The following is a 72,089-nucleotide window of genomic DNA, read 5'->3' as shown; positions in this document are numbered from 1 at the left end:
GTAACACAACACAAGCTCAGTGCACGTAAACCACTTTCAAAATGGCCAAAATCAATTTAAGATAAACTTGGATGAATATAGTATCAAACTTAATTGACTGAAGTTAAATTGGTTTGTTGAACTTCTGTCCCAGATCCCCTCCAGTTTCAAGTTAACTCACAGTCCACCAGCATCCCAGGATGTTTTGCACCTCCTCTGCAAAGCCCCCCTTTCAGAGTGGGTGGGCTAGCCTTGGCCCCAGCTGTCTGCTCCAGCCAAGCAGGGCAGCGTGCTTTAGCACCCCCTGGCTTCTGGCTTGAGTCACTGCAGGCATGTGGCTGTATCTCAGAATCAAAGTGAATGTCTGTTCACTTGCTTATCAGTTCAATCTATGCATTTTAGACTAATCTCTGAAGACTGAATCAATTCAGCCTCAGATTTTTTAACCATCTGTACTTATTCAAAGGGTAAGGGCCCATGACTTGTGTGTGTTCCTCTGAGCTCTTTCACTGTTTTGAGTATTTCACAATGGTAATGAGGAAAGTTATTATAAAACTTCTCATGTGACCCGCTCACTATAAATAATAACAATGTATTTCAAACTAATTTTTACACTACATTTTTAATACAACATTTGTCCTCCAAAATCACAGTCTTGCCTGTATTCTGCAAATGTAATATTACTCCAAAGTTTTATGCTTGTATAACATAAGTAGTTGGTCTTTGAATTGTCTATAAACAAACTTTTCTTTCAAGGAAGAGTTAGGTGTAGGATCTGTGATTTAAGAACTGAAAAAGTTACAGTTGAACTTCAGCTTATAGGCACCACCATATCTTGGGGGAGACAATGCCATGAGATTTCAAGCAGACACAGTTACTGTGCCACCTCTAATAGTATGCTGCACAAACTCTCCTCTTGTAAAAAAATAGCAGAGCTGGAAATACAATTTGCTGTTCTTGTTATGATACATCATTTGTTTCCTACTCAACTTCTGATGGTATGATCTTTTTACTCCTATATTCAACCTAATATTCAGAATCAAACCTACAGTGAAAACCATACATATGTATATTGGACTTGTGTGGCGGAGCACAGGGTGCTCCTGCCACTTTAAGGGCCTGGAGCTGGCAGCCTCCAGGTGCCCGATTAGGGCAGCCATTTTGGGGCCTATATAAACCAGGCAGTTTGTCTGCAGGAGGTCAGGCAGCAACATTGCCTGGCCTTGGGGCTGTTGCGTATGGCCTGGAGGTAAGGGGGAGCTGCAAGGGGTTGGCAGGAGGCTCCTGGTCCTGGTCCTGGTCCTGGTCCTGGTCCTGGTCCTGGTCCTGGTCCTGGTCCTGGTCCTGGTCCTGGTCCTGGTCCTGGTCCTGGTCCTGACCTAAAACTGCACCCTGCCGGGAGTGGGTGGTCTGGTGGGGCTCTCAGTGGCGCAGGAGCCCCCAGGAAATGCCAGGCCAGTGATCACCCCGGTGAAAGGCGGGTCGGGGCGCCTTAACCCCTAGCTCCCACCACCACCGGGTGGGTGACCCCTGAGTTGGGTGAGTGCTGAGAGGGCCAGTGTGTGTGAGGGGCCCAGAGAGGGCGGACCCTGAGAGTGGGAGTAAGGTGGGTGAGGTGCTGCGGTTGCTCCTAGGAGGAAGGGAGTAGTAGCACGGTGAGGCCCGAGGAGTAGAGTGGCTAGAGAGACCCAGCCCGAAGGGGAGAGTCCCCTCGACTGGCCCATGCTGGGGCCAGGACCAGTGAGGGTCAAAAGGGCCAGGGGCCCACCGCGAGGGACGCCCAAGAGCCGGGGGGCCTGGGGTCCCGACTGGCCTTGAGGTGGGCCAGGGCTAGGTAGCCGAAGGTTCCGGGGGAACCACACCCGAGAGGGGAACAAGGCTTCGGGTGGGTGAGGTAGCCCAGATGACGATGGAGTGGCCGCCTGTGTAGCGAAGATCATAGTGGGGTCTTGCATGGAGGATTCTGGGGCCCAGTGCAGGGGCCGGTGAGGAAGAACACCATGATGCCATCTGCGAGGCTTGGGCTGCGGTATTAGGGGAGGTCAGAGCCGCAGAGCGCCCCTGGGCATCGGGGCAGTCGAAGGGCAGCCTCCCGCTCAATTATCATCATAATTGCACTCATTATCATCAAAGGCGTGGCGGGCGAGATGAGCGGGCGGTTGCCCAGAGACAGGTGGGCGGGCCATGAAGAGCTCGGCCCTGAGTAGGCCTGCTGTCACGGTGACAGGCGGGCGGGCCACAGAGCTCGGCCCCGGGAGGCCCCCTGTCACAACTTGCTATCCTGTATGTTTTAGAAATAATTTAGTTTACTTCCACATTGAGAAAAAAATATATCTGCCACATGGTAATTCACCATTCCACTCCTAGCTAATAACTTACATAGAACCAGATGCGCTAATGTGTTTCATGGAACTGGGATGAACTAGAAAGGAAGTTGAAGGAGCTCCACAAAAAGGGGGAGATGCGTACTCCCTGCACTGAGTGCATATGGTGCAAATCTTCAGAGGCTTGGGAGGAAATACAAGGATGGGCAAAAACACATGCACAGAGGCAGTTGTCCAAAAATCACTTTTATTAGCTTGTTTGTTGGTTCCAGTGGGAACCAACATGAGACGCTAACTGTGCAGTAGCCTAATAACACTACACAGTAGTGTGCCAGGAAAAAAAAACATACTAATACGCTACTGCACAGTAGTATTAGGCTCATAGGCAGAGGGCGAAAAAATATTTTAGGGAGCTAAGACAATGCACGCATGCATGCGTGTGCCCCCCACCCCGAGCAGGTAAGTCTGTGGGGGAAGGGGTGTGGGGAGAGGGACAGGCTGTGGGGTGGGGGGTGCATATTGATGCCCCAGCAGTGAGGGAGGGAGCAGGGCACAGGCAAGACCCACTATGGTGCATGGGTGACTGATACCCCCCCAGTGACCAGTCAGTGATTGGTGGGTGGGGAGGTCCCCCATGGCTGATCACGCTGACTGGGAAGTGGCCGCACCATTCCCGGAAGTGGCCACGGCACTCCTACTCCCCAGCTGGCATTTGCTGGGGGGGGCACCAGTGCTCCCGCCTGTCCCCACTGCCCATCACCTGAGCGATGCACGTGCACCCCTGTGAGCCCCCTACATGTCACCACTGCTACGGTGCATTAATGAATGTGTAGATACACCCTGTTAGAAAGTTTGATTGAAAAGTTATCTTTCCACGATTTAGCAAAAACTGCCCCAAGTACTGGAAGATAAACCTCCCAAGCTAAAAATACAAATTTAAAGGCAAATTATTTTGGCACGGACAAGTACGCACTCTAGCAAACTGAGACAAACTATCAAGACTAGCTCAAGTTAGACAGACCGAGGAATAAGAGGTTTAAACCCTGACAATCAGTCAGTAAAAATACCAAAGGCCTCCAGAAATTTTACCCCTCTTTCTGAGGTTTTAACTTTAGGGATCCCTTACTTTTCAAACATTTGCTCTACTATTTCCCTTTCAGTCCAGGGTTCTCCTTATCTACAAAATTGGCAGCCTGTCTTCTAGAGGGTTTAAAGGGCTGTGGGAGATCTTCAACAGAAATAAATGGAATAAGTATGGGAGTGAGAAGGTGTGGCCACACCCTCTTTCGGCAGTATAGAACATACAGGGTTTGCTGTATATAGGAATAAATGTTGTTACCACATACACCCCAACATCTTACCTGCCACCAAAATTGGGAATTTCATTCACTATTGGCATCCAACATTGGCAGCTAGGGGAAAGGAGGAATGAGCGGCAGCAGCACTGTTCATAACCAGGGTTCTGTAACACTGCCAACATAGCTTCTTGGCGGAGCTGTTGAAATCCCTATCCCACTATCAGAAGTAGGCTGTCCAGCCTGTGAGAAGCCCCACAGGGGCAGGACCAAAAGAGCTGGACACCACTGATGATGTATCCCACCACCTACACCTTCAAAATCCTAGATCTGCTCCTGGGTATAAATATCATTATTTCCTGGTTTGGAAATGAAGTACATTTTTATGCATGAAATGGAAGCCTAAAAATTAAGTTTGGAGAACAGCATGAAGACTCTCTCTTTGACATCCCCAGCTCCCATAAGCCACTTCACTGAAATACTGGCTATAGCGGTAAACAAAGGTAAGCAAGCCCTGTGCTTCTTATTTTAGCATATAGGATAGCCACTGCTCCAATGGCTTGTTAAAATATGACTGTTGATCTGGCTGTTTCTATGGCTGTGTACCAGGTAATCTTTGATATTTCAACACAGGATTAATCCTACAGGGAATATTCCTCTCCTAGCAAATCAAAGAAATATGAACCCCTCTCTAGCTATCTGTCAGCCACTGTGAAACTTGGAAACTTTTCACTGGCTCTCAAACTTCTATGGTTGAATAGAAGAGCTGAAATGAGTCATCTCCTCTCCAGCAAGTCTGACAAAATTCAGTTTCTCATTTACCTTAAAATTTATAGCAGGATAATAACATAAAAGGAGAATTTAACTTCCTTCAATTAAAGGATTATATGCTATTTGCAATACTCTATGATATTTCACTCATCTGAGGTGAAATCCTGATTCCATGAAGCCAATGAGAATTTTTTCACTGACATTGAAAGAGCAAGAATTTTACCTTTTAAAGTTTCAGACTTTTGCTCAGAAAAGAATGCTGTTAAAACGAAATAGTTGCCTCATTCCCAAATGCACTAAGTTGGAAGCGTACCAATTACTTTCTAATAAGTGGTGAATAAAACCCTTTGCAATGTGAATCAGAAGAGATAATATTGATACTAATAAAACATTATTAAACATTATTATATAACAGTATTATTATTACTATTAACATTATTAATGATATTATTAAATATTATTATATTATAATATTATTATTATTAAAGAGCATTGTTTGGCATCATACCATCCACATGCACTTTATTTTAAGTTTTTCCAGCTACATTTTCTATTAAAAAAATTTAAAAAACCCAGTTTACACACTGCAATCTGGAGCAGAAAAGGTATCATCACAGAACTGAGTTACATTTAGAAAACATTTGATGTTCTCTATAATTTAAATATTGGAAATCATATCCTACAGTTCTTTACTCAATGCAAAAATATAACCAATTTCAAAGGTAGATTTATCTAAGTAAAACCTTCCTAAATGGACCTTGTTCATCTAACCAAGACCGTTTTTTGCTTCTAGAATATGTATTCTACAAGTCACTGTGCACGTCTACACATGCAATCAATGCAGCTGAATTTTCTGTGTGGAAAATTCAGGCTCATTAAAGAGCTCCCCAGCACACGTCTACGTATGTGCCCTCATTGGAAACAAATTGAACCCCATAGGAGTGAACCAGTACAGAGCTGCTCTTGCTCTGCTCTGCCACCCCTGTACCAGCCAGCCTCCTCTGGATACTAGCCCTGGGCTGGAAAGGGGCATAGGCTTAACTCTGGGCTGTACTAGCTACCTTGTGGTAGGGCAACTTCAATCTGCTCCATAGAAATAAAATGAGCAATTTGCAGTCCTCCAGCATCCTAATATGCACCACTCCTAGACCTCCTTTCCTCCCCCTGCAGAGCAGGTATACAGTCCAGGTGTCCTGGCTCCTAGCTGTGCCCCTGCTCACCAGTTCCTTAGTTGCAAATCAGAGCTGTGCAGACAAGAAATGGTATTAATCCTTGACATGCGACTGCTCACAGCATGTTCTAACTTTAACACCATTTAACATTCCACAGATTTAGTATGGTCTAAGTGTAACGCGTAACTTCACACTACTCTACTCTCCACCACTACGCTCTGTCAGGACCCTTTATTAACTGTCCGAGCCTCTGTGTAATGGTGAAGGTTAGAATGCATGATTATAGAACAACCTTAAACAGGAAAACAAGCTAAGCTTGAACTTCATTGCCTGCAGAGTAAGCTGCCAAAACTATCTGTTCAAACTAGCATTTCCTCAAAATACCATGTCATATCTACCCTAGGGCAGGAAGTATTAAACTATCAGTTCCTATTCACTAGGTTAAAAAAAAAAAAAAGTATCTGTTTCATTCTGAGACATAGTGTTAGGGACAGGTAATTAAATCTGCAGACAATATTAAAAAAACACCAGTCCTTCATTAAAAATAATAATAAATGTGAATATTTGTACCCATTAGAAAACTGCTGAGACTAAGCATGTGACTTTTTTGGAGGCAATAATTTTTGCCAGTATCTCTAGAGAGTACTTGGCCCAGACATGTTCATTAATACCAGACGTACTAGATCTTGACAACCTATAGGATATCTGTTTCAGTAGTTTCCTTTTAGTCTAGCCAAATGTTAGCAGCTAAAATCTTATTGATTTTTCTCCTATTTCTATGTAATTTGAGAGGGGTTATTTTAATACATAAATAGAATAATAGGTAAAATCTTCCGATAATCTAGAATTTAACATGCATGTCTAAAGAAATGTGAGTTTAAATCCATTTTTCTGAGAAGCAGTAAATTCATCCAATACCAGGAAATAAGATGCTGAAGGCACAGTAGACTAATTCTGCTGCACATTAGCACATCACAGCAAAAGCTATGCTAATTCATTAATGCTCAGTAGAATGAGTCTACTGCACATTAGCATCACTAAAAAGATGTGCACTGGTACTACTGCACAGTAGTTCCAGTTACTGAGTATTGAGTTAATACCTGTTAATACAGACCATTTGTACATGACACGGGGGTTTACTTCGGTTTAATTCTCCCTAAATTGAAGCAGTGGGTTTTTAAAAACACAACTTCAAGTTAGGGCAAAGTAAACCCCTGTGGCATGTATACGAATGTCAGGCACGATCCTTACCTGCCTCTCCGGCAGCAGGGAGTGGAGGACGAGCTGCCAGCAAGCCAAGCAGCCCCTAAACTGCTGGGGATAGGCTGATGCTTCCCTCCATGGCAGCAGTGATGCCCCCCTGAGGTGGCACCTGCTTGTAGGCACCCAGGCTGGGTGGTCCCAGGTGGCTTTGCATCTGCGGAGGAAAGCACCAGGCCCCCATGCAGCTCAGACAGCCAGGCAGGCTCCAGGGAGGAGAAAAAAATAAAGATCAGGCTCTCCAGGTTTATTTTCCTTCAATGGAGCCTGCGTGCACAGCCTCCGAGCTGCACAGGGCCCAGTGTTTCCCCCCATGGCTGTAAGATAGCAAACTAAAACACCTCAGACATGTTTTATTTTGCTGAGTCCCAAAGTCATTTAACACGCATTATGCCACCGACATGTATAAACCACCGCACCATTAAAGTGCATTACGCTGCTGACATGTAAACAGCTGCACCATTAAAGCAGTGCAAAAGGGCATCAAGCTACTTTAAAGGCCAATTTTGTGGTGTGCACAAATGGCCGTCGGTACTCAACTTAAAGTGCCGTAACAATGGAGCATTAATGCATGTGTAGATGTGCCCACTTCTTAGTAGAATCGGTAGAAGTTTTTCAGACCTAGAGCTCTTGATTATATTTTTTGTTAAAAATTGAGTTTCTAATTAAAACCAAGAGATATGCTAAAGAAAACTGATTAACATTTGGTCAGACAACTCAAAATGCTTAAAAAATGTCTTGACAAGCAAGAAAACTATGCATTCTAGCAGTTTTAAAATTTAAGTGCAGTAAAAGTACAGAATTACAAAAAAGAAAAAGGCTGCATAAGATTTTTGCTACTGCTTTGTTTTCAACTAGTTCTATATATACTCCAGTTTGCAGTGTGCAAACTGGGTTTTAAATAGATGGAATTAGCATGCAAATCCAAGTAAAGCCAGAGGTCCAGATCCTAGGTGATACAGAATTAGCATTCTAGTCCGGAGTAAGATTTGCCAAATATTTGCAATATTTTCCTAATCTCAGTCCAAAAGGCATAGTTTCTTTTAAAATTTGGGATTCTTAAAAGATTTCCCCTGTTACTGGCCATATCCTCATAAGAAAATGATTTGCATGAGATTTCAGCCCCTACAACCTATAAAACAGAAACTTGCTTCTTTGCTCTAACCAACAGTAGATGCAGCTTTAGATGTAGACAGTTAAATCTAAATCTGGCAACTAAACTGATTCCAATTCAATGACCTAATGTTGGCCACTCAAATACTTATCATAAGGCTGTATAAATAATTAGCTTAAATACATGAAATAAGGAATTTCATTGCTTAGTTTGTAAATTGTCTAGGAAGAGATCATCACCTTTTCATAGATGTATTCATTATTGAGCAAGAAAATAAAAACCCTGAATGTTGATTGAAGCTCATTCACAGGCAGGTCAATTTACATGTTTGTTATTTGGAATTCAGGCTGAGTTGATTAGACAGATCACTTGATAAGTTTGTTTCCTAGAACTAAGTTTCTCATGAGAATACTAAATGTTGGCCGATAAACATTTGAATTCCACCAGTTTCCCATTAGTTACTGAAAATCTGTTGATTGAGAGGAGCGTATTCACCTATGAACTCACTGAATAGAATAGTCATGAAATGCAATCAAAGAAGGGATGTGCACAGGGTTGAAGCAAGCCTGTTACAAGCTGACAGAACTTTTTTTTGCAGAGAATTTCAGTATTTTCTCAGATTCAAATACATTTACATAGATGTATGCACACATGATAGTTTAGTTCTTTATAATGCCTTAATTGCATGTGGTCAAAAAAACATCTAATAGTTGATGCTTTATATGCTGTTTTAGAGAAAAGCTATTTTAACTCTCTTTTAGAAAATGCTTAAAATAAGTGCAACTATTTTTTGTAAATTTCTAAGAAAAAAATTACCCAGAAATTGCTTTTCAGTTTATAAAGGAATAGATCTTCAGTTGGTATGAATCAACATATCTTCATTTATTTCAATAGATTTGTGTCATTACACCAGCTGAAAACCTGACTCATTCATATTACAAATAATAAAGTTTCACAGCCTGCCCTAAGATTTCAGTGGGTTTTGAGTGAGTAACACTTTTAGATAGGAATACTATACGTCTGGGTTTTCCCAGACATATCCTCTTTTTAGGTCCTCTGATCTCCATCCAGGCGGGGTTTTTTAAATCTGAACAAAGGTCTGGGATTTTGCTCTACTCTGCTGGTGGGAGTAGAGGGAGGGTGATTAGAGGCAGGGGGCACCATGTGCGTGTGTGCATGCATACCCACATGGCCAGCATGCAGGCAGGCAGGGTGGTGGAAGCAGCCTTAGCAACTGGATGTGAGTCTATGGGGAGCAGTGGTTGGAGGGCCAAGGTTTGGGAACTCTCAGTGTGCATGTGTGTGTGTATGTGTGGCAGGGATGGGTGTGTGGGCGGTGGGTGCCTGCCACTGCTGAGGATGCTGGGGCTGTGGCAGGGCAGTGGGGAGGCACTTGCCCCTCCAGTGGGAGAAGGGTTTGGGGGTACCCCTTAAGGGTAGCAGGAAGCTCTGTGGCTGGGCCAGCAGCACCGGGACCAATGCCTGTGCTCACAAGGGTGGGGTGGCCAGGAAACACTGCCCAGGAGGGGGTGGCCAGGTCACCTGGCACAGCACTAGAGCCTTAGCCCCCAGTTGGGGGTGCCACAGGCATTTCCTAGTCTTCCCTCCAACCTGGGCTGGAGTGAAGGGCACCAGCAGGACCAGGGGTCTGTGGGTCAGGAGTGGTGGGCAGCAGCAGGGATGGAGGGCTGCAGGTTGGGACTGAGAGACACCAGCATAGCCAGGGGAGCAAGGGACAGTGGGTCAGGAATAAAGGGCAGTGGCAGGGCCAGGGGGCTGCGGACTGGAAGTGAGGTCTTCCCCCAACAGGTGTTCTCTTTTTTAGAACTGGAAGTATGGTAACCCTACTTTTAGAAACATATCAGAAAGCTTAGATATTATCATCCTAATACAGAAATGGGAATGTGTATATTCTTCAGTATGTTCATAATTTCCTATAGTAAATGGACCTGGAAGCCTACAAAAGAAAACATGAAATTCCCCACTGTCTTAAATGTGACTGACTTAAGCTTTAGTGCATTATAATTTACTTACGGACTAAGAAAGACGAGTTTTATGGTTCTGAGGCACTTGAAAAGTATTTTTCCAGATGTTCTTCTTAGGAAAGTATGATGCAAATTATAAACACAGTAGTTCAAAGAATATATATGCTTACTAATTTAATGCATTTCTTCATTAGTTACATTTTTAAAGAATTCTAATTCATGAGTTAGATGGGAAACACACTACTGCAATTAGAGTTAATAAAAGCCAAGTTGGGAAATAGGATTAGTATAAATAAAAGTTAATTTTAAAACACATGTTATCCTAGCTGTAGTCACATCAAGCATACATTTTTCTTTAATTAATAAGCAGTAAAAGGTGTGGAATACTTTTGGCTATATTCAAAAGAACACAGAGCAAATGCTAAAACATTTTATTTGTTATCCTATTGGGTCCAGGTATAGGATAGGTTCCAAGAATGCTTGATTTTGTTTTTAAATACAGTAAATCAAAGCAGTCTCTGTTTCACCCTAAAAGAAAATGTTGGCCTTTGTGCTGCATGTGTTTCTTCCATTTGTGACATAAGAGTTTGCCTCCCTGGAAACTGATGTGTTAAAATTCACGATGACCAGCCTCGCTTTTGGAAGGGCTGAGATACAACAATTCCCATGGACTTTGGCTGGAGCCATGGTTGCTCAGTATTTCTCAAGAAAGAATGAAGAAAAAAAAAAAAGAAAACCCAACCCATATATTAGTGCAAGATCAGAAAGAAAGAAAAAAAAAAAGAGACAGAGAAGGAGCAGATGTCTTGTCCTATAAAGACCTTCTTTAAAACTTAGCAGTTGTGAAGGGAAATAATGAAAATTAAGTAGAAAGTAAATACCTATAATGAGGCTAGTATATTTTGCAGTTTCTCTAGTCTGAATTTCTTTCACAATTTCCTTTTAAATTCTTAGTTCTTTTAATACCCCCTTTAAAAAGGCACTGTTCAGACCTCCCACTAGTGGGTTGGCAAGTACGTGGCTAGGGGCTGCCAAATCTACTGCATGCCTGCTTCACACACCGGCTGTCTAGCTGCCATATAGGCCAACAGGGAGGGGGAAAGCTCCCCTTTCCATGTTTCTTGGATTGCCTCTTCACCCCCTATGCCCTTAAATTGCACACCCAATTGCACCCCTTCCTTCTCAGTTGCACCCACCATCCCCCATTGGCCCTGGATTGCCCGGCCCATCAGCCTCTAAACCGTTGGAGGCCCCTCCTACTAACCCAATCCCCTCCCTGATGCCCAGATCACTGCTCTGGCACCCCAACCCCATCCCCCACAATCACCTCCCCAGTCCCTTAATTGCCAAAGTTAATTTAATTTGAGCTGGGTGGTTGTAACAAGGGGGGCTTCTTGGGGCTGATCTCCCCATGGCCCACCCACCTGTTTCTGGGCTAACCATCCTCCTTCTCTCCTGCCACGCCATGATGTTAATTGATTAATAGATGTCAATTAAGCAGGAGGCTGCCCATTTCCTACCCCGATGCCATGGGGCACTATCTGCGGCTCCATTCCTCCCCTACACCGCAGCCCAAGCCTTGCAGATGGCATCTATTTTTTCATAATCACCAGCCCCTCACTCTGGGCCCCAGAATCCTACTATTGAACCTTACCTGGATTCCTCCCTTCAGGCAAACTCTTCCGGCATCATACCAGGCAACACAGCTCCCTGAACTGATCCCCCTTCAGGTATGATCCCCCACACCAGGACCTTCAACTCTCTAGCCCTGGCCCACCTCCAGGTCAGTTGGAACCCCAGGCCCTCAGCTCTTGGGCGTTCCTCATGGCGGGCCCCCAGCCCTTCCAGTCCTGGCCCCAGCATGGGCCAGTCAGGAAATTCAGACAGGCCTGAGTCTACAGCCCTTTTCTCACTCTCCAAGGGTCCACCCTCAGGGCCCTCCAAACAAAGGGGTAACCCACCCGGTCATGGGCGCTAGGGGTTTAGGCACCCTGACCCGCCTTTCACCGGGGTGGTAACTGGCCAGGCATTTTCTGGAGGCTCCCACACCACTGGGAGCCCCACCAGGCCACCCACTCCCAGCAGGGTGCAGTTTGAGGTCATACCCAGGACCAGGAGCCTCCTTACCATCCCCTACAGCTCCTTCCTTACCTCCAAATAATATTAGCAACCCTCCAACCAATCAGTGTTGTTGCCTGGCCTCCAGCAGCAGAACTGCCCTGTTTATATGGGCAGCCACAGATCCAAAATGGCTGCCCTCATCAGGCACCTGCAGTCTGCTGCCTTCTGGCCGTTAAAGTGGCAGGCACAAACAGTGCCCTGCCACAGTGGCACAGCTCAAAGATAATCCTCACCTGAAGTGGTGTAACTTTAAGACTCTTCGGCCACCGATCTATATGCATAACAGAACAGAAGTTCAGCACACATAGACTGATTTAAAAATGATGGAACCCAGTCTAAGAGTTGCCCCCCTCCTCCCCCAACAGCCAATCTAAAAAAAACCTTTTACAGAAAACTGTGTAACTTGGATTCATTCTGCCTTGGGCTTTTTGAATGTCTGTACCTAGCCCTAGATGGCACTTAGTGCTTGTTAATGAGCCTTAACATGCAATCGTTTAAGTTTTAAGTACTCTTAACAGGTTCTAATTGTAACATATAACCTCACCCAAACACTCCATTTTTCTCCTTTTGATAAATCCTACTGTTCTTTTACTGGGAATCAAATTTCTTCCCCAGTCTGTGCTCCTGACATACTTACTGGTCACACCAAACCATTGGGAACTAGTAGGGATGTGATGTAAAATGCAAGTTCTGAGGGTTAGAGACTCAGACAGGCAAGGCCAATGTGTCACATCAGCTGGGCAAATGGGAGCTGAGAGCGTGACGATGTGCAGTTTTGGCATCTTTTGATGCCACAAGGAGCAAGGAAAAATATGAAAGGTTCTCAGCAGAAAGGAAGGAGCAAAAGGAGAGAGAAGGTTCCTGATGGGTTGGAATTGAAGGGAAAAACGGAGCAATATAAAAGCCAAGTCTACTTGGCTCCCATCCCTCTGAACCCTCAAGATAAGTACAATTGTCCTGACAGTTCCAAGAGTTAACATAATTCTGTTATGTTAACATAGCCAAGTACCAACGAGTGCATTAGTTGCATGTAGCGCCTGATTTTCAAAACTACGAAGCAGCTTCCAGCAGAAAAATAAAGCCACTTCTGCTGTAGTAGAAGTTTTTGTTATTTGGGATTTTATTAAATCAATCAAACCACAATATTTTTAACCAAGTATAAATCTGAATGATGCTCCTGACCAGTGGGTTGGATTCAGAATAGTTCCTTTGTCCCTGTGTTGTATAAGTTTTTGTATATGTGTGTTTGCAGGTGTCTAAAAGAAAGGACAGTTTAATTTCAAATATCCAGGAAATGTCTGACTTGATCCAGTGGAATAAATGAATAAAGCAGTAAATTAAAATGGAAGCACAGTTACTAGATCAATATAAATTAAATTTGGAAAGCCAGGCTAAGAAAAAGTAAGGAAGCCAACAAAAACAATCTGAGGTCTCAATAAATCCACTAAGAGACTAAAGTAAAGAAAATCTGCATTATTTCACACTATATTGCAAACAATGGTTACATTCAACCCTGCAAAGCCATACTTCTGTTTTTTATCCTACTATTCCAGACAAAAGATGGTGTTCAATACAGATATAAAAAGTAATAAAAAGTAAAAAATACAATATTTAAAATGTCATTCAGATTTCTCTTTCCATAGCACTAGCATATACTTAGTCAACACACAGTGCTCTGTGTGACAAGAAACATTTAACAGGTAGAGTGAGAGACTTTCTAACATAAGACCTTTGTCCACTGGGAAATATTCCACATCTTTTATTATTTCCTTCCTGAATTAGGTGGTCTGTCCATCTCTCAACTAAACCAACAGAAGAGAACATTTTCTTTAAAAAAGAAACCCTTACATTTTTCGGTTCTGAACTTCCACATTACACAGAGGTCTGGAATGTGATCTTATGTTAGAAGGAATCAATTCAGCTCCCATTGAAATCAATGGAAAAATCTCTCCCAGCGGCTCTAACTCAGGAAAGGACATTTTAAGTACACACTAAACTCTATCCCATATCAGCAAAGCACTGAAATTCATGGAAGTTAACTGGACTGTAGAAAAGCACCTGCTTAACTAGTGGTTGATGGGATCTCTGAATCTGGCCTAACCATACCTGTTTTGATCCCAGCAAATTCTCAGAATAAGAGAAAATTTAAGAGATGTTGAAAAGGATCCCCCTCTCATTCCTGCAAGGTAATGGCATCCAGCTTCAACCCCCTTCCCTCCAGTTAAAAATACTCTATAGAGGGTGAGAAGATGAGTTGTCAGGAGCCTATCCTGACATATCAGCCAGCAGTGCTTATCTGCCACCAGAGAATGGAGTTTGCAGTCCCCCTAAAGTCTGAGCAGGAAGGAAACTACTCCTGGCACTGTACAGTTTCAACACATTAAATCACACCTTAAAGGTACAGTTGAACCTAAGATCTTCCTTCCATAGCCCACTAAACCTGCAGCATTAAAACTGGCTATTACTCAATTGCATGCTTACGGATTAGGATTTCTCTTTGAACAGTTATTCCAATTATAAAAGACATTTGGGTCTTTGTGGCCTAATAATAGGGATTTTCCTTCTCCTTTTTCTGGGCTTCTTGTTATGGGGGATTTGCCATCATTCAACAATGTTTTTGACTCTCAGTCCTTCCAATCTGAGCATTCCCTTCTTTAAACAAATCACATCATTGGAGCAACTAGCTTTGTTGAGGAAGTCAGCCACACACAGGCCACACATAGGCCTGTGGCCCTGCCATGGTGGCCCATTGCCCACACGCAAGCATGGAGACCTGTGACAGAGCACCAACGGGGTGCTCACCACTTAGTGAGCTGCTGCAGGCTATGGAGGAGCCAGCATGGTGAGCAGCAGGGAGACACCCCCCCTCTCCCTCCGCCGGTAGCCATTTTAAGGGGGAAGGTGTGTGGCAGAGCACACTCCCATAGGACCCTCACTACTGTTGACCCTGGGAAGAGTCACTGGAGCAGGGCATGGCATGCTTGGGGAGCTGGGCAGCATCTTCTCCTGCCACTCCCAGCCAGGAGGGCTACAGGCTCTCTGCAGGAGGCAGTGATGGTGCCAGTCAGGGGTGTCATAGGTACACACAAAGTGGTCCAGGGCCCTGTCCATAAATTCCCTCTCCTGGCACTGTGATTCCAACAGGTCTACAGAGGCATGGGTTGCCTCCTCAAAACAGTTTGGTCATCTCAAGAACCTATTCCTGTGCCTTGGCAGCCCAGGTGTAGGTATCCCCCAGCCTAAGCATGTTCCCCCTCCACATCTCAAGTCTCTCCTCATGCTGGTCCCACAGCTCCTGGAGCCAGGAGCAAGCTGTGTGCACCCAAAGCTCAGAGGTAGAAAATAAGGCCTGCAGCATCACCTCCTTTCTTCTTCAATGCCTTCATGCTCTGTACAGCTGTACCCCTGGCCTTGGGCCAGCATCACATCCTGCACGTACTATCCTCCAGGTGGTGTCTCTGCGGTTAACAGAGCCTTTGTGTGAAGTTGCAACTGTTGCTGATAAAATGAAGTATAAGAGCAGGCATTTGGGACCCTCCCAGCAGTCGCCTGGGCACTCACACAGAGACAGCAAGGTAGCTATGGTAAGTCCCCTGTCTGGACCATTCCCCAGCCCAGGGCCAGGAGCTGTGTCACAGCTCTACACCCAGCACAGCAGAGACTGGGGTCCTGGCTGTGCTGCAGGTAGGAAGCAGGCCCTGCAGCAGTGCTGGGAGGGGTTGCCTAGGAGGGAGGGTCTGTATTCCTCTCCAGGCACTACAGTGGTCATCTTCTACACTCCCTCAGAAGGTTCAGGGACCCAGGATCCCACAGGGACTCAAATCATCCCTAGAGTGAGCAGAGACTGACCACTCTGAGATATGCCAGCAGAGTTCTTATGCCACCCCCTCCCTCTGTCCTTCTCTTACAGGACAAGCATTTCAGCGCTGTGTCTATGCAGGAGTGGTGCTTCACCCTCAACTTTTCCCTGGTAAAAGTTGGCCAAGCCTGGAGGGATGTGCTTTATTACTACTCCCAGGAGAACACCAGGCAACACACCCTACTCCTTCTGCAAGACATGGTCTCCCAGGAGATGCTTGACAGCTGGAGAGGGGCCATCTGCTTTGACAGTGCACCAGGGACCCTGGGTTGCCATTCAACATGAGGATCCACTTCACATGTTACCTGTGGCTCTACTATGATGATCTGACACTCACAGGGAAGTTCATGATCACCACCACTATTGATGTGAAGCTGAACCCATGATTTGACCCAGATCCTGGCTGCCTAAGAAGAGTCCTGCTATGTGCTGCCCTTGGCTTTCCAGCACCGTTCTTCTACTTTGAATATACCAGGAGAGGGTGGGAGTGGGGATTACTTTGTTTTCAGGGTTTGGAGTAGGGGTGGTAGTCCAGATGGGGCTGCAATTGCAGCAGTGGAGGTGAAGATTGCCTTGAGGACTTGGTACAGTGACTGCCTGCATTGTGAAACTCAGAGTCCCCATGTACCTACTCTGCTTCTCTGCTTCTCCCAGGAGCTCAGCATGGCCCTGAGAGATAGGACAGGGTGGTTTGAATGAATCAGATTTATGTTCCCATAGAATGAGAGATGAGCTGCTAATCAGCCAAGGCTGGGGGCAGGAGGCCTGGTGCCTCAGCTGAGGTTTAGGATGGGAGGGAGCAGGGTGGCGAGGGGAAGGGATGACTGGTCTGCCCAGTGCTAAAACAGAAACCCCTTGAGCATTAAACAGCCTAGGGCCCTGTGCTTTGACTGTTCAGGGTACAGTTGTTCCAGCATCCCAGGGTCTCCCTAAACCTCCTCCTCTGGTAAGGTCCCTGCTGACACCTTCCCCCACCCCTCAGTGGTGCTGTAGGGACATGGAGTCTCAACAGCACTGTCCAGAGTGAAGAAGCAGGGCAGCTCTTCATAGAAAGGTGTGATATGCCTCCTGGCCACAGACTTCTTGTTGGTATCATGCACACACCTATACTGGGCCTTCATCCATTTAGTCTTGGCACAGCACTACATCCAGTCCCTGTTGTAGTCCTGCACTACATCTCCTGGGCAATGCACTTGAAGACATCCCTGTTCTAGTGCCCTTTGTAGAGCTGGTGCTGGGTTTCTGCCTCACCCCAAAAATCAACAAGATCCCTCAGTTCCCCATAGTCCCAATTGTGTGACTGGAGTTGGATAATGGAGGAGGATGGGATGAGTTCATCCATGATCCCTGGTGGTGTTCATGGGGTCTCAGCATCCATGGGTGGGTGAGGGTATGGTTGCAAAGGGATGGATGGAAGGATGGATGCAAAAAGGGAAGGGTGGATGGAAGGAGCGATGGATGCATGTTTGTGTAGGTCTCACTGCAGCTGGGGTGTGGCCCCTGCTCCAGAGAGACCAGGACTCCACTGCTCAGGCCACCCCCACAATCTTGAACTTTCCAGGGGCTTCCAGCAGACACCCCATGATTTTGATAATGCCCTACACCCCGCCCTGGAAATTTTCAGTGTCTTCTACCTGCAGCATGGAGACATCGCACCTGCTCCTGAAGTTTCCAGGGGCATCTGCCTGCTTTCCCCAGCTTGGGTGCTCAGTGCCACCCTCCCCCCACCCAGCCAGTACTCTGGGAACCTGTAGCTGTGGGCCAAAAATGCCTTGCAACACCTCAGCTGCACATGGTGTCTGGGTACCTGCCAACAATGGCCAAACTGTGACGGTCACAGGGTTGCCTCCATGCAGGCCCAATCCTGATGTTCTGCTCTCTACTACCCTGACCCACCAGAGACAAACCACCCACTCCCAATTCTGCTCGAAGGGGGGGTCCATCCTGGGCTCTGGGTGACAGGGTGTCTGGCTCCAGCCTCTGAGATGTGGTGTGCAGGAGCCAGAGTCAGGGTCCATGGGGCTGTGCCTGAGCATGGGGGTTCTCCTGGGATCAGTGTCAGGTGTGTGTGTACCCCGTGCTTCATAATGGGGTGCAGGGACATGGCCCGAGGACTCGGGTGCCCAGGTTTTGGGGCTCATGCGGGGAACATAGACACTTCCCTTCCCCCCACTACCTATCTGTAGCTGACAGATGGCTAGAGGTGGGAAACAGGGCTGGAGAGAGGAACTGTGCTGCTTAGCTCTCAGAGAGCTCAGGGATGAAGCCTGATGCATGGGCTGCAGCAGCCAAGCATGGGCTGAGTGCTAGCATGCCTCCCTGGAAGGGTGGGATAGTAGAGGCTGCAAAGGAGGCTGGGATGGCAAAGAACAGCGATCTAACTTAAGTGGGCCATAGTATCTTTAAATACCTGGTACAGACTAGTTTTCTAGTCTAGTCTACATGTATTTGGAATTACAGTCAGTCAGCTTATTCATTTGCAAAAAAATATGTTTGGCACATTTAGATTTTTTATTTCCCAATAGCGCCTGAAAAATTGTAGATAAAACAAACATAGATTACTGGCTGTAAATGACCAAAGAACAGTTAAAGGAATGACACTGAGCAGGATCCAGGGGCAGTTTGGAGGGGGGGGGGGGGGGGGCGGTGCAATGGTGCAGTTGCACCCCACACCCACTTTGATTTCTGCTCCATTCACATTTTAAAACCAACTGCCTAGGAAGGGCAATAGCATTTCTATTCAGGCAGTGTTGGGAGAATCAATTGCTTTCATGGCTCATTGTCATCACCTTAATTCCTGATCATTTCTCTCCACTACATAGGTGTTAATGACCCTCTCTCCTTTTCAAATGGCCTCAATGTTCCACTATTCAAATTATTCTTTCTTCTGCAGTTTTGCAGTCTGTTAGCCATTCCTGGTAATGTCTCCCTTCTATTCCAAAGCCCTACTGACTGTTTTTAGCTCTAATTAAACCTTTGAGTGTGTTAATATTAACTCTGGTGTAGAAATGACTGACAGTGAAGTATTGGAGGCACTCTCAAGAAGGCACTCTCAAGAAGGCTATTTTTTGCTTTATGAATCTGGATAAGAGATCTACACTTAACTATAAAGGCTACAGAATGAATGAGACAACATTTTTTGATTATTTTGCCAATTTTTGCATAGTGTTTTTTGTAATTTTAAATCTAACAAATTTGTGCACATTCCAATTGTTATACTTGTTTTTGTTTTCATCTTAAATTGAATAATATAGTGCCAGCCCCCAGTACATTAGTAAAGCATCTAGTTTCTCTTTAACTAGAGAAAAATATGCATTATATTATATTTAATGGATGATGTGCAACACCATCAGCTCCCTTCCCCCTGCCACCTCTTCAAAATCCTAGATCTGTCTATGGCAGCATCTAAGGGTCTTGATGTGAATCATCAGCAATGGAAAAAACTAACAGAGGAGAGCAGAACATTGTGAAAGTAGCTCAGGACATCTTGGATCTAAGGAATCAGGTACCAGAGTATCAGCTGATGCTTCTTTCTCCAGGGAGAGAGAGGGATGGGGTTCCTGTCCTAGCCAGAAAAGTGTATGGAGAAAAAATGTTACTTGTTCTTAGTCCTAATGTAACAAGGTGCATGGGTCAGCGGCTGGAGCCCAGCTGCAGGGTGTTAGAGGGCAATCACCTGCCTGCCAAGGAGCACTGAGCTAGCTGATGGGGAGGGTTGGCTGGCCCTAGAGGAAGGGAAAAGCTCCCAGAAAGATGATACTGGGGAGGAGGGAAGCTAAGAAGAAAGGCAACATGGAAGTGCAGCAGTGAAGTCCTTACCCTGGATTGGAGAAGCAGGGGGGGATTTGTTGACATTTTGTTATTCTGTTAAGGAGTAACAACCTGCTACACCAAGGTTAAAATATATTTAATAATCCAATATACACCAAACATTATTTGCTTAGGCAGTGTCCATTCTGTCACAACAATCTTAAATGTTGATGGTTCTTGCTTCCTGAAGTACTCTCAGGTAGTACAATCTACAAAATACTCCACAGCATACAATCTACAAGTGCACACAGTTTTAATTCATGGCATTCTGTTCTATTCTATGCTAGAAATCTTCCTCTTGTAAAACTATTGTTGACTTAAATGGAACTTTGATCTGAATAAGAATTTAAGGATTTGGCTGTCAATGTGAAACAGCAGACATCACTGAGCAGTCACATAAAATGCATACTTGAGGGCACTTTCCTCGAATCCCTGCCTCTCATTGCCAGCTGCAGGCCTTGCAAGTGTGATAAGATTTTTGCCACTATTTATTCTTTCTGATTTTGAGATTGCTGTGTTTATGGTAGGTTTTATCTTATAAGTGTAAAACCGCAATGACAAAAAAATATGGTAAAGAGAAAAGGAAATGCAGTAGAAGCATGGCACATTTTATTTTTTTATCCTCAGTGTTCCAGCCCTGATGCTGGTGAAGTACAATGAAAAGAAAAAGTTGTACCTTTCCCAGTCAGTCTTTCCTGGGTTTATTCTTAGACTGTATCATTAACAATTATGAAAAAATGCTCCAGAAGGAAGCAAAAGGGCCAGCATTAAAGATAGCAAATTATTCAGTTTAGCAATTCTCCATGCTATGAGAGGGCCAGTGATGTCAATTCGTACTATAGCTTTTCTATCATTCTCCAGTAAAATTCACAGTTTAACTAGCATGGAAGACAATGCATTGTATGGATAACCTGTCTTTGCACAGTCACAATAATAATGATAGCAGCTAGTTTTTAAACAGGGTTTTTATTAGTCTGGAAAAACTTTACTTCTAAAAAGTAGAGAATGAAATCAGCCCTACCAAGATAGAACCCAAGTATTCAATTTGGGAGGTAAAAATCACCCATTTTCAGAAGAAGACCAGTGGGTAGAACTGCTAGGCAAATCTTGGACTAATATTCCCATCTGTGCAGTGGATTAGTAGCTACAGCATACAGCACGACCTGTATGATAAGATGGGTCCACTTTGTCACATCCATGTGCTTCAGTCCAACTGCATCACTCTATGGAGACCTTTTCTATAGCCATATTCTGTATACCTACCAGAAGATTAACTAAAAAGGGTGCTCTTTGCAAACTTAACTTTGAATTTAAATCCGTGTTCTTAGTGGCTAAAGTTTTCTGGGAATGTGATGAAAGAAAGAAGGAATAATCTACACTTGGCACAGGAAAAGAGGGTTACTTATGCATATCACGTAGGTGGAGTAGGATTTGTTGATGTGTCATTACAGGAAATGTACTGTAAATAAAGCAAGTATGGATGGGAAAGAGCAGAAAGAGCAACTCTGTATATTACAGACAAAATAATCAGGTTTTTACAGATCTTCAGTGAATGTGATTTTGGGTCAATTAAATATATATTTACAGCTCTACAAGCATGCACACTGCTAGTCCAGGGCAGGAAGTGGTTTCCACATCCTGCAAAAAAACCGCACAAGATTTCTAAACTTTTGTCATTTCATGCCAAATCAAGACAAAGATACTTCAAAATAAGAAAAAGATAGAAGCCACGTCTATCCAACAGACTTACTGTGCCAGGCAATATTTGCCCTCTAACCTACTGCCTTACCCTGTATAGGTCGCACTCCTGAACTGGAAACAATGGAGCTTCATTCACACCACACCACACTACAGGTAGGCTGTTTTTGCATGCTAGTGAATGGTATACTCTCCTAGGACATGCTAGACTAAATCTACTATTCTAATGAACACCCGAACTATAATGTGTCAAATTTGATGTGTCAAACTCGAGTTTTCACAGAAATTCTACTTGAGGAAATTTTCCTCAACAATTTTCCATGAAGAATTTTGGTTCCGATGAATCACTGTTTTCCAACATAAAGTGTTTCGTACAAAAAAAGCCAACCAGCTCTTACACACACAATGCATAAACTACCAGTCTTATTTAGTTAATTCCCAGAATGTGTAATAAAAATTGTGTAACTCTAAGTCATCAGGGAAATCTCTCCAGTGGCTGAGAGTGCTTTAACAACTCATCTTCTAAAGTTAGTGTCATTCTGTCCTGGGAAAAGAAACCCTGGGAGCTCAAATATCTGGGAAGCCATTGAAAAAGTTGGCATTGTCCCAAGGAACTCAGCTCCTTTTTCCATACTGCCAGAATGGTCCTTAGGATAGGATTTTGTCTTCTCTGTGAAGGAAATGCAATCTCTGTCATAAATCAAGCTGGAAAGACTAAATAAGCTAATTAGCAGTTTCCATGCTATACCATCAGAGCTGTTTGTGAAGGGGCTTAATCTCTTTTTGGTTTCTTTATTGAACCTCAGCAAAGGGATTTTAGATCTCTTCTCCAACCAGAAAATCTCCAGCATACATTATTTGTATTCTTCAAAGAATAAGTAGAGACATTTGGAGCATTTAAAGGTTGCCACAGCTCATGAGGGTAGCTTTTCCTGGTGGCTAGAGCAGTGATTCTCAACCATGTTGCTATAGCACCCTGGGAAAATGTGATATCCTTTTAAGTGTCCTGTGGAGTGCTAGGCAAACTTAGCACTGTTAGGTGTGCAAGTGCCTACACATGATTCACAAGATAATCTGAGAAATTTCAAATTGGAATCCATAGTGTCAAAAACATTCTGAATTATTGTGGACTTTTTAAGTTCTTTACAGCAGATGAATTGCTCTAATATTTTTCCAGTCAAACAAATGTGAATTCATAGATTCATAGAATGCAGGCTGGAAGGGACCTCAGACAATCATCGGGTCCAGCCCCCTGTACCAAGCAGGAAAGACAATTGGGGTCAAGTCACCCCAGCAAGGTGAAAGTGCAGTCTTCTCTTGAAGATTTCCAGGGTAGGTGATTGTACCACTTCTTGAGGGAGCTTAATCCACAGTCTGGACACCCTGGCTGTGAAGAAATTTTTCCTAATGTTGAGCCTGAAACAGTCTTCCAGGAGTTTGTCGCCATTGCTCCTGGTTTTCCCCAAGGGTGCCCTGGTGAACCAGAGACTGGAAACCAGGAGGCAAGCCAAGGTCAGAAATGGGAGTTAAGAAGCTGGGAAACAAGCCAAGGTTAGGATCCAGAGTCAGGAAGTCGGGAGACACGACAGGGTCAAGAGTCAAGGACCGGGAACAAGAATAGGGAGCAGGAGAAAAGGCAAAGAGATACAGAACAAGCCTGGAGCTGTTTACACACTAGAAGTTCAGTACACTGGGCAGAGGTCAGCTGCTAGAGTGGTTCCCTCAATTCAGCACCGGGGCCAGTCAGGCCACAGGACTGGTCAGCAGATGTCAGCTAGAACTCAGCTAAGCCTGTTAGGTCCTTAAGTGTGGAATGGGGATTGTACCTTACATGGATAATTCATCACCTGGGTAACATTCATTTAAGTCCGGGTGACTCATCCAAATACAGAACATGCTAAGTTATGCCATCCTTGAAAGTCTTGATGTCAGCTTTCTATAAAGGGCTTCAGGTGTATCTTTCTTAGCTTAGTCCAATTGAATGATTTTTTTTCCACTCATATCTGAAATCCTCAGGGGGTGGGGAGGTGATCAGCATTAAAAAATTATAGCATTGTTGAAGTTTGCCGATGACTCTGAAAATCTTATATACTTTTACCTCTTAAAGAATTATTTGAAGTACAGAATGGAAGCTTGTCTTTCACTGAAATATAATAGGATGTCATTTGCACAGAGAATAATTACATATTATTGTGAGTTATGATGTTCTGAATCACTGAAGAAGCCCTGTAAACTAATGCAGTTCATTCTGTGGAGAGACCAAAGAGGTAAAAGGACAGTTTTGCATGGCGCACATATTTAAGGAGAACATGCCTCATCAGGAAATGTTCAAACAAAAGAATATGCACGGTGAGCAGCAATTATAAAATGATTATAAATATCTTTTTAGTGTTAAAAGTACAAGTCCAAAGAACACTAATGAATGCCTTCTCAGCATCTAAGGCTGACTGAATATTTCTGACAATCTATTTTTAACAAATCATCATTTAAATAAGTTCTATGACATTACTAACTTGGGAGGGGAAACTTCAGTGCTTGAAATAAGAATCATAAAACATTTTAGCCAGAACCTCTAAAAATCAAATGATCTAAGCCAGGGCTAGCTTATGGCATTCGGACCATAGGTCTTTGCCTAGACCTTGGTTCCAGAAGTCATGCATAACGCATGACATTGGGATTTGACTTTCATTTTGAAATAAAAAGTTTCCAACTCTTGTAGTTTGCAAGATGGACTTTGGAATATAAATCAGGTTTAAATGAGATAATCAGATTTGCCTGCATTTGCAGGAAGCCTGAAACAATGGCTCTAATAACAGCAATGGGATATTAACTCCAAGCCTGCCTGCTTGGGAAAAATGAGAGACTTTATTGACAGTACTCCTGTGGTGCACTATCTGCATGCTGGAATCAAAGTATGCAGGGGGCCCTTTTTACCCATCCAATTATACCAGTGGTTCTCAACCTTTTTAGGCTCAGAGCACCCCTCTATAACTTGTCTGAATTAGACACCCCGCAGCTGCTGAGATACGGTTTAGTTACATGCAAGTTCCTCAGCTTCACCTTTGCCCCTCTGAGTACGAGAGGACCTTGTTCCCAAATAGACAGGAAACCCTGCTGACACTTCTGAGGTGTGGGAAAGGGACCTCATGCCACTACTTCTAGGTCCCTAAGAGAGAAGTGGCCATCTTGCTCCTACTCCACCAACTGCCTGAGGTCACTGAGGGATCTGGGTCAGAGTGTACCCAAAGTTTTGGACTACATTAATCTAGCAATGATCCCAGTCAAAACACTTACTGTGCCTAAGGAACCGGGATTATTTTGATTTAGCACTGTGGACCTCACTACCAGTGAGATAACACTGAAATAAGACACTTGGGCTTGTAAGGATGAAATCAGGAAAGCCAAAACGCAATGGGAGTTGCAACTACCAAAAGACATGAAGGGTACCAAGAAGGGTTTCTACGATAAGAGGAAGATCAGGGAAAGTGTGGGTCCCTTATTGAATGGGCGGGGGTGGGGCAACCTAATGATAGATGAGGAAGAAAAAACTAAAGTATTCAATGCCTTTTTCACCTCAGTCTTCACAGGCAAGGTCAGCTCCTAGACTACTGCACCTAGTAGCACAGTTTGGGCCAGAGGTGAGCAGCCAACAATGGTGAAAGAACAGGTTAAAAACTATTTAGAAACGATGGAGTTCATGGGGCCAGACATGATGCACCTCAGGGAGTTGGCTGATGTAATTGCAGAGCCACTGGCCATTGTCTTTGAAAATGCATGGCAATTGGGAGAGGTTCTGGATGATTGGAAAAGGGCCAATATAAGAAATGGAAGAAGGAGAATCCAGGAAACTATGACCAGTCAGCTTCACCTCAGTCCCTGGAAAAATCATGGAACAGGTCCTCAAGGAATCCCTTTCTAAGCACTTGGAAGAGAAAAAGGTTATTCCATCCTTTCTGGAACCACCCTTTAGGTAGCTGAAGGTTGCTATTAAATTCCCTCTCAGTCTTCTCTTCTCCAGGCTAAATAGGATCAGTTCCCTCAGCCTGTCTCATAAGTCTTGTGCCCCAACTCACTAACCATTTTCATTGTCCTCTACTGGACTCTCTCCAATTTGTCCAAGTCCTTTCTGTAGTGGGGAGGGGTGCGGGGGGGAGCAAAACTGGACACAGTACTCCAGAAGTGGCCTCACCAGTGCCAAATATAGGGGAATAATCACTTCCCTTGATCTGCTGGCAATGCTCCTACCAATGCACCCCAGTATGTCATTAGCCTGCTTTTCAACAAGGGCACACTGTTGGCTCATATTCAGTTTCTTGTCCACTGTAACCCCAACGTCCTTTTCTGCAGAGCCAGTCAGCCCCCAGCCAATACTGATGCATGGGATTGTTCCATCCTAAATGCAGGACTTTGCACTTGTTCTTACTGAACCTCATGAGATTTTTTTTTTTTTTTTGGTCCTCCAATTTTTTTTTTTGGTCCTCCAATCCTCCAATTTGTCTAGGCCTCTCTGAATCCTAGCCCTACCCTCCAGCATATCTACTTCTCTCCCCAGCTTGGTATCATCTGCAATTTTCTGAGGGACACTCTTCCTACCCTCCAGGTCATTGATGAAGATATTGAACAAACCAAGCCTCAAGACTGACCCCTGGGGCACTCCACTTCATACTGGCTGCCAACTGAGCCATTGATTATTACCCTTTGAGCCCAACAATCCAACCAGTTTTCTATCCACCTTACAGTCCATTCATCCAACCAACCCGTGTTTTCTTAGCTTGCTTGCAAATATTTTGTGGGAGACCATATCGAAAGCCTTGCTAAAGTCAAGGTATATCATATCCACTGCTCTCCCCACATCCACAGAACCAGTCATCTCATCATAGCAATCAGGTTGGTCAAGCGTGACTTGCCCTTGGTGAATCCATGCTGACTGTTCTCAGAAGTGGTGGAAAACAGAACAAGGAGCCATGGTCTGAAGTTGCAAGGGAACTTTAAGTTAGATATTAGAACAACTTTCTCATGAGGAGAGTAGTAAAGCATGGGGAGCAGACTACCCCAGAAAGGCTGTGGAATCTCCATCCTTGGAGGTTTTTAAGGCCCTTGGCTGGGATGGTATATCTGGGGATGGTCCTGCTTTGAGCAGGAGGTTGGGCTAGATGACCTCCTGAGGTCCCTTCCAACCCTAATTTTCTATGATTCTAACAGCATTTCCTCTCATCACAGAAAATGGTTTGTGACCATTTTTACACCCTTTCAACAGAAAGGTTCACATCTGAAGTGGGTCACATCCACATTTTTCATGGGTGTCCCGTTTCTTTGATAATCTCTCACACCCCAAATCCTTCTAGTGACAAGTGCACCATAGCACTGTACCACCTACCAACCACACAAGAAATTGTTCACAGGGAGGGTGGAGTAATGTAAGGAAAAAATAAGAATATAAAAAAACATAATTTTGCTGTTTTCTTAATGATTCGTAGCAACTGGAAATAGAAGGCTACAACCAGGGGCAGATACAGCAGGGTGCAGAGGCACAGTCGCAGCCCCCTTCGATTCCTGCTCCACCTACACTTTGAAAACAACTGCCCGACACAACACCCTTTGACTATTTTTGCCTAGTTCGTTATGGTTTTTTGAACTTAATATACAATCTAGCAAATCAGCGCATATTCCAATATTTGTTGTTGCTTGGATCTGAAATGGAATAACACAGCCCTCATTTTGGGGACCTTAATATATCATCTAGCAAATCAGTGCCTGTTCCATATTTGCTTTTGCTGCTAACTTAAACAATACAGCCCTAGCATATCAGTACAGCTTCTCACTTCACGTGTCGCATTGTACATGAGGATGCCCCCCACCATCTGCACCCCTCTTGTCAAAAACCCTAGATCTGCCCCCCGCGAGGACCATGTGGACCCATGGAGACTTCTGCCCCAGGCGCAAAAGGTTTTTCCATCCTTCCAAAAGTTTCTTTCGGAAAAGTGCTTTGGTCTGAACAACAACAAAAAAAAGACAACTTTGAGGGCTGAAGTTATTGATTTCTTCCAGACATTGTGGCTTCCCTGCTCTATCTCCTGTCTCCTATTTCACCCCTGTCTCCAGCCTGGCACTGGGCAGCGGGGCCTGTGGTTGGAGCGGGCTGGGACTGGGCGCGGACTCGTGCTCGGCGGCGCGGGCGAGCTGCACGCCGGGGAGGAAGCAGTTAAGGAAGGCAGTGCTCCCTCCTGCCCGGGAGGCAACCTCTGCGTTTGAACACGGGCTGGGGCTCCCTTTGGTGCGGCTCGGGGAGGGGGCAGGCGCGCCGCTCCGGCTCTTTCTTCCCTGTGCTGATCCAGCGGAGGTGGAGATTTCCCGATCCCACCCAGCCCGGCGGAGACGGGAGGATCTGCTCAGCCTGCCTGAACCCGAGCCGCTCGCAAGTCGTGCCGGAGGGAGCCGCCTGGTAGGGCTCGGGGGCGCTGAGCGGGCCAGGGGCGGCGGGTCCCACCTGGGGCAGCACAAGGTGCGACCCGCGGGGCTGGGAGAGGCACGCTGGCATGGACCGCTGCCCGGTGCTGCAAGCGGGGTGGGGGGCAGCCCAGTGCTGCGGAGCCGGGTCTGTCCTTCTCCCCCCCCCCCCCCCCCCCCCCCCCCCCCCCCCCCCCGCTTTGCAAAAACCAAGTTTGTTGAGATCCTGCTTGACATCTCCCTTGGGGGCTTCTCCATTGAACAGCAGGCTGCTCTTTGCCTTCTGGGGGTCTTTGGGGATCCCAGAAATCCCAGGCTCTCACCTACTGACCACCTCTTTTGACATTTTTGGCTTTCTTGCGTGTCTCCAGCTGCTTAACCGCTCCCAGGGGGAGCGCAGGCCACCTGCAGACGCCTCCGCAGCCGGGCGAAGGGTGCTCTTACCTGCAAGTTTGCAAAAAAGAATTGTTTCCAGCGATTTGAGTTGGTCTGGTAAAAGATACTGGATTGAACCAAAGCACCTGGTCTGCCAGAAATCATAGACATGAAGAGCTGGAAGGGACCTGGAAAGATCATTGAGTCCAGCCCCTGCAGCTCTGAGCAGGAATACTGCTGAGATCAAATGTTCCCAGCAAAGTATCTGGGTAGAGGTGATCTCTTTTATTAGACCAACTCAATACTTGGAAAAATTGTTCTTTGCAAGCTTTTGGGCGCAAACACCCTTCTTCAGGCATAGGAAGATTTTTCTTGGGTGTTTCTGGCTTCCCTACTCCAAGCAGGAGAGCCACTGCTAATAGGTGCGGAGTTGTGCCCACAGCTCTCCCAGAGTCCCAGGGTGTCAGTGGCTCCAGGGTGCCAGCAGCATGTTACACAGGTGTGCCAGGGCTGCCAGTGGCAGACGAGCTGGGGAAAACACCTGCTCAGACCCAGTCCACTCTGCCTTTCAGCATCCATGCTTTGCCCCCATTGAAGAGACTGGGCAGGATGGACCTACGGTCTGAGTCTTGATGGCAATTCTTAATGTTCTTCTGGTTTACTGCTTGTGGCCTGCGAGTCTGAAATAATCCCACAGATACCATAGCTCACATGTATGCTTTGGCTTTGTATTATCTATTAAGGACAGTTAAGCCAAGTTTTACTCCAGATTCCCGCGGAGATGTATGTGCATGCATGCTGCTACTATGTTCACATACAGACACACTGAGCATAAGCAGTGGCAGGACATGTCAGTGAATCCATATAAAAGTGTTCTTGGAAATGATCACATGGGGGGCATTTTCTGGTTTGTTTAGCTTGTTGGGAAAGTGTCTGAGAATTTGGTTGTCAGTTTGCATGTTCTTGCTGCCTCTGACATCACATTCATAGGGGTTGTCATCCTTTGAGCTTCCACAGAAAAGTTTCATAAAACAGAGAGACCAGTGTGATTAAAGCATGAGTCTGGGTGTTAGGAAATCTGGATTTTAGTCTGGCTGTACTGCAGATTTACTTGGGCGAGTGTGAACTTGGTTCTGTTCACTTAAACTCTCGGTGACTCAGTATTACCCATTTGTAAACCTTGTAATAATAACTAATAAAAGTTGTCTGACAAGGAGCATTGGGAAGCATAACTGATATTTATGAAATGATTTAGATGCCTAAGTCAAAAACAATTTAAGTAATGTACAGTAGTTTTAATGGCCCTGAGTTACCAATATAACAGGTATTATAAAAAATAAATCTAAGGCTGCTATTCAGTTCATTAGATTTTAAGATCATAAGCACAGGCTAATGCAGTGGGCAAGATTCTGACTTTAGATGCATGAGAAATCAGACTAGTGAGCATATAGAGATAACTTAGGAATTAGTATGTTCTATATACTACATTAGAGAGAGAGAGAGAGAGAGACCGCATGTGCTACAGAACTGTGTATGCTACTATCATCCAGTCAGGGCACTTTATGTTCCATATGCTACCATGGAAAAAGTTTCATAAAATTAAATGCAAGTATTACAAATGTGCCTGAGGCACCAATGTTAGTGAATTCTCTGTCAGTTTCCATTGTGAATTCTACATTGTTATTTTATTTTTAATACTCCCATGGCAAAAAAAGTTGGAGAGGAATCTCCATATACCATAAGATTCATTAGTTTAAAAATAATCTTCCAGTTCCTTCATTTACAGTATTGCAATTCTAGACTTGAATTTCCTGGTGAGGCCAAGACTGCCCTTGATGTTGTAAGAAATTGTCAGACTGAGCAGGAGGGATGGGGGAGGAATCTTTGGGATGTGAGAATGTATACTACTTTTGATGTGGATCCCACAAGTGACATCTGGCCTGAACTGCAGCGTAGTATTTGTAATAGTGATAATCATCCATTGCTTCAGGAAATAGACTGTAGACTTTTCTTTTACTCAAACTTGCGCTTGCTGTGGGGGATAACCATGCTGCTGATGTTCCCTCTACAAGCAGTGGATTTCATGGATTATTCCTTAACAGGCTAAACTGTGTACAGTGAACACATAAAATCACTTATATTTACACATAACAGACTTAACTATGGCTTAAATCTAAATATGAACTCCAATGGAATTATGAAAGATGAGGGATACATTGAGCCTATAGGCAGAGCCTATTGAGCTGTACAGCAAATGGGAAATCTTTAAAGGATTTGATCCAAAGTTTACTGAAGTCAGTAGGAATCTTTCTACTGTCTTCTATGGGATTTGAATCTACCTCAAAATAATGGAGAGGATTTGAAAACCATCTCCAAGATCCTTATTTTAAAATCCAGTCTGTTACTAAGATAGATAAAAATATGTTAAAAAATATCAGGGTTTCAGCAGACAAAATAGTTAGAAAATATAACTTTCTGGCTTAATACTTTTAATGATGAAAGGTTGCAATTTGGTTATTTAGCTGAACTCATTTAAGGAAATTTGCTTACATTTTCTAGGAACTGAAATATCATTCAGGGAAGCTTCTCTGATATCCTTTTCCTAACGCACTTTTCTTGCAAGCCCAAGTCTTGTGACACAACTTTTATCTGCCACTTGTTGTCTGGAATGTTTTATTCCACACATAGACAAGTACTCCTGCGCATTTTCATGGTGTTGCAAGATCTTTTTAGCACAAGTCATCATGTGCCAAAGGTTATCTATCTGATTTTGTCAAAATAGCTTAGCTGGTATAAAAAACACATATTTCTTGTTAAATAAGAAAGTGTATGCTTGCTTTTAGTACTACTCCTACTGTGTTGACCCGTATTTTACTTATGGGGTTTTTTTGTATTATGTCTCCTTATAGGTAAAGAAGTGAGAAAGATCACAGTAAAATATTGAAAGAGCTGTTTCACACAATTTGCTTGCAATTCAAGGCTTCAGGATGGGAGCTTTTTGCTTATGGGTGTCCTTGATGCTTCTGGTACCAGGATTTGTCCTCAGTGACAGTTCTGATAGATACTACACCAATCTGAGTACTTTCACCATCTACTCCAGAACAGAAGCTAACCTACTTCTTACTACCAGCAAACCCATGGTGGCCAACAAAACTCACCCTTGCAGCCAACAGACAAAAATTGCTGACACTTTTAAATACATTAACACAGTGATAAGTTGTGCTATTTTCATCGTTGGATTGGTTGGAAATGCAACTCTCCTGAGGATCATTTATCAGAACAAGTGTATGAGGAATGGCCCAAATGCACTGATAGCTAGCCTGGCACTAGGAGACCTTATCTATATCGTCATTGATATTCCTATCAATGTATATAAGGTAGGAAGAAACAAGGTGTACACTTCAACTGCACCGTCTCTGTGGGTTCACAGCAGTTTGGCATGTTTCTTTTTTGTCTAATTTGTGCTTTTATTTAATAACAAGAATGTTATTAACTGGAGTGTAAATTTAAATATAACTCAGCTGTTTTCAAGAACAAAAATCAAGTCTTCATTTACAGGTTTCTCCTCATGAAGATATGGTGTGTTTTCTTTTGTGAATGATCCTGCTCCACCATATCAAAGTTTCTCCTTGCATTTAACAGCAGCTGATTAAAAATCAAACACAGCTGAGCTTAATTTTAGATGATGTCCTTATTACACTTAAGGAAGAAAAGGGTTAATCAGATTAAGCAAGCAGCTTTTGAAAAAACTGCTATCTCTTTTTATGGATCAAAATGCATAGCTGCTATTTTGAGACTATCCTATTCTTGCCTTATGTTTATACAGAGAATATTCTCTGAGATTTACAGTATTTATATGGTAAATCTAAGAGGGCTATGACCTGGTACGGTGAATTATTAAGTTTTGAGTAGGAGAGGCTTAGATCAGTTTAGGATTATTAAAATCAATTATGCTCCATAATTGTTTTTAAAAAGTATTTTAGAGCTGGATTTATAAAAAACATTTGAAGGATTATAAACAGTTATTTTAAATGTAACTGAGTTTCCCAGTCCGGCCTTCATTGCTTTGCACTTGTAAGACTGGAACGCGGACTCTTTGAGAGATACAATCATTCTTTTCTTTCTTGTTTTAGCCTCTATTTCAGTTACTCAAACATATTCATTATGTATGAATTATAGACATATTTACAATACACTTACATGTAGAATAAGTTTATAAGACATTCTAAAACAAGCGTTTTTTTTAATTAATCAAATATATATAAGTAAATATTTGAGCAGGTATATATGAAACAAAGTAACAATGATTCTTTTGTCAGATCAGAACTAAGTGAAAGGGAAGGCCATAAAACGCATACAGAAGCTGATAGCAACTTTCTGTCAAAATATTTTTTCAATAGAAATTACAGGATCTGTAAAAAAAGATTTCAGCTTTCTCTGTGGAAAACTGAAATGGAGCATTTCATTATGGGTCAAATTGACTGACATCAAAATATTTTGGCTTAACATACTGATTCATAGAGTTAAGTTTCTGGCTAGTTTCACAATATTCTGGTCTGTCAGAGAATAGAGGACTTGTAGTTTGGGAGCCTCCAACTCTCATTCCTTCCTGTGGCCCAACTCACTCTCTAACCTACATTTCCCATGACGTGTCAGTATTCCCTGTGGTTCAACTACCATGGTTGAACTACCCTTTGGATATATTTTATGCATTGTGGGGAGGGTTTGCCATGGATCAAATTTTATCAGAAATTTGCAGAATAAGAGAATAAGGCAGATGTTTCTGAAAGGTTAGAGAACAAATGTTGCCAACATTTACACTTTTTTTTTCTCTAGACATTTTGAAGAACTTTAATGTCTCTGGGCTCTGGAGGAAGATCTAGAAATTTGGGGTGGGGGAAGAAAGGAGTTCAAGAGAGAGTGCCTTAGATCAGAGTGCTGCCTTTTATTGGCCTTAGGAAAAGTCATATCATTTCAATCATATTATAAGGTGTAATTTTTAGGTGTGCTGACTTTTTTTTTTTAATTTCTTCTTCAACTTTTGAGTGCTGTACTGTACATCCAGCCTAGCCTCACAGAGTCCCATTGAGTCACTCTGAAGCAGAGGCTCAAACCTCCAGATGCAAACAAAATGGCTCAAGGCTAACACATGAAAATACCCAGAGGGAAAAAAAATAATAATCTGTGGTCATGGAATTAAAGACTTGGGGTAAATTGTTGGCATCAATGTGTCAGCTCTTCCATAGAAAGAAACAGAATTTAAGTTGCACAGGCAGCCTTCCTTCTCACATTTCTTAATTTTTGAGTTCATGATTTTGAAACCCAAATTACTTCTTTTTGCAAAGTAATATAGACATACATCCTGGAAGTAAACTGTGGAGTTGGTTCTGTGTCATCTAATGCAGAGAAATGCTGATAGAATTTAGAATTAAGCACCTTGGTAGCTCTACCTATCACATGGCAATATTATTTCTAGTATATTTTTCATATAAACTAAGCATGTCAAACTCACTTACACCCCATGGCCAGATCCAGACCATGGGGCTCCACGCAATCCAGATCCAGACCACAAGGAGCCTCCCAGGCTAGGTCTGGACCTGGAAGTAGGGGCAGCGCAGGGGTTAATTTGGCTGTTACTTTCCCCCTCTACGATCAACAAAAATGATCATTGGGGCTCCATGCCCTGGATTTCATTGGCAGGTCCCATCCCCACTCTACCCCTGAATTCCCAGCTCCTCTGTGAGCCCCATGAGTTGGAATTGGCATGCAGGCCACATATTTGACACCCTGGATATAAACTATTTGGTGATATAAAAAGTAATTATGCTGCTAGTTAGAAACTGTAAGGACTTAAAATTAATATCTTTGTAATTTCCCTTCAAATATCATCTTGTCTTTAGGACCCCTAAAATCTTAACGCCTACAGAGCAGCATTTAATTCCATCTGTCCAGCTGTGCCCACTGGAAAATATTAGTTGAATGTGAAAATCATTGGGATAAGTCTTTGAGGAAAACCCAGTGTTTAAAGAAGGAGAGCTTCTTTCCTGTTGGTTGAATACTAGCTTCAAAGCTTTCTGTACTCAAATCTCCAAAAAACATTTTAAATGCTTCGTTTTCTTTAAAGATTGGCTTCATAATAAGCCACATCAGACTTAACACAGTCAGCAAAGTTGAGCCAGTATAAGTTGAAGGAGCTGGTGCACCGTTTTCTGGTGAACATTGTATTTATTATTATTAATGGAAATAATTACCAGTATCTTTTATATATGAATTCTTTCAAATAATAGTCTGATCCCACATTCTTTGTTCAAGCAAAACTGCCATGGACACCAAAGTGAACAGACATTTATCTAGATAATAAGCACATCCATAATTAAGTTACTCTGGATAAAAAATGTATAAAGGGATATATAGACCTTCATGATTCAATGAATAAGCCATCTATTAACTGACTGAGCCTAGGAACAAGTTTTCCCAGTGGACAGGTTATTCCATAATTGTTTGCTGTATCAAAATCTATCTTTTTCCAAGTTTCTTTGCCTACATTATACATGTGCAATAACGGAACTATAAATTAGCCTGTATATATCACTTTCAGAAAAATGTAAATGACAAATATGGCAAATTTGTCCCTTCTTAGAGACCAACTATCAAATATTATCACGACAAGAGAAACATATATTGAGAAGTAAAGTGATTTTTTCCATAAACTTGTTCAAAATGCTGAAACTGAGTGAATTAATGAATTTACAGTTATTCAGATTCACAGTCTGAATGTTTACCCCTTCCATGAGGGATCCCTCATGTAATACCAGGTGTGATCCTTCCTGTAACGCACCCTTAAAATAATTCAATATAATGCAATACTGCAAACAGGCTCAGTGGACTCATGTCAATTTATGTCACCTACAGATGTAGAGCTTCATGTTTAAACTGGTATCTTCTGCCTTCTACCCTTGCAGGGGTTGGATTCAAAGGCCTGTTAGGAATTCATCCTCTACTACAATTTTATAACCTCTTTTACTTATGATTGCTTCCCCCTTAAGGTTTGCAGAGGGATTTAGACATAGGTAACATTCACTAGCTTTGATGGCAGTCTGAATCTCAATCAAATGAGACATGAGCCTTAAAACTACCTTCAAATTTGTTTTTAGTCACATGTTTATACTACCTGGACCTATATCTCCTTCCTTTCCTTTCCACTCCCTGGTTAGAATGGGGGCAAACCACATTTTTAGCTTACCCCCAATATCTTTAGTCTGTGTACTGAGGTTGCGGTTGTGGGGAGGCGGGGTAGTATGGATTGGAGAGTGTTATGCACTTATTTGTTATTGTAGGGGGTGTCTTTTGTTTTGTTTTTAATCTAAGGGGAAAAAAATTATCATTAAAATATTTTAAAATTGCTGAAACAACAAATCTAAAATATCAAATACAGCTAAGCGTTCCTATGATAAATACCAGGGTTTAATTACTTTGTTGGCATCTGAAATAGGACTCAAAATATTGTTAAAACATAATTGAAATACAACATACTAGTTTAATACAGGAAAGCTTCTTTGGAAAAGATTCCGTGACATTTTTAAAAACTGAGCTCACCTTCCACCCACTGGGGTTTTAAATACTCCTTTAAAACAAAGAGACATTCATTCAAATCTAATTTGTGTCAGATTGATGTGGGATCTATTTTGTCTATGTTAGCACTCTTTGATTCTATGGGCCCTTAGGTTACATGTGTATATCTGAGGCATAATGGTTCCTTTATTATCTTGGGAATTTTTCATATTTATTTGATTGCTAGTGTAATGAAGGACACAAGCCAAAAAAGCTAATGTATGTATCCAGCAAACAGCTGAACAAAATGTTGTTATATGTGGAGTGATGCTTTCTGTTGGAAAGATGGTTTTAATGATGAAGGCTAACCAAAATAGCTATATAGAGAGAGCACAAGGTTTTGTGAGCTGACCTTCACTTAATCAAATGCTGTGAAAGGAGGTTTTAATGCCAACATCATAGTCACATCAGCATCTAAACCTCAGTAGTTTGTGCAGAGTAGCATTATGCTGAGTCCTATGCATGGTACTCCCTCTGTGTATGTTCACCAGACTATTATATAAATAACACACATTTTCTGGGCTCTTCTCACTGGGAGAATTTTTATATTATACCATTTCTGGCTATTATCAGTGTTTGACATCAGAGAATCTTCTTGTGGGGTGTGTAGATAAACATATCTCTCCTCATCTTTTGCACAAAAGCCACACTGATTAGCAGCTTAGTGCATTAAACTGTTTTTTTATCATTATAATTAATGTTGTGCATGAATTATAATGCTAATTATGTGCACTGAGCCTGACCCTATAGACCTTTCCAGCAGGTAGCATCCATGGAAATCAGTGGGACATTTGTACACAAAATGACTGTAAGATCAAACATACACAAGCAAACATACATACATAGCAAACATAAGGCTAAATCCTTAATTCAGATGAGAAAGTCTGACTTAAAAGAAGATTTCATCCATACACTGTACACTGTTTTTATTAAGTGCAGCCTCTACTGGTACCCTAAGGGGTAATGGGCATACTACTTGCATCAAAATTTAATTCTGCTCAGATCAGTGATCTTAGAAAATAATAGCTTGCAGTGATACAAAATTTAATACAACATGGATAGGTTGAGTGCATGGGAGAAAAGGAACAAAATGAGTCCTCCCTTCCTCTTCATCGAGTCCAAGAAGAGGTAGACCAGTGGTCTATTTTCGCCATTTGAACCATGAAACCACAGTAACCTAAGGAAAAGGGCATCAGTTATATTCCTTCTGTACTCCGAGGTGCTGGCGGAAATATTTTGCCACTGAAGTCCAATCATTACCATGGGTGTACCACGTCTAGCTTATAGCTGTAGTTAAACAGGCACCACTTGAGACTTTTTTGGAAGTCAGTTGTTCTCGCTACAACAGCTACCCAGCTCCTCCCTGCCCAAACACTTTATATGAGGTGTTTATTTTCTACCCGTGGATTTGATGTGCTCTGTAGTATCTAGATGCCATCGGTATAACAAGGATCTCTTAGAATGTTCTCTCTGTTCGTTCTTCAATCAATTGAACTATACAGATAACAAGGGATTGTTTTGACTGTGCATATCCAGGGTTCACCAGTTCTGCGGTAGTTTGTGAGCTGTACTGTCGCTCTCTTTTAAAACACACAAAAGACAACACAGTTGGAAGAAAAATAAAAGAGGCACTTTGCCTAGGGACTGAAAGGAAAAAAATCTTTTCAATAAACTGCCATGCACACCAGCATACCTAACAGATCATTCCCCTGAAGGAGAGCAGCACAGCTTGAGATAGTGTGCCTAAAAAAGAAGGGAAAGTTAGCCAACACCACAGACCAAATAAAAGACCAAGTAATCCTACTGTGTAAACAGAAAATATACCACAAGAGAGATGTCTAGAATTGTCAGGAAAGCTTTACCACTAAGCTGACTGTAATAAACACAGATATTTTGAAGACAATCCAAACTAAAACTACCTGTTTTCCCTGACAAAATAGGTATTCTGCTTCCAAACAAGGCTTTCATTTTCTGAGCTTTCAGCATCTCTGGGAAATATAACCCGTCTGCTATACATTCACTTCCCAAGCTCTGCCTGGCTGCCCAGATGGAAAGGAAGCATACTATGGGAATCCAAGGATTTTAAGAGCTGAGACCTCCCACCTCTACTTAGCTGGCCAAAAGTGAATAAAGCAGCAGAAAAAAAAAAAAAAAAAAAAAAAAGCAGTGATGGGATGTTTAGAGAGACAAAATAACTTGGATGATACTCCCTACTGCTCCACAATAGTCAGCCCATTACCCACACAGAAAGTGGGACGGAGGACAGTATTCAGGTAGGGCAAAATTAAAAGTATGTTTCTACTTACCCATTAAAGACAGACTGGAATCTCTAACCAAAGGTAGTATGACTTGACTTGCATGTGCCGTGCATTTCATCATCTTAGTTATTGCCACCTCCAATGCAACTAAGAGTTTTTTGGCTGGGGAACTTATGTAGTTCCACTCCATAACAGGTACTACATAAAGGGCAGGCAACCTCTGTATGAAACAAAGCTTATTTCCATTGGAAGCCAGTACAATAGGAGGCAACCTCTTTGTGAAATAAAGCTCAGTTCCATGGGAAGCCAGCTAGCATAGTGTGCCAGCACATGGAAGGTAGGGAATGGAAGCAGTCTTGGAAAGGGGCAAGATCAGGACTTGAGGCTGTGGCAGCTGTCACATCATCACCCTTACAAGTGTGTGAGGGGCTGCAAAGCAGCTCAGAGCCTCTTCATATCCAGCATCCAACTAAGCCCATCAACTTGTGCTTGACTCCAGGATCAGCATGTGCCCATAAGCACAACTTCAGCTGTAGCTAGATAAACATTATTTATGCATGTCCGCATGTACTGGTTCACACTCATGTAGTGTGAACCAGCAGCCTATAAATTGGCTGGGTCATAGGTTTTCATCCACACTTTGTACATCAGCTTGCCTTGCTAATAGTGCTTAACAAAGAGCCGCAGAAGCACAGTACAACCGACTGGGTGACATTTAAAAAATCATTGCAATGGAATGTTCTCAGAGCTGCTTTCTTGTTTGTTCCAAGCTCTAGCATCAGGGTAGAGAGGCCATCATAAGGAGGGAGGGGAGATGCTCAAGGAAGCTGTGGCTGTCTGGTGGATTTCAAGTGGAACCTTGAAATCTCAGTTTCTGATTTCAGTGTAAAAATATGCTGTTGACTAAACTCTCTTCTCTCTTAGGAATTGCACCACAGTTCAATTTTGTGTAGTACCCTATGGCTGCAAAATACGCAAGGGGAAAGCATGCTTCCTTTGCCAAGTGTCCTATTTTGAAGAGTTTATTAGTAGGACTGCAGCAGCAGCAGAATCCATTTGACCATGTTTCAGGGAGCTGGAACATGCGTAGGGAGACTGAGCTTGATTTTCCGCTGCTTTGTACCTTGAGGATAAATTTGATTTGGTAGCATTTTATACCCAGTCTGCACAATAAAACATATAAGGCAATGGAAAATCAAGCCCAGTGGGTCCAACCTATCTCATTTCTGCATAAATCGGGAGTAACTCCATTAAAGTTGATAGATCCAATTCACGCCTGCAAAATATAACTCCTATTGAAGTCTTTGGGGGTTACTTCAGAGGCCAACAGACTTATTGAGCTGTAACACTAGTGTTAAATGCAAACAGGATGAGACCCACTGAATCCAAAGACATTGGAAGAGGAAAAAACCTGACATCTGATCCACAAAGTAATGACTGCAGAACTAATGCTGAATAATAATGGAGCATAACCACCAAAATGATTGCAATATTAATCTGAAAAATCAAATAAATGAATTCTGATCCCAGTGATTTTGATTAAAATCAACTTGAAAAGAACGTCTGATCAGTCAGGACTAGTGTTCCTTCAATTAGGGCAAAAGTGTAAGAGACAAAAGGAATAAAATACTTTTCATCTCTCAAACGAAGAGACTCCTGGGGAGCTTGCAGGATGTGTACATGCTGAAGCCATGAGAGGGCCTCACTGTGAAGACCAATGGCTAAATGAACCTTTTTCAAGTACAGCATTTTTTTTTGAAGCTAATGTTTGCTTTGTAGTAGAAGAGTTTCATATAGTCACTACAAAGTGCACATTCATTTCCATTGCTGTGCATGTGCTAGGGCTGTATACTATATGAATAAGCGAATACCTGGCTGTCTTTCTACTAACTCATAAGTGTTGTCTGTAATGGTAAATGAATGCTTGGATGACTGGATAGCTTAGAGGACTGATAATGGCATGCCAAGCCTTTCTCCTTGGCAGCGCCCTTTCAAACCTAACCTTCATCAGTACAGACTGAAAGCTACATTAATTGGCTGGGATTCAAACGTGTCTGAATACTGAGGGCCTAAAATCAAGCTGAGATCTAAATTTCATAGGTGGAGCTATTACACCCTAACTGGCTAGACGATTATGTTGCATTCAAGTTTTGGGGTTTTGGAAAGCCAAACGTAACAGAGTAGGATCTTTTCTTTTTGAGAACTATTCTGTGATCTCTGAAGTGACAGCTTTGGTCAAGAGAAAGACTTTTGAGAACAAGAGCAAACATATGCCCTTCAAGTATTTGGTGTAGAAATGTTATTCTGCATACTATGACTTTACTTATACAGTGTTTAATACTGTTGGTGTCAAAGGAACTGGTCAGTAACTTACTGGTGAAATTTAATCACATTAATTATAATTTATAATAGTTAAGTTGCAAATCCTAATTAACCTATAAGTTCCTAGTAGGGCTGTTATATAATATCTTTGAAGTGCTTTATGACTAGTGTTTCAGTAATGAAAAGTTGAACCTAGGAAGCTGACCCATAAATTCTGCTATCTAGGCATATGGTCAGTTCATATTTTGAAAGTTATCTCTTCTCAACTTTGTGATTCCAACATTATTTTTAACTGAATCTTAGACTTCGAGGGATAATTCTCTAGCAGGAATATGTGGAGTTTGCAGCTGCAGAATTACAAGAACAAACTCTATTCCACATTCTGTTCCACCTGTTAGGTGCTTCGGTTCAATTCTGTTCTACCTTGTCCACTTCCTGAAAATCTTTTGTAACATGCTACCATGTTACCCTTAAGATTGAGTCACAGAAAAGCAGCCAGAAGGACACTGATCTACCTACATCTTGCATTAACTATTTAAGTGACCCAAGCGGGTGGAAGAGACTCTCATGTAGACTCCCAAGTCCAGTTACATGTCTAGTAGGTGACATAGAATCTGGACCAGGGTGCATGTTTTCAGCAAACATTGTTGTCCAAAAGCAGAAAACTACTGGGATGATGGAAGCATTCTGTTTGCTGTGGTTTGGATAAAAACCAGGTGCCAGGCACTTCCTGAGGAATGTGTGGTCTCTCAGTACCTCATGGAGATGGTCAGCAGCTTGCTTGATGCTTAGCATAATAGCGAAGGGCCTTAAATTATAGCTCTCCAAGGCCACATCTACACGAGTGGTGGACTGCACAGTTGTTACTGTGCAGTCGTCTAATACTTGCATAACCAAGTACTAAATGACTACACATTAACCAATATTACTGCATGGTAGCGTCCCCACATGTTTTTTTTTCAGACTTTACTGCACAGTAGCGTTGCATCATGGTTCGTGCCCGCCACCGCTACTGTGCAGTAGTGTTTCATATAGACGCAGCCCAAAAGTAGGGACAATTTAGAATCGAAATATTTGTACTCTCTAGTATTTAAAAATGTCAGGTTCACATTTCTCTTGGAATCCCAAATGATCAGATTAGAATACAGCTATGGTCCGGAAATGAATGGAAAGCAGGAGCTCCCACACAGAGTTCTCAAATATTTATTGGGGTGCTTGTTTAAGAAATATTGGGTACCAACATAGAAACAAAAGCCATTTCCCATTATAAGTGATTGTGATAGATGGGTATAGACTTCATATGATGTGGGAATGTGGCAGAGTAGCTTTAGTGTCTGCCACTTTAAGGCTGGGAGCAGGCAGCCGGCAGGTGCAGGTCAGCCCTGATGAGGTGGCCATCTTAAAACCCAGGCTCTCAGGGCTCATGCAGCAGTCTGCTGCCAGTATCCAAGAGAACAACACCCAGCTGAGCTGCTGCTTATAACACCTAGTGGCAAGGGAAGAACTATGGGGATGACAGGAGGTTCCTAGGGGCCCAGTGAGGTCCAAGCCCCAGAGAGAAGGCTTGGGCCTAAATAAAAGGCCCAGCCTGGGAAGGGGCTTAGGGTTTGTGAGGCTATCCAGGGACTAGGCAAGCCCCTGGTGTGGAACAGGCAAGGGTGAGGCCTGTTGCTCTGATGAGCCCAATTAAGAGCAGAGACATGTTATTAAGACCTTTGGGGTTCTGAGTAAGCCCAGAGTCAGAGGGCTGTATAGTGGGCCCAGAAGGGGACCCCTGCTGCCTAAGGAGGTCAGCTGCTGCGGTGCTGGGACCAGAACACCCCAACTGGTCAATGCAAGAGGGCCAGGGCTGGAAGGTCAAAGGGCAGTGAAGTCCAACATGAGGGGCAGGCCCAGGCCATGATGGGCTATCTGACACCCTGACTGGCCTGGAGGTGGGGCCAGGGCCTAAGGAGTCTGAAGGTTCCCTCCATGAGGGGACATCACTGTCTAGGAGGAAAAGGTTCAGTGAGACAGAAGGCCAAAACAATAACACCTAGCCCAGTAGGGATAAGACCAAAGCAGGTAGACCTGCTTGGTCCTGGGCATGACCAGAAACTGCATCCTGCCAGGGAAGGGTGGTCTGGTGGGGCTGTCCGTGGTGGGACAGTCCCCCAGAAATGCCAGCTAGTTACCTCCCTGGTGAAAGGTGAGGAGGGGAGCCTTAAAATTCCAGCCCCTACATCCTTGTAGGTTACCCAGACCCAGGGACAGGTATGGGGGCCAGGCACATCTCTGGACACCTGAGCCCCATGGAGTGCAAGACCCCAGAGGCCCCAGCGAGTGGGGCAGATGTGGAAGGCCCTAGTGAGAGGGTATAAGTGCAATGCCCTGGTGAGAGAGCATGAGTTGAAGTCCCAGGGAGGGGGCAGTTAGGCCAAGGAAAATCTATGGACACCTGAGGCTGCAGTTGGGCCAGAGGCTGAGACCCTGATAAGTCCTCAGACATGATGAGTCTGAGTTTGGGTCAAAAGGATGAGTAGCTGGACCTAAGAGGGAGCGAAAGTGACAAGTTACCCAGAGAGGGGCTTGGGTCAGAGCTCCTCCCAGGGGAGGGTGAATTGGCTGCTCACTGTTCAGGTGAGGGTCACAAGAGGGCCCAAGTGGGTATGCACCGACCAGCCAAGGAGTGTGAGTAGGCAAGCCTGAGGGCCTACGCGGTCACTCAAGGAAGCAGGGCAGGTTGGGTATGGCCCAGTGAGGGGCAGCATGTAGGAAGCCCGGTGAGAGAGGGCAGAGTGTGAGATGCCCCAGTGAGAGAGGGCCAATATGAATGGGGCCCGATGGGGTAGAATGAAAGGATGAATGCATGAGGCCTAGCAAGGGGTTGAGTTTGGCCTGGCCTCAAGCCGGATCATAGAGCAACTTGAGGATGCCCTCTGCAAGGCATGGGACACAATATGGGAAGATTGGAGTTGCATATACTACCCCCTGGCATCAGGGCATTAAAATGGGCAGCGTTCCGCATTTTACACCAGTTCTGGAACAGTAAGTCATGGCAGGCAAGACTGGGCAGACTACCCTACTTAGACAGGTGGGCAGGCTGATGTGAGACCCAGCTCTAACTTGGCCCCCTATCACAGGGAGAATATCAGAAAACCAGGTCAGAGATGATCATCAAGGACAAACTGAACACCTACATCCTCTGAACACTGAATATGTTTCTTTAGTAAAATATTTCAAACTTTTTCCAGTTTGAATTCAGTTGTTTTGAATACCATAACTTATTAACAAAGTATTTCACCCATATGAATATTTGTAAGCATCCTGATTATTCATAGGTTTCAATGAAAAATGATTTGGAAAGGAAAGTATTTACCTTGCATACCACAATACAGACATAATCAGAGTTTAATTTTTGGAATTCTGCAGTTGCAAAATCCACATATTCTTGCTGTGGAATTGTGCCTCAAAGCCTAAGCTTTGATTAAAAACTGTTTCTGAACTCTGTGGTTGCAGAGTTATCTTTCAAAATACTAACTGATTATAAGCCAAGGTACCAGAGCTTGTGCATTAACTTCATAAGTTTAATTTTTCATTTCTGCTAGCATTAGTCATAGGGCACTTTGAAAACATTATGCAACAACCCTTCTAAACAGCACACCAGTGTTAAAGACAGCAAAACTGAAGTAAAGTAAACAAAATGTCTTACTAAATTTATAAGGCACTCAGTGAAAAAGCATGGGATAGATCACAGGAGTCATAATTCTATCCTGTGCTTGAGCTACTACACATACATCTTCCATTTAGCAAAAATAATGTGCTTCACATTAGCAATAGATTCTAGAATCCACTCCTAAAAATGTAACTATCTAAGCCACCTATGACATCAGTCAATCAGGGCTCCCAGCTGCTGAAGGACACAGTGCACTTACTGCCTTGGAATCCCCATCAGCTGACAGGGCTCCCAGCCAGGGAGCCAAACTTATTGCTGTCTCTAGTGGGTTATGGAATAGAGAAAATCCCACACAATTTACTGATTCGTTTTGATGCACTGGCTGGGGGAGTAGTTAGCTGATTGCACGATCTCACAATGATTACACACCTAATTTATACAACACAATTTTATTTTAAAACTCTTTGCTACGTATATAACATATATTTGCTTAGCTTTAAGAAACACCACAAACATTAAAAACACAATAATTACATATATCAGAAACAATGCTCCAAATGCACTTCCTTCCCAAACAATACTATAAGAATTAGTGTTACAAAAACAACTACAATTACAACTAAAAGTTAAATTTGAATCAATACTATTATTTTTCATATTATACTTACAATCCTAGAATTCCAAGAAGCCAAATACCAAAATATGGTTTCATTCCTCAGTAGTACGATTTAATGGGTTGGCCTCAGTAGTACGGTTCAATGAAATGGGCTCAGCAATACAATTCAATAGGCTGGCCTCAGCAGTAATAGGACTAAGTCCCCTTCCTTCAGTCCCTTTCAGGTGCTCCGCGGCTTCAGCGTGAACTAAGAGATTCGTGTTCACGGAGAGGGTGGTTCAGGTGATCAGTCTGGACCCGGGCTATACTTGCGATTTTTCCTTCGTTGTTCTACAAGTATAGTCACCTCCAAATTGGGACAGTAAGTTACAGTTTTTATTGAGCGAGCTGCCATCAGTGGGCTCCTCCTACTCAATATGTCACTGCTCCCAAATTTGGGCTCGGATCTTACTCAACAGATTCTTTTACCTTTGTTGAGCATTTTAAATTACCTTTGGGAAACTTCCATATCACTGCAAATGCCCTTTTCTTACCAACCTGGTCAAAAGGCCCCAGGGTTTGATCTCTTGGAATTCAGGATATTTGCTCTCTTTGTAAAAGATTTCTAAAAGATGAAATTTAAATTAAGACTTTAAGAGAAGTCAGGACCTTTTGCACGTAGTCCCCAAAACAAAGAACTAGATAAGGAGATAAATCTTATCTTCTTCCTGAAACTGGCTAATGGGCAACCTTTACAAACATTCAAACTATTTCATTCAATATGACAATTGCTAAGGGGATTCTGGGTTTTTCCTGCAGTAGCAACATGGTGCAGTAGGATCTAATGCCCAATACCCACAATCACATCTCCTGCCATTCTTAGTTGGTCTGATAGAAGGTATCATCTCTGAACCAAGAATTCTAAAGTTTGGCATGACAGGAAGTGCAGTTGTTTGGATTGCACATTAGATCCCGTTGCCCCTGTAAGTTCATGTCTCTCATGGGCACAAGTTTTAAAAATTTTCTTACAACGTGTATATGATTTATTGTTTCAGAAACATGGACAGGAAGTGTTTCTCCCAGCTCTTTGGAAGGGAGCTCAGAAACTCAGAGTCCTGATTCAACCTGGGAGGTCTTGGGGCTTTCAGGATGCCTACGCACAGACAAGAGCTCAGCCCAGTTTAAGCCAAAAATACCAGTGCTTCCAAAGCCATGGCTGCCATGGCAGCCATGGATACCTGGCCTGGACAGTCTACATGGTCAAACTGCCACAGTACCATGGATGCTGGAAGCCCTCAGGTCTTCAGCAACCCCCACCTCCACCCCCAGGAAACCAAACAAGCAGTGTTCTAGGCACTCTACTGAGAGCTGAAGTGATTCGAATCATTTAAAACACCATCAGCTTCACTACATAAGATGATATTATGGCTTTCAAAGCCACTGCAGCACCAGTGAGACCCACTCACCACCCTAATGCTTCCTTCCACTTCAAGCTTCTGGCCCATTCTTTCACAGATGCCCAATCAAGAAGGATGACTCCTTGCTGCTCTCTTTTGTCCCTTTGTGCCTATGTCAGGGGTTCCAGGATCTGGCACATCACAGGTACTTGATAGGAAATGTTGGCTGTGCCTCCTCTGGATCATTACATCAACATTTGAAAATAAAATCATGTATATATAGAAGATCTGTAGGAAACAGAAACAAGAACATCCAAATGCCATGACACTCATAGAGATTTACACTGCATCGTTAAATCTAAGTACAGCCCTAATTCATATTGAGATCAGTCAATATTTAAAGCAAAGCTGGTTTGATTTAAAGTCTGGGGCAGACTGTGACTAGTCTAAAGCCAAGTCAAGGGTACAGAAGGGAAAGTAGGTATAAGTGCTAGGAATGACTCTTTCTAGCACTCTTGCAGTGTGAGGCAAACTATCACACAAGCAATAGAGAGAAAGGAGGTGGAAGCATCATCACATGCCTACACCAGCCTGCTGGGTAGCCATATGTAGAGAGAGAGATGAAGTAAATTTCAAGTAGGAATTGAAATCATTCCTGTTAGTTAATTAAGTTATAAATGTTGCCAGCTATCCTGTGCAATGAAGCATGCAGTGTAATTTCTCCAACTCTTCACAATAATTGGATATACTTTCCCAACTTCTCCTGAAACAAATGGAAGACATCTGTGATTACCTCTTGCAAAGTTTCATGCAAATATTCTGCGTTCCATGCCTTTGTTTGGTAGGATTGGTTATAAATAATAGGATGAAACAATTATTATTATTCTATACTGCTTTAAAAAATGGAGCCTCCTATTATGCAGACTCCAGGGCTCTGAAAAAAAAACAACACATGCCAGGCTCAGAGAGTTTGTATTTCTCTTTTACATATACTATTTTGTATTATACAACCATTTTTTTTATTCAGTAAGGTCTAAGTAAGATTTGCAAGCATCTTTATTGTTCAAGCATTAATAATGACAGCTAGGATGAATATTACTGTTGCCTTACTAAATACAAGAACAAGTTTATTCATTTTTGTTACATTGATGCCTTCTAGGGAAAGAATGGTAGTCCAGACTCCTTCCCCCTCAGGCATACCTTCACATACAGCTGCCTATCACCACCTGCTATGGCCCACATGCAGGGTGCCAGTCTCTTAAAATACCGTGTGGAACAGATTATGTATGCAGTGATTTTCTCTGCATTTCTGAGTCCAGCAGACCTTGATAATGACACAAGGCTGCTTGCATGAGGCATGGGACTCTGGTACCATTCTGAACCATGTCTTGAGTGTTAGGCTTTTGGTGGACACGCTGGAACTGCACCCATTTATAGCATGGGTGAATTTGATTTTCTGCATGCAGTAAGAGTAGCTGAAATATTTTAGGAAAGGATCCTTTAATAATACAACAGTTACTACCTCACTGTTCAGTTAATCCACCCCACTGCTTATGTTCAAACAGTCCCCTTTAATCCCTCCACGCTTCTGCACCAGCTGGTTACCTCCCAGTTTCATTCATTACCTAATGACACACTGAAACATGAAGAATTCAGGGCTGTTAGGGAAGAATCTGAAGACAAGACATGTTGTAATCTGTTACATATTCACTGCCTATATCACCATTCAATGTTTCTGATTATTGTATGTTTTTTCTTAGCTTCTTGCTCAAGGGTGGCCATTTGAGAACTCCGATTTTGGATTATTTCTTTGCAAATTCCTCCCCTTTATACAGAAGGCATCTGTGGGAATCACAGTTCTCAATCTCTGTGCCCTGAGTGTGGACAGGTAAGGTATAATTTATCCATTTGTTCTTTCAGATCTTTCACTTGTGTGTGTTCTGAAACTGCCAGCACCGAATGGTGTGGTTTTATTAGGAGCTACAACCAGATGCTTAACAACTTTTCTTATTCATAATCTAAGACTTACTTCTGCTATGCATATAGGAAGCTTTTTTTTAATTGTACCAACAAAAATCCATTTTGTCTCCTACCAAAAGTGCCAAATAGCTTTTGATTCTGGGCAGGGACAAAGCAATGTGGAATATTGTCCTAAACACAGGATAGTGTCACAGGAGTGTAGGTAAAGAACCCATGTTTTCTAGTCCTTACTTACTCCTCCTTCTTTTGTGGCCACAGACAAATCATTTAGACTAAAATTTTCAAAACTGAGAAGTGCCTAAAGTCAGGAACTTAGATTCATGTTTAAACACCCAAACAAAAAAGGCCCTGACTTTTAGATGTACAATCAATGAATATTGAGCCACCTATATATGACATTTGAGTTCCCATGAACTGCAGCATCCTTGCAAAATCAGGCCTGCTTTTTTAGATTGCTAACATTAGATGCTGGCTTCAGTGGCTGTGTCTACACGAGATGCTTACTGCGCAGTTGTTACTGCACAGTCACTTAGTACTTGTACACTCAAGTACCAAATGACTGGACAGTACAGGCATTACTGCACAATAGCACCCCAAAAATGTTTTTTTGGTGATGCTGACTGTGCAGTAGTGTCACATCATGCTTCATGCCATGTGACACTACTGTGCAGCAGTAATGAGCTACTGCACAGTCAGCATACCGTGTAAACTTGGCCAGGGTCTTTGGTTCAGTTCCTAATTTCATATTAGTTTCCTAGTACTAATATAACTGATACTGGGTGCATCTACATGAGACACCATAATATGCAGTAGCCTATTTTACTACACATTAGCATGTCATGGCAAAAACTGTGCCTATGTGTAGTACAATTAGTCTACTGAACACTGAGTGTCACAAAAAAAACCCCATTCACCTTTGCTACTATGCATTAGTGCAGGCTAATGAGCCTTTTTGTAGTACCTCATATTAGAAGGCGCCTATACATGAGCACAAAGGCTGCTCTGACGTGATGGAAGTCTCAACCATGGCAATTACCGTGCTCCGGGACCCTCCTGCATCTCATGTATTAATGTCCCTGTTTTAAAAAATGGTGGTGGGGTCACTTGAACTAAGGCTCATTGAATGAGCTTTAGTTCAAGCGCTCCTGCCACCATTTCTAAGTGCAGGGATGCTGATACATGAGACACGGGGGTGCTTTATTTAGAGTGGCTCTTGGAGCCACTCTAATTAAAGCCCTGCCTCCCTCCACCTATGGAGCACACATAAAAGTGCACAGAGGTACTAAACTTAATGTACAGTAGCAAAGGTGCATTAATGAATGTGTAGATGTGCCCTCTGAAATCTTGCCTGGTATCTATTTCTTCACATATGTTCTCTGCAAATATTTACTACAGTAGTGGCAAGTACTAAATAATATATTTTCAGCAAAGCATATAACATAGGAGAAGAAGTTAAGTATTAAGGCCTAACTAGATGAAACAGATTCTAATCCTACATAAATTTTATACTTCACTAGAAATGGCACGTGAGTGTTGCAGTATCCATCAATGAATGTTTGTAAGGAGCATTCTATAAGTGGTTATCAATTTCAGTGGAGTTACTACCAATTTAAAGCAATATACACAAGAAAACAGTTGCATCTACTGGGATTGCAATGGTCAGAATTTATCCCATAAAGCCATAAATTTTACATATGTTGTTAGTACAGGAACTGTTTTTCAGAACACAGTCTCACAAATTGATGTTTCTTCTTCAAACAAGAGTTTTAAGCCAAGGCAAATAATATTCCCACATGATTTTTGAAGATAGTTTTTCAGGGCTCAGACCCAATACTTGCAGAAAGCACCATACATTTCAAGTTTTTTACTGTGGATGCAATTAAAGAAACATCAGTTAATAAATCAATGTTTTAGATGCGTTTCAGTTAGAGACATTAGCAAATTATCAATCTTCATTCTGGAACACGTAAATTTTTAAACAGCCCATCTTGTTTTTCATACCAACTAAATCAGCATCATTTTGGGGATTGCTGCTTTCAACTTGGTATCATTTCATTAACACGGCATCATTTCATATATTTTTACACAATTTGTGTATTAAACTTGGTGGTATTTTGCACTAAACCTTGATAAAAAAACCCAAGAACAAACAAAATAAGTTTTATAGTAAAAACCCCAACTATCATAACCAAATTAATCTTTTTTTTTTGCAAGGAGCACAAAAACTTTTTGGTAAAATTTATAAACATGCTCAAATGCCATTTTCTGCCATTCAGATCCATAATCTATACACAAAACTGAATCATCAGCTGTGTGTTCTGAGCTTCCAGACAAGTGTTAGCAGTAAGAAGAATTTTAGAAGTCTTGAAACCACATAGAAAAATTAAATGACTGTTTTCCAGTCAAACATGACCAAATGAGCACTAAAAATAAGCAAAACCAGTACTAGAGTTACATTCTGTAGGTAAGAAAAAAATTGTCTTTGTTACTTCAAGAGCTTATTAAAATATAAAACAACCTGAGAATCATGCCAGAGGAAAAAAGTCTGCACGCTGAGGCAACGTCCAGTAAAAATCTGTCTGGCAAGGGAAGTCCAGACAGGGTGTTGCCACTTTAACAACTGCTTTCATAGAGGACTATGCAATAAAGTATGTGGAAAAGTTTTACTTGGTCATTAATAACATAACTTTGGTTTAGAAGTAAAGCCCCCAAATTGGTTGTTGCATAACTGGAGTTTGGGAAGAGAGGTGGGACAACTGGAGCCCCATCCCTGGGCACCAACTTGGGAGGAGGAGGCACAAAAATAGCACAAAAATAGCAACCACCGGGCGCATCTACAAGGGATGCTAAATATGCAGTAGACTAATTCTGCTGTGCATTAGCACATCACAGCAAAATCCATGCTATTGCGCTAGTGTGCAGTAGAATTAGTCTACTGCTCATTAACATCACTTAAAAGGTATGGGCTGGTACTAATGTGCAATAACCACTGCACGTTAATGCACGTGTAGGTATGCACACTGCCACTGCTTTCCCAGCATCCGCACCACACAATCTCATGGTCTGTCTACATTCAGACTGCAGAGTAAGGTAGAGATACCAGAGCTAGGTTTAGAGAAGCTGTTTTGGGTTCCAGAAGCAATATGTTAGTATGGGGCTACTTAACATAAATTAACCTATTAGGACTTCTGTGCTATAATGGCTAGAGTGCTTTGGTACCCAAGCTAAAACATTTAAATTGAGCTCAGATATCTTTACACTATAGTGCTGTCACCAGTGTAGACATATACTGAGTCAGTAAAATCCAGCTTTCCATAGCTTTGGTCACAATCGCTTTGTAACTGTCTTTTGCTGTCTTTAATTCAGGAACTAAATGTTCGTTCCCTTCTGCAAAGATTTGTCCCTGCGTTTAACTACATCCTCTCTCTACTGTAAAACCTTATTCATTACTTATGCTCCTTATATACAAAATGGTTTTGGATTGCACACTAAAATTTAACTGTACATGCCCAGAGGGAGCTCTACTGTTCATGTATAGAACTGATTTTCAGAGGCTATCAGGCAATACCACACCAGCCATTCACCCTTCAAAGAAAACACATTTTTTTTATATGCCTATCAGGCATTTTTAAACTCTAGATCATGGTGATGACTACAGTCTGAATCTTTTCTTAACTGAGTCTGACTGTGACTAAGAGGAAGGAGATTTCCCCCCCTGAGCTTTACTATTTCTTATGTCCCAGGCAATCTGATGGTTGTTAGATGTGAGGCAAACATACGGATCTCATCCTGTCTGTGTAAAGTTTTATTTTACCTTTCTGCAATACTGTACTTTGTGGAAGAGGAGGGGCAGCACAGGACTGAGAGCAAGAGACTTTAATTTTTCTAATTCCAATTCTAACAATGACACCTCTTTGTCCTGGATTGGCTCATAATCTTTTTCTTTTTGCCTTTCTATCTGTAAAATGGGAACAACAGTACATATGAAACTTAACCACAGTATATTCTAGGGTTGTTGCAGTGATTAATTCAATAGTAAACATTTGCAGCATTTGTTAGGCCAGGTACAAACATTACAGTTTTACCAGTATAAGTGATTGGAAACCAGCCTACAACCTAACAGGACAAAGTTAAGCTAAATGTAAGTTCTTGGAGGTAAATTCTTTTGGGAAAAAAAGGATTAGAGGTAAAAAAAGATGTAAATACTTTTGGAGAGTTGGAGGGAAAACATAATCAGCTGTTACTTCAATTATTGTCACAGGAAAAAAATGACCTTAGGCTTAAAAAGTTGTACATGCTTTTGGCTTGCCAGTAACTCAAGAGAAAACAAACAAAATGACCAACCCTAAACACAGTGGAAATATGATATTTCTAGCCTAGAAACTTTATAGTTTGGGAGACAAAATTAAAAGTTCTAAGGCCAGGTACAGACATGACACTTCCACTAGTATAAGTGATCAGAACCGGGTCTATACCTGTAACAGAACAGGAGTTCGGCACATGTAGACTAGTTTAAAAATGGAAAAATTGAGTCTAAGATTTGCCTCCCAAAGGGTGGCCATTAATACACAGGAGATCAGGTTCTATTCGTATGTCTGCATAGCACAATACAGCACTGACAGAGATACCCCAAGGTAGCTCATTTAGCAAAAAACGTATACCAAACTAGTGTCATGTGCCATCCAAGCTTTTTTTTTTGCTGAACAATTTCATTGTTTTCTTCTTTAGCAAATGAACTCTTGTCATCCACTACATAGGCATTCTATAAATATAAGAATACATTTAAAAGTAATTGTTAGGTTTTGCCTTCAAGTCTAAATTGGAATTTGGATGTTTTAATAGACCTTTCATTAATACTAATATTTCCCTTAAAATATTTAATATTAGGAAAGAGCTTGTCCCTAACCTTGCAACTCCACTGTTATAAGTTTTGATTTGTAACTGTGTTGTATAATAGTGCTATGTGTACCAAAGGGAAAAATTCTAATCTATTTAGTGCTAAGATATTGGCCCTGCCACCTTCCACATCTATTCTATCTGTAATCTTATGGTCATGCTGCCGCATATTTTTCTTAATAGATTCATTTCTGCATCCATGGATTCAGTCTTCTTACCAGACACCCTTGCTTCACAGAACTTAATTCACAAGTCCACCAATGCTTTGTTGTGAGTTGGACTTGGAACCTTTCCCCAGGCACTAAAATTATCACACATCCCTTTAGTATTTTAACTGTTTCATTGGACCCACCTTCATATTGTATATTAACATTTTGTAAGCAGATGAATGGCCTTTCCTGGCTATCTCCTTGGTTTTCCAAATTCAAAAATAATTCTGTAGTGGATGACATGGGATACCCATAAATGAAAACAGTACAGTAATTCCAGATGGTAACTTAGTACATTTTTTAAGGAAGTAAACAAACAAATTAAGTATAAACGGTTTTCAAAGTGGATGTGCATTAATGACACAAATAAACCCATCAGGCCACAGTAAACCCTTGATATTATTATAGGAACAAATACTGGAGGCCTGCTTACGAGATCATACTGCCTCTGCTGAACTGTTTCATATGCTAGATGCACATTTATTGAAGCTGTTGTTGGATAGGAGTAACCTCATATGAATAGCTTCAACTTAAAAGTAACCACTTGATTTTAGCATTTTAGAAAGTGTGCGCTGTTTTTAGCGTGGATTTTATTTTCAGATAAAATCTTTCTCACCCGTGTACTTAAATTTCTCATAGGAACAGTGATGTAGATGCTGAGACTGGATTGACAGTCCTTTAGTATTTGTATTCTGAGGCCTGTCTAGAAATTACCATATAATACATGTCAGCCTGTAAAACATATGCATCTGGTCGCATGGGCCAGATGAGTGATGTGGAGCTGCTCTGCAGGCCAGATTGAACTGACAGGCTGGCCCCACATTCCCGTCCTGCTCTTGTTGCTGCTGGGCTGTGCCGCAAGGCCCCAAAGCCCCCATCGCATGCAGCACAGCCCCAGAGCTACACACAGCCACTCTGAGGTTGTGTTGCATGTGGCGACTGCGCCATTGCTCCCTGGGTATCGCACGGGGCCATCTAGCACACCCTACCCACTCACTGCCTGTGGTTCATACAAAGGCACATGGGCAGTACCAGGGGCCAGTTGATACAGCTGTGGGCTGTATCTTTTGACACATCTGCTGTAAAATAGATGACAAATGGCACCTGAAATGGTAAACAGGACAAGGCAGACAAGGTTCCTTGTCTGCCTATGTCCTTAGACCAACACGGCTACAACCTACACCCCTAAACAGGACAAGTGCATTTTCATGAGTGATATTTTTTTCAGGATTTTAGGGAAACTGACCACCCCATAGTAGAAATCATTTATTTGATGCCTACAGATTTATTTGCCTTTCTATGCAAACACTTGCATACATGCTCTGTCTTCTCAGGACTACAGCTCTCCTGGCTGACTAGGCCTTCACTCAAACAGGTAACAAACCCCACGCTGGCACTGGGCAAATGTCACCTGAGGGATTTTAAGAAATGTAGGTCCATTCCTGATATGTTAAGCCTGCACCGAAGTTCTGAATTTTAATTGAGAAAATTGGTCACTGAAACCCAGTGCTTTTCTATTTTAGGTACAGGGCAGTTGCTTCCTGGAGTCGTGTACAGGGAATTGGAATCCCTATGATCACTGCTATTGAAATTTTCTCCATTTGGATTCTCTCCTTTATACTGGCTATTCCAGAAGCAATTGGTTTTGTCATGGTAACTTTCAGATACAGGAATGAACGCCACACTACCTGCATGCTCAATGCTACAAGCCCGTTTATGGTGGTACGTATATATTTACCAACAGTCTTCCTTCTTTTTTTGCAGTCACCAGTGTATAAAACATAGACATTTGAAGGATCTTACGTTTTTAGAATTAAACAAAGCTTTATTTAAGTTTCCAGTGGGGTGGTTGGAATAGGAAACTTTGTTTTAACTTACTAGTACGGTAACTGTGACTTGCAACTATACTCATTTCTTTGCTAGCCAAAGTTTATTTTTTGCAGAGGCTCTGTTATGGTTTTACAATTCAGCCCTGTATTGCTGGGGCGCACTGCACAGGCCTATCAATGTAACAGGTCCACTGGAAGCCCAGTGCTTATAGAAGGTATAATGTTCCTTGGGGCTTCCAGGCATAGAAGGCAATGTGCCTTTAGCTTTTCATTTTCTCATACCTCACCAAATACCAAATAAGATGCACACCTTTTTTTGGGAAGACAAAATGGGGGGTGGGATTTTTTCCAGAGTCATAACTAGAGCTGGCTTTTTCGTGAAGACAGTCTACAGAATGGCTTCCAGTAAGCAGGAGGGAGAATCCGTGTTAACCCCTTTACAACCACTCAAATTTGTGCCACATTTTAGCAAGATTTGTCCCATAATAAAGAGATTGAAGATATATAGTACCAAGGTGGTACCCACTATTGTATGACATATCACCCATATCCTTGTTACAGAAATAAAACTTACCAAACTTGAATTCAAGTTGAGAGAGGCTGTGAAAGGTTTAGCACTGGACTGGGTCTGTTGCCCCCTCCCTTCCTCTTGTGTGCTGGCAGGAGAGAGAAACCGCTAGTTATCTGGTAGCACCATGTCTTTGTGCTTCTGTGCCTCCACGCAGTGAAGTTCTGGTGAAGAAAATCAGCTTCCCCACTTCAGGCATGCACCCCAATTTTAGAGGGCTGAGTTTTTTGGGGAAAAGGTGAATGTGGTATATAAATAAATATGGTAACCATCTACTCTTCATGCGGTCAGCCAGCTCTAGTCATTGTATGGATCAGGACAAGAACAAGCCATGGTAAAGCCTATTGTGTATACCTTATGATCATTCATCTACCCTGTCTTCTCATAGAGGTTAACATTTGCAAAGCTGTGGTATTTATCAAGAAATCTCTTATTGGGTCTGTGTTAGCAAGCCAACTTCTCCTCAAAGTGCCATGCACACCTCTGTATTAAAAAAATAATAGTAGTAATCGTATGAAGTATTCTGCAGACAAGGTTCCTTGGGTGAATTTGATATCTTTTATTAGACCAACCCAAATGGTTGGAGAATAGTTATTAAACAAGCTTTTGGGTTCAAAAACCCTTCATCAGGCTAAGGACACTGCAGCAGTTGCTGCGTGCTCTTCCTGGATGGAATGACAAGTAAACAAGCTAGGGGCTGGGCTGGGCTGGGCTGGGCTGGGCTGGGCTGGGCTGGGCTGGGGAGTCAGTTGCCAGGCAGATTATAATGTATCAAAAATCCAATGTCTATGTTTAGTCCCTGATCTCTAGTATCCAGCAGGTTGATGAAATGGAGCTCATAGGCTCGTCTCTGGGATGTGTTGTGTAAATTTCCCTTGAGGATCAGGACTGAGAGATTGGAGAGAGAGTGGCCCTCCTGTGAGAAATGTGCCCCCACCGGTAATTGGGTGTTTCTGTCTTTGATGGATTTCCGGTGTGCGTTCATTCTGGTGCGCAGTTGTTGTCTGGTCTCTCCTTCATATCTTCCATCAGGGCATTTGGTGCATTGGATGAGGTATACTACATTCCTGGAGGTGCAGCTGTAAGATCCTGGGATGCTGATGGCTCTGTTGTGGGGTGTAGTAATAGTGGGGGTGGTGGAGATGTGGGGGCAGGTTTTGCATTTCTTGTCATGGCATGGTCTGGATCCTTTCGGTGTGTTCTGGGGTTGAGGAAGTTTGCTTCTGGTGATGAGGTTGGCGAGGTTCGGTGCTTGTCTGGAGGCTAGGATGGGTGGCTCTGGAAAGATTTTTTTAAGAATAGGGTCTTTTTCTAATACGGGTTGCAATTTTTTGAGGATTTTCCGTATAGGTTCAAGGGATGGGTGATAGGTCATAACCAGTGGTGTGCGATTTGTGGGTGTTTTTCTTCTGTACTGCAGCAGTTCTTCACGTGGTATCCAGGTGGCTCTTTCAAACGTGCGATCTACCTCTCTGGAGGAGTGTCCTTGCTGGGTGAAAGCCTTTTTAAGATTGGTGAGGTGGCGATCCCGGGTGTTCTCTTCAGTACAGATGCGGTGGTATCTGAGGGCTTGGCTGTATATCACAGCTTTTTTGGTGTGTTTCGGGTGATTGCTGGTTTTGTGCAGATATGTATGTTGGTCTGGGGGTTTCTTGTATACTGTGGTCTGTATTTTACCCTTCTGGATACTGATCATTGTGTCTAAAAAGGGGATGTTGGTGCTGGAGTATTCTAAAGAAAGTCGGATGGAGGGATGGTGACTGTTGAATTTCTGGTGGAACTCAATTAGAGATTCCCGGTTCTCACTCCAAATGATGAAGATGTCATCGATATATCGTAAGTACAGCAAGGGTTTGATGGTGCAGTTCTTGAGAAAGTCTTCTTCCAGGTGGCTCATAAAAAGGTTGGCATACTGTGGGGCCATTTTAGTGCCCATAGCTGTTCCCATCATCTGGAGGAAGTGTTGATTATTAAAAGTGAAATTGTTGTGTGTGAGGGTGAAGTGATATCTTTGGGTCTGATGGAAGATATGTAGGAGAGACCAGACAACAACTGCACACCAGAATGAACGCACACCGGAAATCCATCAAAGACAGAAATACCCAATTACCGGTGGGGGCACATTTCTCACAGGAGGGGCACTCTCTCTCCAATCTCTCAGTCCTGATCCTCGAGGGAAATTTACACAACACATCCCAGAGACGAGCCTATGAGCTCCATTTCATCAACCTGCTGGATACTAGAGATCAGGGACTAAACACAGACATTGGATTTTTGATACATTATAATCTGCCTGGCAACTGACTCCCCAGCCCAGCCCAGCCCCTGGCTTGTTTACTTGTCATTCCATCCAGGAAGAGCACGCAGCAACTGCTGCAGCGTCCTTAGCCTGACAAAGGGTTTTTGAACCCAAAAGCTTGTTTAATAACTATTCTCCAACCATTTGGGTTGGTCTAATAAAAGATATCAAATTCACCCAAGGAACCTTGTCTACCTATATCCTTAGACCAACACGGCTACAACCTAAACCCCTGCAGCATGAAGTATTCTGTATACTTCATAGCATCATGTTTCATGCAAAATACAAAACCTACAGTAATATATTGTTTTACGTGTAAGACACTAAATGCCAAGACATATATGTAACATTGAGTTGGAAGCATTCTGCCTCTTCTAATACTATTGGAGCTATTATTTTCCTCACCATTAGTCATCACAATATCTCCAAGGAGTAAAACTTTTAGGACTTAATGGAGTCTCTGGCACTTTTCCCTTTATGGGGTCAGAACTCTGTGTGGGTGAGGGTTTAACAGGTACATTGGAAGTGTTTAGCAATCAACTGTGTTTAGTTTTGACTGTCCCTTTTGGCAGAAATGCAGCCTCAGCAACTTCACTTGGAATACATGGAGTATAAGCCAATGACAAATTTGACACTTATATAGGTCCTAGTTTGGGAGGGGGAACAAGGGCAAGAGAAAAATAACTGTTCCTGCTTGGGTATGGTGCTCTCCTACTGGTGGGGATAGAACAAAACTGTCCATAACTTGTAGGTATGAGGAGCAAATATAATGTAGAACATGCAGTCATCGTAATTTAAAAGTGTACTCAGCAAAAATAGTATCCTGGTTCCCTTCCTCTTAAGTGAAGTTTAATGGCCTCTCCTTCCCCAACACAGGATTGACTCAATTCACTCCCTTTTCCCCATGAGAAAGAGTAAGTGTTCTTCACCCCTTCTAAAGCTAAGTTCTTTCTTGGGAAGGACCTTGGTCATGGCACATTTCATTATTTTTGTTCCGTTTTGTTGCACTATCCAAACACAAAAGTCTAGATTTTTAAACAAAAACAAAACAAACAAACAAAAAGGAACATTTTACGTACTCACTGAACCCAAAAGCTCCAAGAACAACTGTGGTTTGATTTTCCAAAAAAAATTAAATTGTGTAAAATTTCAAGCTGAGATAAGTATGGGAAGTATCAGTTAAAAAGAATAATGTTGTAATATTTAGCAAGTGTGTGAAAACAGTAGATTAAAATGAAAAGTGCCTCTCAACTCTAACTATAGTGTCCACTATCAGAACCACTGTAACACACGGTCACTGCATTTTGGGAGGGCTATAAGACGGTCTAGTAGTAGGGGACATTCATCTTTAAAGTCGTCTTTTGGAAGATTTGGGCTGAGATGTGAATCCTAGGAGGCTGAGTGCATTAGGAAATGTGTTTTAAATGCACATTTCCTGTAGCAAACTAGTTCCATGTGGACTTGCAAGGAAAACAAAAGGATGCCTTTCTCTCTTAAATCAACCCAGTTTTGCACTTTGATGTAAGCTTGGTGAAACTCAGATTCCATAATTAATCATTTACAGACGTTCGTGTAGGTTTTATAACTTAGAAATTTCCAAATGTCAGTCCTCCATGCAGAATCAACAAGTTGGTCAGAGCCCTGGCCCTGGTTAAGGCTATTTTGTTGTTGTTGTTTTGCTTATTTAACTTCCTTTATTTTAGACATGCAGTGCTTATGAAAGCTGTTGGATTGCCACTATAGAAATGGAAGTGTTCTTTTTAGGTATAGAACATGTACACCAGGGATCATAGCTTGCAGATGCCCCAACACTATCTTACTAACAGGCTTCAAATCTGAGCTGGAAGAACATCTTATCCTAAGGGAGATAATTCTGTCTGCATGTACATACAGCTCCCGCTTCTCTGCAAGCTAGGGTGCCAATCGGCACTCTCTACCAGCACAACCTAGGCAGCAAAAATATTTTAAAATATTGTTTCTCCTCTGGGTTTCTTCTGACAGAAAAACAGTCTGGAACCCCAGCAGGTGAAATTCTGTCCAAAAGAATTTGCAACCCCTCCTCCACATTATGATGGGGAGGAGAAGAAGAGGGTAAAAAAGTTAATGAGCAAGTTACCTGGGGTGGGCATATGGCCAAGATACCATGATTATATGCCAGTTCAGTTTACCTATTGGGGGAGCTTCTGTAAGGGAATTCTGATGAAACCCCTTCTGCAACTTCCTGTTGCTCTCTGTGACTTCCTCCAGGATATTATTCCCTTTACTCTTCCTTGCCAGCACTACCTTCCCAGGTTTCAATTCTGGAGGTCTCTGAACTCAGAAGGAAGGAGCCTTATAACTGTAGGAACTCAATAGGCACACAGATGTTTTTGTTCTCTGAAGCTGATTTAAATTGAACAAAATTATATTCTGGCTGCTGGAGCCTTCTAATCGAGCCCAAGTACCCTGGGCTTCACCCTACTTAAAAGCTGAAATCAGTCTAGAGGAGAATTCCCTATGAGCCCGATTCTGAACAATCTTACACTGAGTAGTTTTCTCTCTCTAACTTGCCCCTGGGCTTCAATGGGAGTATTGAGATGTGCCTGTCAACATGAGGAAAAGATGCAGAATAAGACCTGCAAGCATTCATTTTTCCTTTACTTCTACCTATCCAGGGATAAAACTGTTTCTCAGCAACTCAAGGGTTCTCATGTAACTAATAGTTCTATAGATGAAAGGGCCGAAAAATTAACAGAAATCAATCTGCTTCATTTTTTTTTCATCTTCAGACATTTATTGCTGTTCAGTTTTTATACATAAACAGATTTTAGACCTCTGACCTCTTTATTCGGCAGTTGGGAGTCACAAAATCCTCAGTTATAATATTATGACATTTTGGTGTGGGAACTGTGATGTTACAAGTAAAATTACATCCGCAAGGAATAAACAAGCTAGGGAAAAGATTATGCAAAAGCAGGATCCCCTTTACATGCATCTATCTCTGTGACTAATAACCTAGAAACAGGAAGCATTCAAGACTGTCATATTTCAACACACAGTTTTGGCTAAGCATAAAAGTGAATCTTTAAATATGGAAAAAGAATATAATATTTCCTCAAATTCGTAATTAGAGCTGCCATCAGAGGAATACACTTTGTAAGGTTTTGTCAAACATAATAGTCTCCCTACACTGCTTCAAGTATTTGAAAATCACATAGGAAAATAAAAGTAAACTTTTGATGGCCCTAATTTCCTGTCATGAAAAAGTTGCATAGTATTCATTCCAGGCAAAGGTTTAAAACTAACCACACAGCTGAATCCATTGGAAGTGGTCAGTCTTAAGCTTCACATTTTCCAGACCAGCACACATTAAGTGGCTTCTATCTGCCTAGCACATAAGCAAACTTACTAGTAATCTTTCTACTGATAGCAGAGGCTGATTATACTAACAAGACATTTTGAACCTGCCCAGTTGGAATCCAAAACAGTTTACAGGAGCTTTAAAAGGTAAATGACTTTTGTTGAGAAAGGCTCTTATCAAGACTTGCTATCACAGAGGTTTAATACACAGCTTAGTGGTTGTGTTATTGTTAGGAGTCAAACTGATGCTTATTTCAATTTGGCAAGTAATTCATATGGTAGGAGTTGAGTTACGATTGTCATGACTGGGCATAAATGCACAGCACGTACTTCCACAAGAAGTTGCTTCTAGCCCAAAACGGATTGCAACAAAGGTGCAGACAAATTATCACCATGGTAAGCAGAATGTCAATGCCGCTGCCAAGTCCCTATTTTGTCTGTATAAAGTCATCTCCCTGTTTCCATGTTAGTGAAGTAGCCTGGTAGTTCAGGACATAATATGGTGGGCAGAATCCACTGAAAAAAAATGATTTATAATTATTTGATTTAATCAGAAGGGGCAAGATTACCCATACAGCTAGGGAGGCTATAATATGGGATTACTGCTAGTTCTAATAATACTTTTCAGATGTTAATTAAGAAAAAGTGATGACAAACGAGTTGTAGGAACTAGATAAATTTAACCCATTCCCTAAGAAATATCTTGATGGTGCTTTAAAGAGATTCCCTGTCAGAAGGCTCAGAAAAAATATGATCAGCTGTTCAGTCATATTTCTTTTATATGTTCTATTGTATCTAAAGAAAATGTATCCTCTTCTCTTTCCCTTATCATCAGTTTTACAAAAATGCAAAGGATTGGTGGCTGTTTGGTTTCTATTTCTGTGTACCACTAGCATGTACGGCCGTCTTCTACACGCTGATGACATGTGAAATGCTAAACAGGAGGAACAGCAACTTGAGAATTGCTCTCAGTGAACACCTAAAGCAGGTAAATATTAAGGAAACCTAGAACTAAGGAGCACTACTGCTGTGTCTACAGGCAAGTTTAGCAATCTTTCAAAATAGCTTTTAATAAAAATGAATTCCATAAATAGAAAGTGAGGCTGCAGCTGACTTTTGACCCTGAGGTATTCAACCAAACCCAGAATGTAAGAATAATTTATAGTATAAGCAGATATGGGAGACAACATGTTCAAGTGACTAACCTATGTTTATTTCCTTTTCTTAGCAAGTGTGACAGTCCTATTCACTCACTCTCTAACCTCGATACTCTGCTGGCTAAAATTCCGTGGAAACCAGCTACAAAGATTTGCTAAAAATACATTTCCTGAATTTCTCTGCAAAAATATAAAATGCTCTGCTTTAGTCCATCTTAATAATGTAAACTTTCTGAATAAAGAGATCAGTGGCAGAGTGCTCTGGTTATAAACACTTAGGCCTTATCTAAATGAGGCTGGAATTATTTTAGAGTTTTCCCACTGACACCCACCCACCAGCATGACTGTACCAATGGGAGCAAGAACACAAGCACAGATAGGATGTGAGCAGCTATCGGCATTTTGCCATAGTGTCGTCTGGATCTTCTCTGAATAGGTATAGACAGTGATAAAAATAGAGAGAAGGGATATGCTGCTGTCACTGATGCACCCCACATTGCTACTACGAATGGACCAAAGAAGAGAGAGAGGTGTCATTTCAGACCATATTTTCCTTCTTTGTAGCTCTTTTCTATGTCACATTTTGGACTGCAACTTCAAAAAAACAACCTGTAGCCAGGTCTCTGCTATTATGATCTGGCAAATGAGTGCAAATCTTACCTCAGCTCCTCGTTTCTTGACTTTGTATTTACATCTGTGAACGACCCTCTAGAAGCAAAATACATAGTCCCACTACCCAAGGGAAGAGCCTTCATAGCACAAAGTGAGCCCTGTGAGAGCTTTCCCTGTGCTTTTCAGAGTTTATTTAGGCAGAGCAGGGGTAGGTGAAAGGAGGTTAGACAATCTTTTGACTTTCCAGGCATGAGATACGTGTCCTGTACCCACAGAGTCTACTCAAGTCATTAGAAGTAGAAGGGTATAGGAAGGAATCCATCCATTAGGCCTGTGCGAAGAAGCTAGTATTTGCTCCAGATTCGGATTCGGACAGTTCGGGGGACAACAATTTGATTTGGTGATTTGAATCACTGTCCTGAATCGATTCAGCTGAATCTGATTCAGAGATTCAGCCACCGCCAAATTGGCCAAATCTCCGAATCAAACAGTTCATATCCCCTGCCCACTCTCCCAGCCCCATCAGTGGCTGCCCTGCCCGGCCCCAACATCCCAGCTGTTTAAAAATAAAAATTTTAAGCCCTGCAAGCAGCTGCCAAGCTCCTACTCTGAGATCAGAGCCAAGGCTGGGAAAATGTCCCCTGTCCCAGCAGCTCCCTCCTGCTGGGCCCTCACTCTGATCCTGCCAGGCCCCTGCTCTGAAATCAGTCTGGCATCCAGGCAGCTGCTGGGGCAGGAAATATTGTCCCAGCCCTGTCTCTGAATTGCTGAATGGAGCAGGGGCCCAGCAACAGGCAGCTGCCTGGAGGAGGGGACAGTTCTCCCACTCCCTGCTGCCTGGGCTGACCAGGAGCAATTTGCTCCCTGTCAGCTATGTACCCATGTGCTACTGCACATTAGCTAATGCATGGTAAATCTACTTGTATTTACAGGCAGTAGAAAACCATGCACTAGCCTATTTCAATGTGCAATAGCTGCTGCACACGGTTACATAGTGACGCTTTACTACACAGAAGATTAGTCTACTGCACAGTAAAGCATCTTATGTAGATATACCCACTGATTATGATAGTTGTTCCCTAAATATGCAGTGGAAGATTAGGGTCTGATAAGTAACACTTAATGGCATAGCTTTTCTTAGACTGCCAGCTTGCCTGATCATCATTTAGCAACTAGATTGACAGACATCAATAATCTTTTGGATTTTTTTTTTCTTTCTTCAGCGTCGAGAAGTTGCCAAAACTGTTTTCTGTTTAGTAGTGATTTTTGCGCTCTGCTGGTTCCCTCTCCATTTGAGTCGAATTTTGAAGAAAATGGTATACAATGAAAAGGACCCTAACAGATGCGAACTGCTTAGGTACTAAGTTTTTTCTTATTCCAAGCATTCACAATGAAAAAAAAGTGAAACATTGCCCAGAGTTTACTATTTCATAATTTTGTTGTCCCTGCAGCTATATATGTAACCAAACACTAGAAAGTTGGTTGCGTTGGCACCTCCATTTTGCAGTCTTCATTGGGGGTAGATAACAGCCAAATTTGGTTTATTACCATTATGTACATTTTCCCTTCATTTTTCCATAGTGGAGCCTTAGGCCAGTTATTTCAGGCAGACCATGCTTAAAGTATTGCCTACCTTGGAATAAGATAAGCGGTGGATAATTAATCTTTGTATCATAGAAAAATTGGCTGTGTGTAACATTAATGCCTTTGCAACGTATAAATGGTTGTAATTATTTTACTTTCTATTTTACTTTCTTGTTGTCCAGTTTCTTGTTGCCACTGGATTACATCAGCATCAACCTGGCAACCATGAACTCTTGTATAAATCCAATCGCTCTCTATTTTGTCAGCAAGAAGTTTAAAAACTGTTTCCAGGTAAGATTTCTGTCCTAAGACCTTTTTCTTTTTAAATGTTGATTTTAAACCCAGTAGATATGTTCTAGTCAAGCACTTAGTAATTATTTATTTGTTATCAGTTTTAAGGAGGGGTATATAAAGGAATGAAGGATTATAAATTATCTAATTTGCTAGCCAGAAGGTCACATAGTACACATACCAAACTGAGAGCTGAAAATATCCAGCTAGTTTTAGGCACCAAACCAATAAATGCTTGGTTTGACATAGTCCACCTAGATAAACATTAATTGATTAAGTAGTTTCAAAGGACGTTTCTACTATCCAAAAACTCCCCAAAAAGCAGTTTTTCAATCTGATAGACTGTAACCAGGGGAAAGGGCAGGGATAAATCTGCTCCATATTATTTGGGGACCATGGAGAGGCTTCAGGCCTGGACCTCTCACTGAGTGTGTCTACACGAGGCACCCACTGCACAGTAACTGGTGTTACTGTACAGCAGCATCCCAGCATGGTTGCCTAGTGACACTTATTGCGTAGTAGCTCATTACTACTGTGCAGTAGCATCACATCACAGTTCATGCCCAGCGACACCACTGTGCAGCAGTAACGAGCTACTGTGCAGTAGTAAAAAGCTATTGCATAGTAAATGTCTCATGTAGATGTGCTCACTGAGTACCAGGGGAAGGGGACTAGGAAAAGAGGGGTAGCCCATGCTGCCACTGCTCCAAATTCAATTAACTAACTCCTTGCCTGACCCCTCAAATACAATTCCATATCACACAGCTCCTCTCCAGCAGCTCCAGGTTAACTAGGTCAGGCTATACCCTAATCCCCACCATAAAATTAATTTATCCCTCCCATCCACTCATCATAAATCACATCCCACATTCCACTTTATCAGTACAGCTAATCCAGGCCATCTCCCCACATTCAAGTGATTTATTCCACCTGCCTCTGAACCAATACAATGAATTTATGTCTCAACCCACAGGGATACAGTGTAGTTATTTTAAGCTCAACCCTACCTCTCTACAGCACTCCCGCTGCTACTCCACAGCTTTTATTGCACTGGGATTCTCACCCTCATTCCCTTTCTCCCTAAAGAGCTGTAAGAGGAAATCCCAGCTACACAGGAACAGACATTGTTTTCCATTAAGGTGAATAAAAGTCAGAGGGAGCATGCTGAACTGTTATATTTTTCAGAGGAGATAATGTAGCCTCAATCTGTAAAAACCCAACAGTTTACACCTGATTCACTTCCTCCTCCAATCTGTGAGAAACAGAGCAACCTTACCTATTTCCGTTATACCACTCCCCTAACCGCAGACATTTGTCTGCTTCTGTGCCTACTTCTTTCTGTTTTTTACATAAGAGTGTCCATGTGATGGGGGTGGGACAGACAGGGACAAAACATCAGGAGGAGGATTCCCTTCTTTTTTCTCCACCCTTGCTAGTCTGCTGTTGCTAATCCTTGTCTGGCAATATTACCTTCATTTGTAGCATAGTGGAACAAGGATAGGGGTGCAGCTGTTGTTGAGAATATGTCACAACACTTGAGGAATTTGGTGGGATTAGCTCTTTCAAATCAAACTCAAGCCAAATTTCCATTTGATGTGCTGGAAGCTTTGCCTAAACCAAGAATGGAGAGTCCCCTAATTTGTTGGTGTTGTGAAGAGTAATTAAAAGCATTACATGCAATTTAAGGTCAAACTCTGCCTGTCATCAGCTGTCTTCATTTGGGGGTCTATGTATGCTTCTGAACTTGAAGGCAGAGTGCAGGCCTATAGATTGATGTTCTTTGAAATCCTTTTTCTTTCTAGTCATGTCTGTGCTGTTGCTGCTACCAGTCTAAAAGTCTAGTGACTTCAGTGCCAATGAATGGAACAAGCATTCAGTGGAAAAACCAAGACCTGAACAACCACATTATAGATCGAAGCAGCCATAAGGACAGCATAAACTGAAACTAAGGAACTTTGACATCACTTCAGAATCCATCAGGACAAAAAGTATCACATCAAAGCTGTTTAAACAGGAAATCAATGAGTATTCCATGAAATATAATCTATGCAGACGTTTTTGTGCCCTTCTACCTAATTACACAGACATGACCGAGTAGATTGACCACACACTTAAACTTCTGTGAATTGGGATCTTCCTGACAATGTTCCTGTCTCTGACAATTATACTCATCTTATTGTACAGTTGAAAGACTCATTCTGCACTGTGCAGACTGTTTGCTGTCTATGAACCAGGCAGGAATGGCCCAGTGTGGAACTGGTACACAGCCATGTCTTTACATGATGGTTGATTAGAATTATTCACATGGGATTTTTTGCAAGATGTCAAAAGTGGAATCTGTGAGCGTATAGTTGATCTCTGCCCTTCTGCCAAGGAAATACTTAATTGAGTGGTGGTTATACTCTGTACAAGAGCATGTTTAGCATGATTTTTACAAAGCTTTTATTTGGAAATGTGTGAATCTGTGCCAGTATTTTTTTTAACTTAATTTTGCAAGATGAGACAATGCAAGAGCTGAACATTTTGCATTTGAAGCACTTTGCTATTCAAAGATTGGAACAGACCTTCTCACATACCACCAACATTAGGCACTTACAGCATAGACTGATACCAAAAAGAAGGAAATATAACACGCTACATATTCTAACTCTCTGCTTAGTAAACTTTTTTTCTATATTGCCAAAAAGAATAATCTGTGACAATAAAAAATAGGAAGAGGCGATCTCTCAACTAGTCATATTTAACTCTTAAACTAGATGAACCTATATTCAAACTATATCTGTTTTGGATGTAAATTGAATTGAGAGTGCAGAAGTATTAATGGTGCACCATAAACACCTTACTAGGACTGTCTGGAACTCTTCTCAGAAGATGGTCAAGAGCAGTTCACATACTGTCATGTAATGGAGCTGAAGTTATTGCCTCAGCAAATGAAGACAGAACTCATACTGCAGTCCAATAGAGTTGTATACACATAATGATTTTATGTCTCATGCTTACAAAGTTCAAATGTTTAAAATGAGTATAAAGTTCTTATTGGGGTTATTAACCATAAAAATACTATTGACAATATAATATATAGAAAATATTACTTACATACATGTAAACATGTGACATGACTTTCATTACCACCAGCTCTTGTTACATGGCAAGACATTTGTTGTTTGGCTGTTATGTCTGCTAAATAGATAGTGTTTTATTAAATAGAAGAATGAAATAGAGCAGTATCAGATACAATATGCCTGCTGCAGAAACGTACCATGAGATTTATAATATCTGGTAGGCCAGGTTGCAAGGTAATAACTACAATGCTGTTTTTAACATCCAGTTGTGTTGCAAGTAGAAAACACAAGCTTGAACATTATTTACCAGGTCAAAGTATTAAGTGCCTTCTGCTGCACAATTTCCCAAATGTTTACACACACAGCAAAAAGAATCTTTTAATGTATATTAAAAAAAAAATCCTGCTCTTTAAACTACTTCATGTATTTTGTGGGCTTTTGTCTCTATGGCATATATGTGTGTATATATACATACAAATTTATGTTAATACATTATAAAACTAAATATAATCTTTTGACAGTGCTTTGTAGTCATGCCCAAGAGCATGCTATTGAATGAGACTTGGCTGAATTTTATTTAAAACATCCCAGCATCCAAGCTGTACCAATAACCAGAGGGAACAAATAATGATAATTTTTCTTTCAGAATTCTGGCTGTGTGAAGTCTCTTTACACCTAGATCCCTTCATTCCTATATGAGAGAATCCACCAGAAAGGACATGCAAGTCAAGCAATAATAGACATGTGGGATGTTTTGTGAAGCAATAACAGACAGGCTTCAACATTATTAAAGCTGGGAAGGGATGCTGTATGCTCATACCTGTGCTCATATGCCCTTTAGTTGACTCTAATGTGGACAAAAGGAATCTCATGATAATATCAAACCAATAACATAGTTACTAGGAGCCATTCATCAGCTTCTGTGAAGAGGCAGGTTGTAGAAGCCACCCAGGGGAGAGAAACTTCAGGCTAGGTACAGACATTCAAAAAGCCTTAGGCAGAATCAATCTAAGTTATGCCGATTTTCTGTAAGCGGCAAATCTTAGACTGGGCTCCACCATTTTTATACCAGTCTGTGTGTGCCAAACCTCTTCTGTTACAGTTTCTGATTGCTTATACCAATAAAAGTGTAATGTCTGTACCTGGCCTCAGTCTACAGAGACATTACTGCATTTTCCTTACTGCTATCAGAGAAGGGTCCAGCAGTGAAAATCCCAGTTTCATTTACATCCAGAAGCTGGCCCTTTCAACCTTAACCTACACAGGACATAAGCTGCAAGCTGTGACAAGCCAAAAGTTTTACCTTCTTAATATTGAATTCTATTGCTCTTAACCCAACTGGTGCTTCCCTGATGCTGTATCAACCTTCTTGACAATTTGGCTTGACAGGAAAAATGCCTTCCTGACCCAAACTGATGATTAGTCAGAACAGCAGAGGCATAAAAGACAGCTCCCTTGCTGTTCCTAAGGAAAGAGAGAGAGTGTAGAAGCTGCCAGGAATAGGAAGCTGTTGATAAGCCTGGGCAAGCTGAAATAAGGGATTGGGACCATTAGAAACTACAGGTGCACCGATATATCAGTCCATATCATATCAGCACAAATAAAAAGAAAATTGATATTATCGGCAATTGTTTTTTTATGGCCAATTTAGCTGATAATGTCACAGATAAATGCCACATGCATGCGCACAGCCAGGAATGCAACCTGGCAGCATGAAGAGCAGCGTCTGACTGATAAGTCTGTGGGAGGGAAGGGGCATAGAGGAGGGAAGGGGTAGTGGGGCAAACTAAGGCCCCCACGGTGAGGTAGGGAGTGGGGCTGGGGCAGGGCCAGGGGCAGGTACTGCCCAGCCAGGGCAGGGCAGATTGCAGTATGGAGCTGCAGGCAGCTTGTCTGGGGCCTAGTGGGGCAGGAAGGGGGGCAGTTCCCACCACTGCGCATACCCCCAGGGGAGGCATGGGGGGCATGTGCCCCTTGGATTTGTGCACAGGGTGAAGGCAGGCTGCCTACTGCAGGCAGGGCTGTGCCAGCCTCTTCCTCTTTGGGGGAGGCTGGGCCAGGGCTACACTCAGGGTGGGCAGGGGTGGGCAGCTGTGGCACAGGGAAGGGGAGCTATGGGGTGGCTACAGTGAAGTTTGAGGTAGCTGTAGCCCACCCCATAACCCCCCCTTCCCAGCACTGCCACCAACTGTCCCAACCACACCTGCCCCAAGTGCAGCCCTGGTCCAGCCCCCCCTGCCAGGAAGAGGCCACAGCAGACAGCCCACCCTCACCCTACGCACAAATCCAGGGGGCTCATGCCTCCCCCCCCGGGATGCATGCAGCATGGGGAGCCACCCCCCCATCCTTCTCATGCCCCCCGGACAAGCTGCCTGCGGCTCCATCCTACAGTGCCTGCCCCTGCCCCAGCCCCATTCCCTCCCTCACCATAAAGGCCTCAATCTGCCCCCTGCCACACCCCTTGCCTCCCCCACACCCTTTCCCTCCACAGACTTAATGACTGCTCTCCAACCTACCAGGGTGCATATCAGCAATCGGATCAGTATTGACTGATATGGCTACTTAATAATCGGCCATTGGTATCAGCCAAAAAAATCTTTATCAGTGCACCCCTATTAGGAACTAATTGGCTACTCTCCAGGCATTGGAAATGCAGAACATCTTTAAAAGAGAGGGAGCACCAACACAGGTTAGTATGCACTGGTTTCTCTAAAAACTATACTCCCATGTTTAGTACTGTTCTACTCTTGTGGCCTACCATTGCTCCCTGCAAATACCACAACTGTCAATTATTCTAATGTTAGTATCTTTGACTTAGTATCTTCACAAAAATAAAAACCACCAACCCAGAAAACACTCCACTGACCCTGAAATCCTACCATCTTACTCTATTTTTAACCTTTCTCTGCAAATTGTTGGAAAAGGAGCCCTCCCATCTTCTAAAGTGCATTTCAGGTAGCAATGTATTTTCAGTCTGGGATCCAAGGCTCTAGTTCTAGCCATGGTACAGAAACAGCTTTTCTTAATCTAGTTAATGTCCTCATATCTACATGATGATTAAGGCTCGTTTGCTTTTACCTCGTTAAGGCTCATTTTGCTTTCAACATTTTGGGCGTCTCCTTACTCTTGGACTACCCACAGCTCTATCAACATTTTTGCTGTTATCAGCTAACCTAAACTGTCCTTTTTCTGGAGCTGAATCCATCTCTACACTAAATGTCTCCTACCTATGAATCTTGCAAGGTTCACCTCGCAGCTCCCTGGTTTTATTTTATCCAGCTCTTCACTGTCACTTCCACATACCTACAACTTTACCTACCACTTTCAGACTTAACATCTTTATTGATCCTTCCATTTCTACTTTCCTTCTCTGTTTATACAAATGTTATGGTTTTGTCTACTCCCTCACCTGAATGTTTCAAGTGTGGACTTGCTTCCCTTGAGCAAAAGCAGTAATTTCTTGCCTATATCTTTAGTATCATGCTAAAGCTGAGTTTTCTTTCTTATAACTTTTTAAAGTTTTCTTATAGCTTAAGTTCCACATCTCACCTTGCCCCTTTGCAACTTTACCAGAGTTCGCTGATACTTAAAATCCATTTGCACCCTTATCTCCTCTTTCTTTTCTTATTACAACTTAGTGTCCTGTGCCCTCCACAGTTCCCGTCGTCTTAGAGTTTATTATGTGTAGAAAGTTAGTGTCTGTTTTCTCACATGAACAATTTTGTCTTCCATCTCAAACAACCTACTGGATCCCCTTCACTGAGTTCAGTATAGTCTGTCTTTTTAGTTTTAACATGAAAGTATTCCAGTTCACCTCATGTACTCTGCCTTTTCTATAGAATACTACTTTTATTCTCTCCACTGATAGCATGGGCCTCTATTTTTCGATGCAGCCTTGTCACTGTCTTTGCAAGAGACCCTTCCCTGTAGCTCCTACTCTCTGGAACAGTTTTCCCAAATCTCCATAACCCTCCATTCTTGCCCTGCCAAACACTCAATAAGGGCAATTGTCTTCAAAACTTGGGTGAGAGGAGAAGCATAAAAAGTTTATCAAACAGGAGTTTTCCAAATAAATACAGCTTATCACTACTGCACCATGGGAGAAACTGAATAAAAAAATGTAAGTCATCTGCACTTTCTCCAAAGGAAGCTGAAAAGAGCTGACCTCCAATACCCCATCTATCATCAGCACAATGTTTTTTCTCTCTGCAGACA

General features: G+C 42.4%; 1 protein-coding gene across 1 annotated transcript; it reads left to right on the top strand.

The window, feature by feature from the left end:
* Positions 1-27,656: 27,656 nt before the first annotated feature.
* EDNRA (endothelin receptor type A) lies at positions 27,657-69,020 on the top strand. Its single transcript, XM_006262752.4, has 8 exons — positions 27,657-27,830; positions 31,120-31,587; positions 47,809-47,936; positions 54,657-54,855; positions 62,004-62,156; positions 64,161-64,294; positions 64,704-64,812; positions 66,615-69,020. The coding sequence occupies exons 2-8, from the start codon at positions 31,198-31,200 to the stop codon at positions 66,753-66,755; spliced, it is 1,254 nt and encodes a 417-aa protein (XP_006262814.1). The 5' UTR covers positions 27,657-27,830; positions 31,120-31,197; the 3' UTR covers positions 66,756-69,020.
* The last annotated feature ends 3,069 nt before the right edge of the window (positions 69,021-72,089 follow it).

This window comes from Alligator mississippiensis, chromosome 2 (genome assembly GCF_030867095.1).
Source record: "Alligator mississippiensis isolate rAllMis1 chromosome 2, rAllMis1, whole genome shotgun sequence".
In the NCBI taxonomy this organism is placed as follows: domain Eukaryota; kingdom Metazoa; phylum Chordata; order Crocodylia; family Alligatoridae; genus Alligator; species Alligator mississippiensis.
The sequence above is the reverse complement of the archived record's forward strand: the minus strand, read 5'-3'. Positions and strand labels throughout refer to the sequence as shown.

Excerpts from the sequence above, each read along its gene's own strand:
- EDNRA (XM_006262752.4), top strand. The coding sequence starts at position 31,198 with ATGGGAGCTTTTTGCTTATGGGTGTCCTTGATGCTTCTGGTACCAGGA. Across the intron at positions 62,157-64,160 it reads TCAGTGAACACCTAAAGCAG|CGTCGAGAAGTTGCCAAAAC; the intron begins GTAAATATTAAG and ends TTCTTTCTTCAG. Across the intron at positions 64,295-64,703 it reads AACAGATGCGAACTGCTTAG|TTTCTTGTTGCCACTGGATT; the intron begins GTACTAAGTTTT and ends CTTGTTGTCCAG.